General features: G+C 31.7%; 1 protein-coding gene and 1 non-coding gene across 2 annotated transcripts; both read right to left on the reverse strand.

Moving 5' to 3' along the window:
• Positions 1 to 19,956: 19,956 nt before the first annotated feature.
• LOC123664692 lies at positions 19,957 to 59,118 on the reverse strand. Its single transcript, XM_045599198.1, has 16 exons — positions 58,966 to 59,118; positions 45,709 to 45,925; positions 44,718 to 44,836; positions 43,623 to 43,766; positions 41,966 to 42,113; positions 41,357 to 41,485; positions 40,014 to 40,205; positions 38,826 to 39,184; positions 38,068 to 38,270; positions 35,014 to 35,163; positions 33,822 to 34,086; positions 28,929 to 29,004; positions 21,983 to 22,071; positions 21,356 to 21,416; positions 20,921 to 21,047; positions 19,957 to 20,177 (listed from the first exon to the last, which is right to left on the reverse strand). The coding sequence occupies exons 1-16, from the start codon at positions 59,116 to 59,118 to the stop codon at positions 20,033 to 20,035; spliced, it is 2,577 nt and encodes an 858-aa protein (XP_045455154.1). The 3' UTR covers positions 19,957 to 20,032.
• On the reverse strand, positions 44,030 to 44,102 carry Trnam-cau. The gene has a single exon. It is a non-coding gene; the product is annotated as a tRNA-Met (tRNA).
• Positions 59,119 to 61,329: the final 2,211 nt, after the last annotated feature.

Below are 61,329 nucleotides of genomic sequence, written 5' to 3' on the forward strand. Positions count from 1 at the left end.
TTTACAATTTATGGGTTTATACATTCTTTGGTTGTCACAGTATAATTGTTTGGAGACAAACGAAAAAAAAACCGACTTCAATTATATCGACAAGTAATACAACGTATGTAGACGAAAAAATAATCAAGTAAATACGCATTATCAAAGATTACTCCAAAAGTTGTAATCAGACCTTATTAAAATGTGACCACATGATAAACATCGGCTTTCGATTAAATTAAAAATCATTAAAATCGGTTCACCCAGTAAAAAGTTATGCAGATTTTCGAGAGTCGGTTAATAAAATTTTGTTGCTGTAGTATTTAATGTTTTTAAGTTATAACGTGCTAAACAAGACCAAGTGTGCAGCTTTTAAAAATTGGGCAAAATTGAACAACATGCGGTGCTCAATTATATGTTTAATAATTGTGTTTGCCAGCAAACGAAAATAAACCGACTTCAATTACATCGACAAGAAATAAATACAACGTAGGTAGATGAAAAAATAGTCAAGTAAATACACATTATCAAAGATTACTGAAAGAAGAAACAATTTTTAGAATTATCAAAATCGGTTTATAAACGACAAAGTGATCACCAAACTATACATATATATATATATATATATATATATATATATATATATATAACTATAACTATAACTATATATATATATATAACTACAACTATATATATATATATATATATATATATATATATATATATATATATATATATATATATATATAATGACATAATGCGTAATTAAAAATAAATATAAAATAATGCGTATTTAGCTGACTATTTTTTAGTCTACCTACGTTTTATTACTGGTCTATGTAATTAAAGTCAGTTTTTCTCGTTTACAAGCAAACAATTATTTAAAACCGTGAAAGAAGTTTTGCAAAACAGATGGAAGAAATGCATTGAACATACACCATGTTATATTGAGAAATGAAAATATATTTGTACGTAATTTATTTTGTTTTCTTTTTAAGGCCTCGAAGTTTCCGTTCCGCCCTCGTAGTATAATTTACAACCTACGTCTTATATATAGGATACTTGGCCTTTGAAGTAATGTCTTTCATTTACATATGACCATACTATAAAATATTGATTCTACATATTAAACATAGATTTTTTTCGTTTTTTGACTTATAGAGTATATCTTCAGAGTTTATTTTTGAAGTCGTCAATATAATATCATTGTTATATCACCTTCTCTGTTTATACTTTCAAACAAAAAAGAAGTTGAAAAAACGACTATTAAGAAACTCTCCAGGATCATTTTAAAGTATAATAAGTATCACTAATTTCCTTGAGATTACAAAACATCTAATTTTTAAGAATAAGAGCCTTTAGAGTTGACAATAATATCAGTGCATATACAAGTAAAACCTACATCACACGTATGATTTCTCTACTTACTACAAAATCAATTTTATCGTTAACACAATTTTTACCTATTAAATAAAACAATAAATATGACATACAACTTTCAACTTTCCATACATTTTGTTATATCATCTAATTAATTGGTCTATTATTACATTAAAATACCTTAAACCTGTAAAATATTTTAATCAATATTGTTTAACATTTTAATAATTTTTACAAATTTAATTCGCTTATAGTATTACGCTATTATTTAAGATAATTAATCAATAATTACTTCCAATTATTTGTACGTAGAAACTACGCTGTTTGTAATTATATCCTATTCAGTTTTTGTTGCTTTGTCGCTACTAATGATGATCATAATTAAAATATTGTTAGAATAATATATTTTAAGGCAATGCTATAGGTATATAACAAATTACCAAGACAATTACCAAACAAAGATACTGAGTTTCATGCTGTTTCTGTCTTTGCGTGGTTTCAATGGTTGCCGCTAGATGGCGCTAGTTTCTTTGTGTGTCCTTAACAATACTAATCAAGTAAAAAGTAGTGTAAGTACGTGAGACGTACTCAAGACGTGCGTTAGGCTTGCGTAGAGCATGCATAAGGCGTGCGTAAGGTTTGCGTCAGGCGAACGTAAAGCGTACATTAGGCGTACGTAAGGCGTGCGTAAGCCGTGTGTGTGTAGGGCGTGCATAAGGCGTCAAGTCGAAGCTTGTTGTCACGTAGCGTAAAAAAACATTTACACTCTACATTTTATCTCAAAAACTACAATGAGTGTTTGCGAACATTCTTACAAAATAATCATTTAAAAATAATCTTTATCTAAAATTGGTGTAAAGTAGTAGGAGAGTCCTTTTAAGTAACATAATCTTAGTTCATGATTTAGTCCAATAATATTTTTTAATATTTTTTAAACGCTGTTCTATATTTTGTTAAAATTTAAATTTAAATTTAAAAAAAGAAGATTGAATTCTGTTACTTTTTTCTCCAATACACATAATGTGGGATAATGCAAGTATTTTAAAATAGTATTTTAACAAATATGTACGTTTTTATATCTGTGATTAGTGACCTTCTAACAAAAGGTAATTTTTGTAACACTATATGACTATCTTTTACAGGGTAAGACAAATCATATTAATACGTAAAAAATCCTTCAATATTAAAAGAAATTAAATAAGGAACTACTTTATTGTCCGTTTATTTAAAGTGAAAATAATAAACTAATCAATATTGGCCTGAAATACATTTCGTAATTTATATCAAACTATTTCGTATTAATTAAACTGAAAATAATAGACTACAGAATATTATTATTTATATTATAAAAACTAGTGATCTGATTTTAAAAATTCTTTTACTAGTTGAAGTACGCAGTCAGTGAGTGACATAGGATATACTCGTATTTAATAAGTGAAAACAGAATAGACAATTTTTAGCGGGCAAAAAGAAACAAAAACTGTATATATAAGTTTTTAAGCTTCGACACGGTCACTAACTCACTATCAACGCTTTTACTTATATCGGATTTACTGCGATTTCTATTTTTATGTAAGACTAGCCCGCTGTGCCCGCGACTTCGTCCACGTGGAATTTAAAAGAAAAGTTATTATTCAGTAAGCAGAGTTATAAAATAAATAAAATTTTTCTAAAATAAAGGAACTTACGTCACTTCTTAGTTCACATCAGCTATCTGCCAGTGGAAGTCCCGTCAAAATCTGTCCAGACGTTTCAGAAGTTTGCCGGAACAAACAGACAGAAAGACAGACAGACAGAGAAAAATTGTAAAAATGTTATTTTGTTATATGTACCGTGTCTCTCTATATTCATATGCAATCAGTTCAAAGCGGTTATTTTAATGTTACACACAGACACTCCAATTTTATTTATTTGTATAGTAAACGAACACGCATAATAAACACCAAAAGCCAAGAACACTTTAATCTTCCTTCAAATATCTTCAAAATCTTATTTTGTAGCTGAAATAAATAATTTATTTATTAATTAATTTTTGATTGTACAATTAATATAATACATATTCCTACTTATGCCTTTAAAAACAAAAAAAAATCGCTATAGCGAAAAAATATTTGCGTTCTTTTGGGACTAATTTTAAATATAAGCCTATTCAAGTCTTCCAAACTCATCTCAATTTCAGTTGGGCATATAGATTATTGCGGGAAAAACCGTGTAGCTTAACTACTTACGTGATAAAGTGATATACAAATAAAGTAGATATAGATATATAATTATATAGGTGTATTTAATTTAGTGCATGTAACTATATATAAATAGATATATTAAAAAATCCCTTACCTAGTAACATAGGCTAGTGTATATTGTAAGTAGAATATAAGTGTACATATAGACATAAATAGGAAAGTTAATAAAATGTTCAGAAATTATGAACGAATGAATGATCAAAGAATACTTGTAAGGAAAAAAAAAACTACTTACTATTACCCGTTGATACTGAGTCATTTAATATGTATGGTAAGAAATAGTAAGTATGAGATATGTATGGCTATGAATTCAGACATAAATTTCGATCTTAAATTGTATGACGACCAAAATTACATTTTCTTGGGTACACTTAATTTTTCATGGAATAGGACTTAATATTTTTGCTATCTTATCAATATCAGTCCCCTTAACTGGCAAATGTCATTAATAATACCAAAAAGCTAATAAAGGCAAGCCATCGCATCATAACAAGACGTAATTTACTTCGGCAGAGTTCTAAGAGATAAGTTATGCTAAACTTTTTGGGACCTCTGTCGTTTGAATAAAATTTCAATAAACTCCGTAAATGAGTTTGACAAGTTTTGATTGGTGAAAATTCTTAAAGGAATACGCCGATATCCTTTGTTATGTGTATATAGACTCTGTAAAATAAATTTATACTTTTGAGATCACGATCGTTCGTAGTTAAAGAGAGCAGTGTGCGCTTCTTTGAAAAATGCTTTTGAGGTGAATATTTCTTGCAAAAACCTTAACAATTAACTAACAACATAATCCTAATGCTCAAAAATGTAACACTATTTATATTCTGGAGTAACTGAAAAACTCACAAATTTATCCATTTAATATGAAAGCACAACATTTTACAAAGTATCAAAACAATAAAACTTACAAATAAGGTAATACAAGACTTGAGACAGCAACATGGCTTTATTTGAGAGCATATAGTAATAGTTCCATAAAACTTAATGGTTAATATTTGCTTAAGTATCAGTGGAACAGAAGAACATCTTCAACGCCAGTTACACGAGAGCCATGAAATCTCAAAACATGTTCTCAAATTCGGTCTTTTCTGTAACGAGGGCAAGGGGAAGGCAGGTCACTTTAATTTTGACTTGCCATTCTCCAGGCGACGCATTTTCAGGCTAGAACAAAAGTTGTGTCAATGAATTCAGAATGAACTTTCCGCGTACGGAATAAAGTTCTCAGTTGCACTGACTTTAACAGTAAAGTAATATTGGGTGACAAAAAGAATATGAGTGTCTATAGAGTAGTATAAATGAGCAAAGTTTTCTGAAAACGAAACATTTTGAATTATAATGTGTCCATCAAATTAGATTTTTTTTTTTTTATCATTTCGTGAATATTTGAGATGATAGTTTCGCAGAAAAAAACATGTGTATCAATACCAGATGGTCGCGGCTTCTAACCTGGTTTAGCTGTAGGTTAAAGTTAAGTTCTATAAGTGGTGAGTACCCGGTTGACCGAGCTAAGCTCGGTATTTTTAGTAAATCGTGTTTTTTGGAAATCATAAAGTATAAATACGAATTACATATTGATAAAATATGAATAATATTTTTCGATTTTACCGACATAATAATAAAAAATAAGAACAGTCTATTTAAATAAAAAATAACGAGTGCAATTAGAAAAAGAAAAAGAAAAAATAATTGATGACGGACATGTGGATTTGAACCATGATCTTCTCGGTTGATCCCGAGCGGCCGATTTCCCACCGAGCTATTTCAACTACATTGACTTATGCGAAATTTACCTTCGTATTCTAACGATATTTTTTTCAATTCCTAAAAACAGGGATAAAACGACATTTCCTGAAAATGAATCCTAGCTAGATAGATTTATCTCCCCCGAAACCCCCTAAATACTAAATTTTATGAAAATCGTTGGAGCCGTTTCCGAGATTCAGATTCTATATATATATATATATACAAGAATTGCTCGTTTAATAGTATAAGATAAAATTTATATGCCAATCTGCGGTAGAATAAAATAGAATGAAGTTGTAACTTCCATTTGATTAGGAGACGAGGTCTTCGTTACAACTAAATTAGAGTCATAAAAATTATCAATTAAAAGGTATTCAATTAGTGATAAGCGTTGTTGTCTATGTTGTTACCTTAAAAAAAACAATCATAAATTTTGAGCGATAGTTAAATTTATTTACATATAAATGGGATGATGCCATTCACACCGAAGAATTGTCAATTTCGATAATTATGATACCAAAAAAACGAGTGTGCTTTAGACCACACACAGACACATTAGACACAACTGAAATATTAGCAATATGCCTGCACTGTGTCTTAGACATACGAAACGTAACTGGCTATGAGAGAAAGAGAGAAAGAAAATGTGTGCTCGCACCTCTCTCTCTCTCTTGCTCCGTCCGCCTCACCCGATCACTTTTTTTCGTAACGCTCTTGTTATGCATTCACCAGCTTACTCACCAAGTTAAGCGTGTGTAAAGTTTACCTTAAGAATGTAGAAAACTATTGGAAAGTATTTTACCATAGAAATAGAACGTACACGTCTCGTAATATCTCAACGTTCTGACCTAAAGAAGTTTTATCACGCGTTTGGCAGTCGACATCGCCGTTATATTTGCTGCGGTGCAACCGAGCTACTGAAATATGAAAATTGAATCTTGTTACTTGTTTTTAACCTGCAATATATACTTATTCCGTAATTTCCGCTTGAATATCATCGATAATTATATGATTTAAATGTTTATGTGCATATTCACCGCTGAAATTATAGGGTTTTGGAACTGATCAAACATTAAAATATTAATTATATCAGGTATTAGTATAACCGTTTTTGTAAAAACTCAACCGTTCAGTTCATTTTTCATTTAAGAGTCAATCATAAAAATAATAATCGCAGCTTTAAAAATGTGCGTGTTGAACACACGCACATTCAACGCCAGTGAAACTTCTGAAAAGTCGTTGGAAGGTAGGCCATTGCTAATTATTCTATCGACTATGATCATGGTCTCGTGAAAAAGGTCGTATGCGCGTTCGAGGAGTAAAGTATTCGGTCTCATTATCTGTTGAAAATAAAATACAGTGTTATGTATTCTATCTCATTCTCTACTATACATTTACATGTTCGTTTTTTTATCGTGACGCATTTTCGTTTCATCGAGTTTCAAATCACAATGATTCTAAAGAAGTTTTATTTGAAGAAATCCTAGTATTATTTTCTTGTATTAAGAGTTATTCGGACTCTGTACTGAATTATAAGCAATCAATAAATGCTTGTCATCCTCCCCAAATATAACCTAGTGTAAATATCTAAGTTATTTTTTAAACCATGCAATGCGTTGACTTAGACTTTTGGACCATCATTTTAGTTCAACCTCTTGTACACCACAGTATCCAATCTCTTAACGTAATAGATAATTCAAAGATTAAAAGAATTTTTGCGTTATTCGAAATGTAAGTTTGTTTACTATTAACATCGAAGAGAAAATATTAGGTATATTTTCCACACTGAAAATAGTCCTTTTATTACCATGTCAAGTGCCACGAGATATACAGGGGTGGAGATTAAAGAGCTTTCCTGAATGGCTTTAGCATGTTTCAGCTTGTGAATAAGAGGCACCAATTATTTTTGAAAGTAAAGTGTCTTGGCGTATAGTTGAGTCACATATTCCATTTTAATCACATATGTCCTGTCCTATATTTGTAATCAAACTGAAGTTTAATTTTTTTCTTAAAAACTGTAATTGGCTTTTGATTCAGTATCAATAACAGAACACCCTTCAGAAACATTTTTTATCTTCAATGTAGAAGATCGGTCTAGCCAGTCTTATTACAAGTGTAAACTTGGACCATCAAAAAAGAACAATTTGGCATTAAACATTTTTGAATATTTCATATTTATTTTATTTATATTATATAATTTATAATTATATAATTTGCCATTAATTTAAAATGCTAAATCTTACAAATGTTTGTAGTATTAAAGCACTAACAATAATTGTACTACCTGTACTTTTTTAATAATTATTAAAAACATGTTATCTGTAAAAAGTGTGTTACTAATTTTTAATAAGTCATTTAAAATTCAATTATATCAGTTCTTATTGGAAAAGATTTTATTTCATTGGTAAAAAGTTTTTTTTTTTTAATCTGAAACAATTAAATTCACAAAGTCACAAAGCGAATTCATCTCATTCTAGTAATTAGTGAAGTTTCACGACAGCAACAATTGCTCCAAAAGTAAAATCGGGTCACTCAAAAACTTTCTAACTTTTTGGAGGCTTCAAATTTGAAATTTCAAACAGTGAATAAGACAGGATTTCCTTTGGGATCCAGTCTGAAGTTACAATTGTAAAATATACTATTTGTATTGTACCTCTTGGTATTCAAAGTTAAAGAAATTGAGTTGTTTTTGATGTTATAAGTGAGACTACTATATTAAAAATGCAATTTACACGTTTATTGTACTCGAAAAAATATATGTAAATTTAATTCTTCTTTAATAACATTTTTGTCATTCAAAAATCGAATTTACATTATAGTTTAAAATAAATCACGCTGTAACCAAAAAACAACAAAATAACCACAAATATGAGGGAAACGAACAAAGGTCTGACAAATCAAGTGACGCTAAAGATATCGACGACTTGTCTGAATCTCTGTTAGAATTAAATGGATTAATTGAAAAATTTGGTACAAATTAAATAAAAAATAGCAAAGAACTGGTAAGTTTCCTCCTCCTATAGAAAGAAGATTGAAACTTAAGCCACTCCATATCTGGTTAATTAATAATTCTTCTAACAAAATAAATAATAAAGATAGTTTTAAAAAAGTGTTTAAAATAAAAACCAGAACCAACTTTTTCGACAGCAACAATCGACACAACAATTGTACACTTCAACTTGAAAAAAAAATTTGTAAAAATATGAATAATTGTTCCGTACGCTAATGAAACTATCACAGCACTAGAAAGTTAGAAAGAAAAAATACCTACTTAATTTTCTATTTGCTTGTAATGAATAATCTCAAAAATTATTGAACCGATTAAAAACAAATCACCAAGAGAATTTATTATTATAACATTAGCCTATCGCAGTCCACTGCTGGACATAGGCCTCCACAAGTTCGCGCCAAAAATGGCGTGAAATCATGGGTGTTGCTCATAGTCACCACGCTGGGCCGGCGGTTTGGTTACCGCAGGACTAGCTTTGTCGCACCGCAGGCGCTACTGCCCGTCTTCGACCTGTGTATTTCAAAGTCAGCATTTGAATGGTAATCCCAATCGGTCGGCTTTTTAAGTTTCAAGGTGATAGTGGAACTGTGTTATTCCTTAGTCGCCTCTTACGACAGCCACGGGAAAAGAGAGGGGATAACTATATTCTATACTGCCGTAGCCACAAGGCTTAAATGAATTATGAATTTATTATCACTAGATGACATAGGCTATATTTTAACGGATAAAGCTAGTAAGTAGGTATTCTAGAGACATAAATCTATGATATAAAAATGAGTCGCTGAATGTGTTGCTAAGCGCAAAACTCGGGAACGGTTGGACCGATTTCGCTAATTCTTTTTTTAAAATATTTCTTGAAGTACGAGGATGGTTCTTACGTTGAGAAAAATACTAAAAAAAAAATTAAATTTCCTGAAAAAGTCTAAAAACAACACTTTTCTATACTTCCATTCAAAAGATTTGTGATAATACTTAAAAGTCAATTTGAACTTTAATACCATACGATAAAGTTTGTGTTAGGCGATACGAAGTTCGCCGGGTCAGCTAGTTTCTTATAATTATACATTGATTTATAAACAACTCTTATATAATATCATCATGCCAAAAAAAGAGAAAATAAATTAAACTGAAACAAAAAATATCCAATTAGACCATTTAGTTAGTTTGCAGTTCTTTGTGTTAAGGAAGGACTTTCGAAAAGCCTTTTCTTTTTCAAGAATCAATCAATTGCAAATTTTCAAAGCTCATGAATAGAAGGGTTGAGGGCTTATGAGACGTTTTTCGAGGGAAATAGAGTAAATGAGCTAGCGAACTAAAAGTACTTGAGGAAGGGAGGAAGGGAGCTAAGAACCAGAAAATGGGAATCTTTACTGTTAACTAATAACGACCGCGTTACAGTGCGACAAGCAGTTTATTATATTTCGCATTATTTGTTTTACGCCTGTCTTCTACGAGAAAATGACCCTGTCCAGCTCAAACGGCTGTGTATATACTGCAGTGAATTCCTCCAATCTCAAAATCCCAAAAAATCACCAAAGTAGTGACAAAAACTTGCCACTACAATTTAGGATATTTTTTATTGCCACTACAATTAGGATATTTATTAACCAAACCCACGTATCTAATTGTTGTTATTTAGTTGTTGAACACCTGGTCTAAATAATCAATTTATAAACATTTTTAAATATCATATCAAAAATCGACCGTTCCAGCAGGGATCGAATCTGGATCTCCAACTGACCGTGTCGGTGCTCTAGCCAATTAAGCTATGGAACGATGTACCCGCTAGAAACATTTAATATGATGATTATTTTTTTACGGTTCTAAGCGACCAAGGCGCTGTCTATATTAAGTTCTTTACAGAAACCTGTAACTATTCAAAGTTTCATATTACAATGAAAATCGTCGACTGTCAATCCTAATGTGTGTGGGTAACACAAAAATTAAATCGTACAAATTAATCAATTTATATTTAATTGTGACGATGGGTTTTGACAAAATAAAATATGAATTTACTATAATAATATCTTATATGTAAAATTCTCGTGTCACAATGTTAGTTACAATACTCCTCTGAAACGGCTGGGCCGATTTTTATGAATTTTGTGTACTTATGAGGTAGGTCTGAGAATCGGCCAACATTTTTGTTTTGACACCTCTAAGTTATAAGTGTCACAATGTTAGTTACAATACTCCTCTGAAACGGCTGGGCCGATTTTTATGAATTTTGTGTACTTATGAGGTAGGTCTGAGAATCAGCCAACATTTTTTTTTGACACCTCTAAGTTATAAGAGGGGGTTAAAGGGGTTAATTACATATATGGCAAAACAACGTTTGCGGTGTCAGCTAGTAATATTATATTATTGTAGAAGAGTAATCAGTAATGCAGAGTGTAGTAATCTAAAATTAATTAAAATCAACGTATCTAGAACTCAATAACCATATTACTGGCCACAACTTCGGAGTCTGAAACTAAAGTGTAACTAACCCCAAAATCCTATAACTAAGCGAATTTCCCGATTATTGTTATTGGCAGCATTTTAACATACTAAAAGCTCTTAATATTATTGAAATAGAGGTTATAATGCAACTCGGAGTGCATCTCGATATGCCTTAAAGTATAACAAGTCCTTATATCCTAGAGGACCAGCTCTAGATATTGTGCTCTAGAGCTCTCGAGTAACAAGCGATAACAGATTTATGAAAATATAGAGAACTCTTTTAAAATATTAATTGTTAATAAATGTATTAGTTTAAAAAAGATGGCGGTCATTTCTACTAATTATATAACACTTTTTACTCTAATAAAATCAATGATAATTCTTATGCCTCTGAATAATTGAAATAATACATTATTATTTATTTTTTATGTTACTAGACTCTACGGCTGCTGTCTACACATTCTGAGACGTTCTGGCTATCAACAAAAGTTACCACCGGATCAAAACATGTATGTTTAAATATTCCATATACTTTATTCGACATTATATCAATTTTGCGTACACTCATACGTTCAGACATTTATGAATCTTATTGTGCAACCACGAGTATGAGTCAGAACGCAATGTGGAAAACATTTGGTTTTAATCCTTGTAAAAATAACTCAAACGCTTAAATTAGGATATTAATTTTTAATCAAAATATAAAGTTAAAGTCTTAGGTATTATTTTAGTTATATGTTAATCAAAATAAGCAATAATTATTGGGAATGTCCTAATGTAACAAAAGCTAATTATTAATTTCTGTTTTTTCTATAAAATAGATACTCTGTGCCACAGAAAGTTGGTTTACAAAGACGTTCTTGTATGGTATTGTCTCACCACTGGAGACTGCAATATGCTTACTGCTTACAATAAAATTACACGTATTTATTCAGAACAAAGCAGTGTGTACATTAATATATTTATATTTTAAATAATATTTTTTTTAATGTTACCTTATGTTATTTAATATTCTTATGATCCTTTCGTCATGTTTGTACGGTGTACATGATAAATTATAAAAATCATTCGCTTCATATATAATGCTAGCATATTTCTCTTAAACGTTTCACATTCTACAGCCTTTATGATTGAAATATATATGGCTTATAAAGCTTTTTTTTATTTGTGGGATCGCTAGAGAAAGTAACTCTATTAACTACCATTATCTTTGACGAACGTCAAAATATGCTATTTGCAACACTATACTTCTCATAAATTTTAAGTTTGGCTATAATTAGGTTAAAATTGACATCATTTTTGAACAAATAATTAATCTATTAACTGCATACTAACAAAAATAGTGAAAATTATATTATATTATGTGTTTAAAGAACGAGGGCTGACGATAAACTAATTCGTTTTGGTTTCTACTATGTTATTGTTAAACTACCTATCCTTACATCTAAATGGGTGTCACAGTGTCTATCGGGCTAAGTATCGATACCTGGCTGATTGGTACCTTTTGTTACCACTCTATTCCTATTAGTCGTACCATGATCATATTTATGTATGCTAGTGGGATGGAAAACAATATAAGTATGGCCCGCCTGATAATAAGCGCCTATAAACCGTAGCATTTCCAGCGCGTCGTCGACCCTACTTCGGAACTTTACATAACTTAAGCTACTTCCTCAGCCTTGCAGCTTCAAATTTTGAGAACAAATTTTCCTGCTGTGCCCTATTTTTAAACTCCACAGTATAGTATCAAACTGACTGAAACAGTTTGGGAACCATCCATTAGGATAAGAGCACTTATTGGTGAGAATGGGAACACTCAATACTAAAAGAATATTAAACATTTTTTCGTCTCTCTTATATTAAACTCTTTCATTTTAAACAAAACATACGTAATCTCGAATCTAATTTTTTTTATTACATTTATAAGTAAAACCAAATAAGGAATTAACAAAACCACCGCAAAAGAGCATAAACTTGAAAGCTGCGTAAGGGATTATTACTGAATAAATAAGCGGGGAAACAACCTTCTCTAACGCTCATTCATATAATATCGTTTCTGTTTTCTTATTATGAGGTGTTATTATACATATAGTATATAATCTAAATAATAAATAATAATAATAATTCTAGAACTATTTTGAATATTTAAAATGACAGAGAGAGCTCTTTCAATATTCTTTTTTATGACACTGACAGCATTGTATCATCTTTTTCTGACAGTGACAAGTGGAGATGCGTTCATAGACAATGTATGAAAGAATATTTCTTACTGTGCGATTACTGTGTCGCAACTGTGACTTCGCTGATTTTTTATATACAACCAGATCGGAAAACAAGCGTACGACTCACCTGATGGTAAGCGGTTACGTAGCTTATAGACACCAAAAGCATTAGAAGCGCGTTGCTATCATCATTTCAGCCTATTACAGTCCACTGCTGAACATGAACCTCCACAAGTTTGCGCCAAAAATGGCGCGAACTCATGTGTTTTGCCCATAGTCTTATTTTGTAAAATCTTCGAAAAATTAGTATACCAATCTATAAGTCCATTAATTCTCTCTTCGATCCCGGATGAGCAACATGGATTTATGAAGAGGCGTTCCACTGTAAGCAATTTAATGGTATTCACAGATTACATCTTTCGCTCAATGGATAGTGGTATTCAAGTTGACGCTATATACACAGATTTTGAAAAGGCGTTCGACAGGGTTGGTCACGTAATTCTGTTACACAAGTTGCATGCCCTGGGTATAAGAGGTGACCTTTTTAGATGGATAAGCTCGTACGTAACAAATAGGAGTCAAGCCATAACCTTGGGAAGAGTGCAAAGTTCTTACGTTTCAGTTATTTCTGGAGTTCCTCAGGGGTCTATACTGGGTCCATTACTCTTCAATGCGTATCTCTACGATATTGGTTCATGTTTAACTTACTCTAAATTTATAATGTTTGCTGACGACAAGAAGATTTATTTAAAAATTAATAACATCACTGATTGCCACAAAATACAATGTGACCTAAATAATCTATACATATATTATTTAACTAATCGTATCACTGTAAACACAGCTAAATGTCATCAAATTACTTTCACTCGTAAAAAGAATCCTACATTATATACTTATGCTATAAACAATGTCCCCATCGTAAAAGTCGATTCTGTTCGAGACCTAGGGGTGATACTAGATTCCAAAATGACTTTTGTAAATCATATCGATACAATAATTTCTAAAGCATATAGTCAACTAGGTTTCATATCACGAGTTTGCAACACATTTAAAAATATAGGTTGTATCAAAATTTTATACTTCTGCTTCGTTCGAACTATACTGGAATACGCTTGTAGTATATGGGCCCCTGTATACAATGTACACATCGACAGAATTGAATCAATCCAGAAAAAAATTATAAAACTTTTAAATTTCAAAAGTTACAGAATCTGTCCCACCTATGTTGACTCATGTAAACACTACCAAATAGAATCCCTATCCCAACGTCGTAAGCAGTACCATATTATCCTATTGCATGATATCGTGAGTGGGAAAATATATTGCAGTGAGCTTTTATCCCAGATTGAATTCCGAATACCATCAAGACGCTCTAGACATATTAAACCATTGTTCCATACACCTCGAGTAAGAACTAATTACGCACGTAACTCGGTCCTCTGCCGTATTGTCAATACGTTTAACACGCAGTATCCAAACTTAGACCTGTTTTACCTAAGAACGAAGACGGCACTTAAAAAAGAAATCAGAATGATGCATTTTTCGTAGTATTATCAAAAATATTCAAAACCAGCACCTACAGATTTATACACAAACCCACACTAATACACCTTCGTCTTACATGCACACACCTACACGAACACGCACCTTTTCATGTCTTACACTCACCTCTAACTGCAGTGGAGGAGACGGAACATAGCCGTTTACTTTTCATTACTTTCTGTTATTTTTTAAATATAGTGTCTAGTTATGTATTTTATAAAGAATAATATTTTTATATATCAGTGTGATCCTATTTTGGCCATATTTGTAAATTATATTGTAACATACTATTGTAACATAACGCTGTCGGATTGCCTATAAAATAAATAAATAAATAAATAGTCACCACGCTGGGCAAGTTGTGTATTTCAAAGCCAGCATTTGGATGGTTATCTCGCTATCGGTTGGATTTATAAATTCCAAAGTGATAGTGGAACTGTGTTATCCCTTAGTCGCCTCTTACGACACCCACGGGAAGAAAGGGGTTGGCTATATTCTTTGATGCCATAGCCACACAGCCTTGCCAACCCTACCCTTAATTCCCCCCAGGAGCTGTGATCTTCTGTAAGGCCGAGGTACTACCATAGTCGTGCTACTCCACATTTTGAGCAGGAATTATTCTGCTGTGCCCTACCTCAGTTCAAATGATATATCTGAATGGCCCTTAAGTCACATTTATGCAAGCTTTAGTCTACAAAACTTAATTACTAGTGATAAATTCTCTGTTGTCACGCGAATACAATATTAAGCACTTGTGATAACTATAATGACACTGTCATATACTACGCTAGTGTAAAGATTTTTTTTACAAAATATATTTATCTTCTATTCTATTTCCTGTTTGAATAAAGAAATTTGGACTACAATATATTTATTTCAATATCTCTTTTTAAATTTTAACCATCACTAGTACCTACGCCATGGTATGTTCCTAAGCAAACATGGTATATTTGTCTTTTCAATAAATTTGAACTGAAGTGATCTAAAGAAGCCTAAGTAATCTTAAGTCGGTTTCTCTGGTATTCTACGTAATCTCGCACTAGTACGCTTGCAGCACTCACCAGGTGAACAGATGACATCAAACCGGTCGCTGACAGCCGCTAGATACAAGCGACGCTAGATCGCGAAAGGTACCTAGCAAGAGACCTATGTCCAGCAGTGGACGTACATAAGTTGACAATGATGATAATGATCATGATGATAATAACAACAAGGACCGACGGCTTTACGTACTTTCCAATCTTAATATCGACCCTAAGTGGAAATCGAATCCGCGATGCTCGCACCAGTACGCCAGATCAGTATGTTTGAATACTGTGTAGTCAATTTTCAGTCGATTTCTTTCTTAATTTATTATGAGTTCAGTGTTCCTTGTAAATAGAGCTGCAACCAATCATGAAACAAATGTATATATGTATCTCATTGGATATTTTTTATACAAACAACAATAACATTTGTTTAAATCTTATATATAAAATTTTCGTATCACAATGTTAGTTAACATACTCGTCCGAAGCGGTTGGGCCGATTCTTATGAAATTTTGTGTTTAAATCAGGTAAGTCTGGGAATCAGCAAACATCTATTTTTCATATCCCCAAATTATAAGGAGGGGGGGGGGGATTAAGGGAGTTTATAACATATATGGCAAAACAACGTTTGCGGGTTTAGCTAATAATTATATTAAGTATTTTTGATGTCGTGTAAACGGGTCACATATAGTATACTTTATTAGACAAACCGTACTTGCGGACGTGACCTTGCATGATTTCACTTACATCAAAATTTTGCAAGATTTAATGGTGCTCCTCATGGAAAGTTAAATATAATTTTAAATAATGTTTGCACTGAAATATTCTTTCTCGTAATTCCTTTGTCTTTCTTTTAACACTTCTTATATATTATTACTTCTCTTTATTTTTGTACTCCACTTTACCGTTTTTTTTTACTTTTTTAAAATATTTTTTTACAATCTGGCTCTTTAGTTTTTTTTTGTGCTTTTAGTACTTACAAATTAAGTTAATATTAAAAGACATTTTGAAAATTTTGATATTTTGTAGACGATAAACTATAGTGTAGTAGTGGCTTTAAAATAACTTTATCTTAGTAAATAGTAGATAATATTCAAAATAGCTGGTTTTGTAGAAAAATAAAGAGATTTCCAATATCATGTTCGTATAATTAAACATAAATAAGAGTAATAAATCAATAAACTAAATTAGATGTATTTAATGATTATCAATATCACAGACAAACCTTGAAAACTCTTTGACATAAAGTGTACATATTAAGTGTATAATAAAGTAATAAGAGAAGAGAGATTCTGAGTCATATTTTCGAAGACCAAATATGAACTGTGTGTGATGTTCTTCAACACATACAAGTTTAATTAATTGCTTCCCTTAAAGATAAATATAGCAAGTACTTGCTAGTGGTAACGAAATTATAGTGGAGAAAGGAAAAACACATGAGAAGATGAGAATTAATCTGTTTGATTAGGATTAGTGGCGCTGTCTTTCATACTGAAGATATTACTAAATATTTAATGATTGTGTATTATAATGAAGTTTGAAGTAAAACTTCTTTACGTATGATTAACTTGGGAAGTAAGCTGGTGAATGTGTAACAACAGCGTTACGAAAAGTGTGATCGAGCGAGGCGGACGGTAGTTGAGAAGGAGATATAAGTTAGTAAAGATGTAAAGAGAGAGTTACGTTTCGTAAGTTTTACTTCAGTCATGTGGTCTAAAGCACACTCGCTTTTTTTTAAAGTAACTGTTGAGTTTCATAGCAATATTTCTCGGGAGAATATATTTCGAATCGTCGTTATCAATATGGAATCAATAGTAGCTTCACGATAACAATAATTAATTAAAAATAAAAATATTTTATATATCTTGTCAAATGACGATTCAAAAATACGTTAAATTTAAAACCCATTTAAATAAAGAAATATTTGATAGCTATAAATAAATTCAACTAAACCCACGTGACCAAAAAAACCTCACTTCAAACGGAATATCAAGCCCACATAAGTTTTCGAGGATAGCGGTCAAAGGTTATTTATTATACCCAGGTTGTAAGCTTTGTAATCCTTAACTAATTATAGTGTTATGTATAGCAATACAAGTGACAAATCTATTTGATACGCTACTTTGGTCTGCTGATAATAATAGAACAATTTTCTTTTGTCTCCTTTGCATATTCTAAAAAAAAAGAATAATAATAATATTCCATACCATGAAAAAAGTTATAAAAAACATTTTTATTGGAATTGCGATGAAAATCGCTTAATCGGAGTAATATTAAGTTTCTAAGAATCAGATTTTCCAGTTACAAAGGAATTTTTCAATATTCTACCTTTAAACAATTGTCAAAGTCATAAGAGCGTGTCTTCAACTAGTTTACGGGTTTAATAAAGACGTTCCTTTGTAAACTAAATCACTTAGTGAAATTCTATTCGGTATAAGTACCTACAGTTTTTGATCGTGTTCAAATAATTATGGTATTCACGCATTCAGCCTGTACCTAATATCCCACTGTTGGGCATGGGCCTCTTTCTCCGTGTAGAAGAATTAGAGCTTAATCCACGACATTGCTCTACCGCGGGCTGGCGGATATGTTCCCCACTATGAGTAACGATCGCTATCAGGTATTTATGATAGCGACCGGACCAACGGCTTGCATGCTCTCCAAGGCACGGTGGGGGCACGTCCAGACCAGAAAGAAATATTTGTACGAATATTCATCCCGAGTGGGAATCGAACCAACAAACTGCTGGTGTGTGGCCGCCAACACGGCACACGCACCACTACACCAGAGCGGATGCTTATAAGCGATTATATAGTTTTTTTTTTTTTTGATTTCGATGGATTGATATGTCTTACTTACATTTATTATGTGGTCACCATTTATCAGCGGTCTCCGCGGGATACCAAGCGTAAAATCCGCTTGATTGTATCAAATACCATGTAGTCATAATATTATCCGCAACGCAACGCGTTTCGTAGAGATTTCTGTTTCATGATAAGGTCGCTAATTGTCCTAAGCTAAGACTAATTAGTTGATATAAATATATTGTATTGGTCCTTTGTGTACAATAAATAATATTTATTATTGTAAGCCGTTGCCGTAGCTTGCGAACACAAAGAGTGCATTGTTGACCCTATCTCCGCTGACATTATAGCGCATCCTCAGAAACAATCAGCTACGGTGAGTTAGAGCCTAATTAATGTTTTATAGCTTATTTTAAGCGATTTCAAAAAATGAGGAGGTAACTCAATTCGACCGTATAAATATATATTTTTTATGTATGTTCGGGGATAACCTCGTCGTTAATGAACCGATTTTGATAATTCTTTTTTTGTTGGAAAGGAGATATTCCAAGTGTAGTACCATGATAAGGAAACTTGGATTTGACGATAGAATCCCAAAGAAATCGAGAAAAACCCTCGAAAATCGTAGTGACGACTAGTGCGTTTCTTAATTTTTTTTTTTTCATCTACTTACGTTGTATTACTTGTTAATGTAACTGAAGACGATTTTTTTCATTTGCGAGCAAATACAAGTATATTTCATAATAACATAGCCACCTAATTACAGTTAAGATCGTTTTAGTTCGAGTTTATCGATAACCTTTGAAATGTCGTTTTAAAAAATACGAACATCTTACTTGCGTCTGAATTGCAAATAAAATATTAATCACTAGGCACATATTATAATATAAATACCCTTGCTACGTGTGTCTATATGTTTGTCTCATATTAACTGGTGAACGGGATTTCATGCAACTTTCAGTGTTAGATAGATTAATGGAGAAAGGTTTAGGTGTGTAAAGGTTATCTGTAAGTAAATACATCGATTGAAATATAACTTTTTTAAATATATATTTTTTTCTTTTTTTAATGCTTATTATTTTGATTAATTAATCTAAGTTGTTATTGTACTTAAATTTTTTTTGGAATGTTAATTAATGTGACTTATTTGAAATGTTAATTAGTATAAGTGGTAAATCCATACTGATTAATAAATAATAAATAAATAAAAAAAAAATAAAAAAATAGCGATAGTGATAAAAACGTCTTGATTAGCCTGTCGGTGTGATAAATCACGAACATGGTCACGATTCAGCTTGTAACATCCCACTGCTGGGCATAGGCTCTTTTCTCCATGTAGGAGAAGGATATATGTATTTATTCATATTAAAGTATTATTTAAAAATATGTAAATAAATATGTAGCTATATCAGCCGGCTGTTACGTACAATTATTAGTACAAATTTTAAGATTATTATGTTATATTGGTAAGTAGTAGCTAAACAATTTAACCTATGACCGACAACGGACGCGACGGGACAAGGTAGAGGAAATTACAAAAATTAAGAAAAAACATGTTTTTGTAAATATTTACTAAACTTAACATTTTACCCACACTTATCACTTATACAACAAAAGCTAGTACGGTTCTATTCACCCCGCCCTCTCTGTTTTAAAGATTATTTGGTAGGGATCCGCCGTTAATCTAACCGTGGACCTCCTATCCCTAGTTGCCGATCTCTTAAATCTGTCAGGAGACGCTCGTCTGTCAGGAGGAGGATATTGCCAGTCTGGACACCTGGAATAAAAATGTTTTTGTACTAAAAAATTCAGGACTTTTTCACAAAATAAAAACTACGTTATTCATCTATACAAATAAATAAAATGGGAGTGTCTGTTTGTAATATTAAAATAACCGGTTTTTACTAAATACATATGGATGTATACACGCTACTCGTACATATACCAAAATAACATTTTTTACAAATTTGTCTGTCTGTCTGTCTGTTTGTTTCATAGCATAGCTGATGTAATAAGGAGTAACTTAGGCTACTTTTAATTTAGTTTTTTTTCTTCTTATATTTTATAACTCTGCGAGCTAAACAATAATATTTTGTTAAATTCCATTGCGGACAAAGTCGCGGCCACAACTAGTATTAAATAATAATAATAATAATGAAACGTAATTTATGAACACCTGTAAATAGTTGGGCGATCTTCTTACTACCGATGATGCTCACTTTGGTATTATTATATTTCATCTCAGACGTTTTTGACTTTAGATTTTTTCTTTGACTTCTAATAATCTAATAACAATAAATTTTAAATTTAATCTCGAATATTCTTTACTGTATGCTACATGGACAACTTCTTATTTGACTTATTTCGATATTGACGATATTCTAAGTAATTTAAGAACACTCGATAAGTAGGGAATTATCTGTATACCAATGCTTACTTTGTTAATATTATATTTGTTTTTGTAATACTTGTTGGTGTTTACTTATGAATAAATAAATAAATAAAATTAACAAATCTCACTTTTGAATATCTGGTAGTCTTTGTCCTTTGCACCTGGCCTCCCATTTTGACCAGTACTTGAAGCCCTCTTCCTCAAAGACTTGTGATGCGCAGACGCAGTCATCTCTTATATCATCATCCAATAGAGCTAGAAATAAAATTTAATTTATTTTTACTGTTCCTAACAAATTAATTTGGTAACAACCATAACTGTTTATAAAATATTTTTGTTTTAAGTAATAAAAGGCTTAATTTAAAGCTGTGGTACAATAAAATGTGCTATTAAAATGTTTCATAGACATCTGTAAATTAATTAAATTGAATAGTTTGTCACATGTATCGAATTTAAATTTAAATTTGTTGAAATTATTTATTTACAAAGCGATCGTCAATATTTATTCAAAGGTCAGTGAACCTTGAAGTGAACGAGACAATATGAATATTTATGTTACTTACATTCACATGCTATGTTACATTTACCGCCTTTACGGCCTTCCTTACACCATTCGCTTCCTATCTGTAATCAACATGTTTCTTTAACAGTTTTGCAACAAAAATTTGAATGTACAACAAAAAAAAGCAGTTTCCGATAAAATAATATAGCTAACAGTGTCAAGACTAAGATTGCCTATATTATGTATAATTAAAGTAACACTTCTTTACGCACGCTTGACTTTATGAGTAAGCTGGTGCGTGACGAGAGCGTTACGAAAAGTGTGATCGGGCGAGGCGAAATGAGCAAGAGATAGAGCTGTGCGAGCACATATTTTCTTTCACTCTTTCTTTCATAGCCGGTTACGTTTCGTATATCTAAGACACAGTGCTGGCCTATTGCAAAAGCCTTATTCCGGAGAAGTTATACTTCAGTCGTGTGGTCTAAAGCACGCTCGTTTTTTATTTACTGTTGTATTCCTATTGTTGCTACGATAACCATTAAATCTGTTTTTCATCCTCAATTTTCTTGATCATTATTTATTTCTTGATCTTTTTTTATAATTTTTAAAGATGTAATTCAAATTAAAAAATAAAATATAGATTTTTTAATTATGAAACTTAAAAGGTAGAATTGATATGGGGACTAACTTGGAACAAGCCGTAATATTGCTTCCTCGGCGTCTTCACTGTATGAACAGAAGTGTTCTTGTCACTCTCTTGTTCCACTAAACATACCCCTGTAACAAATAAATTAAATAGATTATAGAAGATCACAGGATAGGACAGGACTTATGTATGGCAGAGAGACTTTCCTTGTCTATTTGTTCCAAATTATAAGTCAGTAGTCCAGTCAGTTTGTAAATAAACAATACAACGAATTCAAATTTAAATCCAATTTACGTGACAAATGCTTGTACATGTATTCAATAAGCAAATTATTTCCACCTCAATAAATCTTACGCTTACGCTTCAGCCTGTAATATCCCACTACTGGACATAGGCCTCTTTCCCCATACAGGAGAAGGATCAGAGCTTAATCCACCACGCTGCTTCAATGCGGGTTGGCAGATATATTCCTTACTATGAGTAACGATCGCTATCAGGTGTACATGATAACAACCGGGACCGACGGCTTAACGTGCTCTCCGAGGCACGGTGAGGAGACCGAAAAGGACTGCACAAACACCCAGACCACGGCAAACACCTGTATGGCCAATACAAATGATTGTCGTGTGCGGGGATCGAACCCGCAACCGCCAGCGCATCAGGCACAATCAGTGGCTGTGACCGTTGCGCCAACGCGGCGTCGTTTATTATAATTTTTTAACTAAGTTTATTTTTGTAAATAAAACTATTTACGTAGGTGCTACTCAACGATACAGGGCAATTATATGTATAAACGGACCTAATACATCATATATTTTGTATTTGTTCCGATAACAAAAAATATGAAAAATTGAGATGATGAATGAGACGGTAGCTCATAAGCAACAATCCTTTATACCATGACGTAATCATAGATGATGATGCGGGAATAACATATCATACAAGACCTCATTATTGTTAAGAAAATACAATAAAACCTAAGAATAATGGTCTCATATCATATATTTGAATAGCTCGTTCAGACAGTGTACAGTGACCCTGTTTTACGGTCCAGGGGTTGTTATTCGATTCCTGCCCTGAATCTGGATGTAATATACGAATTATAGTATTATAGTTTGCTTAAAACATCTTCAATAGATGTAGTAGATGTGTGTAGTTTTTATGAGTATATTTATTGCTAAAAATTTATAGCCATATCAGTTGTCCGTTACCTGTAACACATGTATTAACTTGTCTGTCTTAGAATTAACCAATCGTATATGCTCCTGGGGGGAACTAGGAATAGGGACGGCAACGCGTTTGCGATGATTCTGATGTTGCAGACGTCTAAAGGCTATGATAATCGCTTACCATCTAGTCAGCCGTACGCTTGTTTGCCGATCTAGTTACATTAAAAGTAGTTACAGATGATGTAGGTATATACTATGCTGTTATTTCTTCCGTCCAATCCAATCACCCAAACATTGAAAATTCAAAATAATACAATTTAAATATATGTTAATAGCTGAAACTATATTTAGTTCATACAACGTATGTTCGTCGTTGTTAAGGTAAAACTACTCAGCTAGTTGTCACCTGTTGACATTTCCACATACAAATGAGTTTGCGATTCGAACAGTCATTTCATTTACATTTAAATGTATTAAAATGAATGAATATAACTCCGTTTGAAATGAAAAATTTGGTCAAAACACTATTTAGTTAATAAACTAGCTGTAGCCAGTGGTTTAATTTGCGTTAATTTCAAGAAAAATGCACTAAAGTGTTACATAGAAAATATTAAATAGCCTATCCTTCCTCCAACCAAAAAATATTTCTTTTATTCAATCCAGTAGTTCCTGAAGGCGTTCAGGTAAATAAACCCAATCTTTAGCTTTATAATATAGTATAGATTACGTCAGTGGATGGGAAAAAATAAATATGATTGTAATTTTAATGGCCTTTACAAGTTTAATATTAGTATTTTTAATATTTTACACCGATGCTTTTAACCTGAAGAAGAAGAAGAAACTCAGATCTAACTCTCTTGATATCGAAGTATAGAAATGCTATCGCTTCAGCCTGTAATATCCCACTACTGGGCATAGGCCTCTTTCCCCATGTAGGAGAAGGATCAGAGCTTAATCTACCACGCTGCTCCAATGCGGGTTGGCGGATATATTCCTATATATATACTATGAGTAACGATCGCTATCAGGCGTACGTGATGATAGAAATGCTAATGAAGTACCTTTTACTATGTGACAACGTCAACATTTCTTAACTGTAAAGTATTTTTCATTAAGAGCTCCATAACAACAGCGTCAATCCACAGTGAGAACATATCATTAAGACTTATGCTCAGCAGTGGGAGAGTTTTTAACCAACTTCAAAAATATAAGGAGGTTATGAACTCGACTGTATTTTTTTTTAATGTTTTTTTTTTTAATTTGTGTTACAACTTTTTACTGGGTGGGCCGATTTCATTGATTCTTTTTTTAATCTACATGTGGTCACGAGATACCATTAAAATTTTATTGAGGTCTGACAAGTACTTTTTGAGCCTTCAATAATAATAAGCTTTTACTTGACTATTTTTTCATCAACCGTATTATACAGTCGTTTATTTCGTTTGCACGCAATTATTTATTATAACAGTCGGATTAAGCGGGTGTTTTATAAATCGCTGTGTTTTATTTCGCTTCATACCTACAAAATTTTATACCTTAAAAAATAAAAAACCTCAAATCTCAGATATCATGTTTAATCTTTATTTAACTCTGTACTAACATTTTACCTAACTATAACGTGAATACGAACATTAATTTATGAACTTGTAAAATAACATCTGTAATTTTTATTATGTATCCGTTTACATTGTTTCATAAGCAATATTGTAATTTTACATCGAGAAGACGTTGGTAGTTTATCTTTAGTTCAAGTTTTAACTTCGAGGGTTCTTCTAAAACAACCATCATTATACATATATAATGAACGTATCAAATGTATTTTAAGTATGTATTAAACCTGACCGTGATTATTTATTTGCCTTAAAAATAATAATATATTACTTATACATATTTATCAAGTATTATATAATACAGGCGACCCACCTTGGCTTTGCACGTTTGCGAAAACTATCAGTGTTCTTCTACTATATTAAGCATGTAATATACATATAAACCTTCACTCTATTTACTAAAGAAAATAGCATCAAAATCCGTTGCGTAATTTTAAAGATCTAAGCATACAGACAACAGAAAGCGGCTTTGTTTTAAAAAAGTATGTAATGATATAACAAATAAGCAAAATCTGTTGTATAGAATGGTTTGTATGCACTGGTCTGTGGCCGTTGCTATGGTGGTTGTAGGTTCGATCCCCACCTATGACAAACATTTGTATTGGTTATACAGATGTTTGCCGTAGTCTGGGTGTTTTTGCAGTCAATGTGGGTCTCTCCACCGTACCTCGGAGAGCACGTTAAGCCGTCAGTCCCGGTTGTTATCATTTACATCTAATAGCGATCGTTACTCATAGTAGGGAATATATCCGCCAACAGATATTGAAGCAGCGTGGTGAATTAAGCGTTGATCCTTTCCTACATGGGGAAAGAGGTCTATACCCAGCAGTGGAGTATTACAGGCTGAAGCGTGAAGCGCTTATGTTAATGTTGCTTACAGAAATTAAAAAGAAAATATTCTTATTTGTAGAGACTTAATTTTAAGCAGGATTTATCGCGATTACTATTTTTATATTCATGATATTTCTGTGACGTTCGTTAAGAACTATACCGTGAATATTGCTCTTAAATGAACATTTCTTCTAATCCATACAATTTTTTTACATCCGGGAATTTTTCTTGGCGCCTAATATACCTATCTGTGGAAAGAAGATTGTTATACCGTTAATAATACCGTTATATTTTAATAAATTTCAGTATTCTGTCAGTTAAAGTAACAGTGTGATATTACGTCCCTTTTTAATTGTAATTAACGCCATGTCTTAACATAAGTAAAACGGTAATACACTTTAATGATTTTTTTAATAAATAAATATATATATTTATTAAATACTACATCATCTGTAACTATTACGCTCTTCAAAGCAAATTTAAAAAAATATCTAAAATTGTATATTATATATTAAAATATTTACTTATTTATATGTTTTTTTTTTTCCTTTAATTATTTAAGTCTTTCCTTTAATTATTATGTAAGTCTATCATATCGTAGTTTTTATCTATTTATTATTGATTTTTCCTCCTTAATTTGTGCACACTTCTAACCGCTGCTACTGTATCGTGTCCAGTACCCAAAAGTTTATCTGGAAGAAATCGTTATTTAGCGATAAGATCGCCTTTGTATATCTTGTATTGTATCTTTCTTTATATGTGTCTGTATTTCGGTGTACATTAAGAATAAATAAATAAATATAATAAAATTGCCCCGTTCAAGTATGCTCTTCAATAGCACTTTTAAATCGTCATATTACGAATTAAAATGATATAATATTCGTTCTTTGATAAAATAATTATAGTTAACGTAAATATACCATGAACAACTGTATATTCTGATGTTTGATGAAGGATTGTAGATCTAGAAGAATCAGTTAGAAACTCCGCAGGTGCTCTTTGTAATCTACTAACTGATAGAAATCTTCGTACAGCCATTTTTTTTTTTGTTTCGTCAACAAATCGATTTTATACTAAATGTCTTTATTCTCCCTTGGCTTGACATTTTTTTTATATATAACTAGGTCAGAAACAAGCGTACGGCTCACCTGATGGTAAGCGATTACCTTAGCTCATGGATGTCTGCTACACCAGGAGCATCGCAAGCTCGTTGCCAACCCTATCCCCAATTCCCCCCAGGAGCTCTGGTCACCTTACTCACCAACAGGAACACAGCACTGCTCGAAAGCAGTATTATTTAGCTGCGATCTTATGTAAGGTCAGTCAGGCTGCTCCATATTTTGAGCAGGAAATTTCCTGATGTGCCCTACCTCGGTTAAAACAATAACGAATATTAATAAAAAATATTCATTTTGGAACAGCTGTTTGAAAGTTATGGGCGTACATATATTTAAATAAAATAAATAAATAAAATAAATTTTATTGGTAACAAAACACTGCTCACGTAAGATAAAAATTCAACAAAATTCAATCCTAATACTTAAATACAAAGCTTTACACAAAAAAAAATAAAAAAAAATTGAATTTGTGATGTCACCAATCGGACACCCACTCAGTATTGTTGCCCCAACACTGATTTTCAGTGAGCACCTTGTACCATGGCAAAAAGTGCAGCACAGACAGTGATAACATTGAAAAAAAAGTTATAAAAAGCAGCTATCCTTCTTTGTTTACAATACATAAATAAACGATTTTCTATTTCTATCTATTACTGCTAATTAAGTAGCAATTATGGCTACAGTTAAATCGCTATAAAGATAACAAAATCTCAGACATAATTATTATGAAACGAAGGTCAAATTCTACTTTAACATCATTTTAGTATAAAATTGTGACAGGCGCAATTCTATACATTAAATTTACTTCGAAAGTTATGTTCGGGTGTCATTTAATGTCGATACTAAAGCCAAAAATTTCATTTGTTTTATTTTGACTATACTTCTGTCTATTTGTATCTGTAGCCCGTATTACGACAAATTTTAATTCATTTAAATTAATAAGTGGTACCGTGTATACATTAATATGCATTTAGTAAAAAGCAGTTATTTTAATATTACAAACAGACACTCCAATTTTATTTATTTTTATAGATTATTTGTTTGAAACATTTTTTACACACACACAGTAGACACAGACCTTTGGATTAACTTTTTACTCAACCAGCCTTAACGCTGTTGTAATCTTGAAACTCTAGCTATTTCGATGACGTTGCAGACGTCATAATAACAGGTAATTGATATTTATATTCATATAATTCAGAAACTACTGACATTATACCTTCAGTAATATACCTAAATAAATTTAAAACCGGATAATACAGTAACCTTTGAATGTACGACTTAGCTGCACGTACTTTATATTACAGGCTTGATAAACGAGATAGAAATGCAGAACGAAGAAACTGCTACCGGTTTGGGTATTAAAATAAAAAGAAAAATATATAGCCTGAAATCATTAAAAACTTAAATTGGATTATCAACAATTAAATGGTTAAAATTAGAATTTAATAAATTATCAACAAACACACACATACATGTACAAATATACACACGGCTTAGTTAGTTACTTTGTATACATCTGTGATATTATAATAAATGTATATGACTAATTGTTTACTTGGTTTACTGAAATAAATATATTACTTCAGCCTATCGCAGTCCACTGGACATAGGTAGGCCTTCTCAAGATCGTGCCATTTTTGGCGCGAACTTGTGTGAGTTGCCCATAGTCACCACGCTGGGTAGGCGGGTTGGTGACCGCAGGGCTGTTTGGTCGCACCGAAGACGCTGCTGCCCGTCTTCGACCTGTGTATTTCAAAGCCAGCACTTCGATCCCGTCACCGGTCGGCTTTTTAAGTTCCAAGGTGGTAGTGGAAATGTGTCATCCCTTATTCCCCTTGTTCTCTTACAACACCCACGGGAAGAGAGAGGGTGGCTATATTCTTTACTGCCTACTCTATATAGGCGATACATTTTATTTCGATCCAAATTCAAGAACTTTTATGATAATTTTTATTGTTATAATAATTAATTATGTAACATTTCAATATCATAAATTATGTCAAAAAGCGTTCAGGAATATTGTGGTTTAATTCATTACAGAAGACACATAATAAAACATTATCTTTATTCAAAACGTAAATAATGCAAAAAATATATCACGTCAAGAGCGTTTTATTAACGGCTCATATACATATATACATTGTGTTTGAAACCCACACGCTCATAGAGAGACAATACGATACAATAATTATAATACAATAGTCCGGCAAACAATTAAATACACTACATCATACAGATTGTAAAAAACATAACTCACAGTTACTAAGGAAAGTCTTCGGAAAATTGTTTTTCATCAGTTCGCGAGTTAGCTGACATCGCGTGAACACTTTGCACTGAATTAATGATAATGATAATAATATTGTGATAAAAACACATAACAATCGTCTACTCGCCATGATGGTTTTTACACAACTGGCTTTAATTGTAATTCAGTACGATATTTGAATGCGCAAACGCACCGTGTGACATTTGACATCCATTTGGGTAAATCCATATAAACGTTACGATTGGACTTTCCTCCTTTTACTCTTCCTTATCGTTAACCACTTATTTTCGAGGGTGAATGAATTTACATACTACGACAATGTTTTAAAAGAACCATCTCAGTATAAATGTAAACATGTCATTGTTATCTACATTAATATTACATAACAAAAGTGTTTGTTTGGCCGTGTTTATCATGATATGCGCTGTTCTGATTATGTTTGCTTTGGAATGATTATTTATCAGACAGAGTTAGGCTGTAAAAACTCAAGATACAATGCAGATTGATCTGGAAATTAAAACGTAAACGCCAGTGCAGTGGTAGTGAAAACGGAAAGCCTATTCAATATTAACTAATATTATTACATTTTGTATTACTCAGCCTCTTTTGTTGAGGAAATCGTAGCAGTGTACTATGACTAATATTACGGAAATGGTAACGACCTTAATTTTACAAATATTAAAATACGACGCAATTCAATACACACTAGACGTTCTATAAAGAGTACACTTTAATTCATAATAAGGAAGAAGTCTTCTTCATTTCGACAATTGGTAGTCAAGCAGGTATATTCATACGTCCGTATAAGATTGATAGCCTCTACGTGACATTGGCGGAATCAACCGTGCTTCTTTGGCACAACTGAAAGCCATTAAACCAATCAATCAATCAAGATTGATAGCGTTATCTAACTGCGGTTAGCGCCATCTAGTGACGAGTGTATTACTTAATAATGTCATCTTATTTTGATAAGGCATGTTACAATAATATAATATTAATATAATAAAACTAGTATTATTGATCTAACGCTAAACAGCAATTTCTTCGCGTTACGAAATATATAGTGATTAACAATAAAATATATGTTTTCGTATTAGAATACACGCATTTATCCCCTTGTCACCAGAATTTAGTAATAACATTTATATATACTAATTTTAAAAAAGGAACAGTTTGTTTAAACGCGCTAACTTCAGGAACGAATTGAAAATTATTTTTGTGCTGAATAGTTCATTTACTGAGGAAGGCTATAGGCAATTGTTTGCCTTAAACGCCTTTGAAACCACAGGGCATAGCTCGTATTACATATGACTGTTGCTGTTGCCCTTTTAAAATTAACAACATCACTAGTTTTCATTATTTACGATTATTTTAACTCTTCACAAGTTGTGTAGTGCAACATACACAATACAAATATGTATTCAATTTACTGAGACTTTTTGCCATCCTAGGAATAGCGCATTCATTCTGGATTTAATTTTATTATTTTTTAAAGAGAACTGCCTATACCTGATCTGCAAAACACATTACTAATTGAATTCGCCGATTTACAAGAATCTATATATTAATACGTGAAGCAAAAACTTTATACCCCTTTTTACGAAAGTTGCGCGGACGGAGGATTATGAAATTTCGCACACCTATAGTTTATATAGAGAAGGAGTGCAGAATTCTATAATATATATTAAATTATTATTAATTATATATTTAATATATATTAAATCAAACATTACACACACTACTGTATTTGATACACACACACGCATATATACTCTTTTGTTTATTATTATAGAAGTTATTGACAACAGAACCTTAATAATGTTCAAACTTTTATTTTAAATTAATTATGGTCGAATTTTGACCACTGGGCGACCGCTAGTAAAACCAATTAGACAGGATTTTTGGTTAAGATGTCTTGTTTTGTGTAAATAATTTAAAAATACTCGCGACCATATTATGTGACTTCCATCAATTTACATATTTATTAACGTTTAAATTTCTTAACCAAACCATATATTCGTACACTCATTTATAATCCAGCAAAGATTTTACAACAATTCATATTTATTTGTTTCAGTGATGGATTTAAAATAAAACAATCAAGTTTTATCGTTAATTTTTTTATTAAGAAAAAAATCTGCAATCCATAAATTATTATTTACATAATTAATAACTAATTAAAGCGGAACCAAAGTTCTTTGAAAATTTACAATATGCAAATAAGAAAATTATTACAATAATTACAAATAACCTTCGAACACTCGTTAAATTATGTCTAAAACTGGAAATAACAATGAAATAATATTTTTAAGTGACTAATTATTATATTGCTAATTAAAATTTATTAAAAATAAAACGTCATACCATTCTAAATATAGAATAATTGTGTTTGCTTGCAAACAAAAAAACCGACTTCAATTACATCGACAAGTAATACAATTTAACAGCAGTAGCCGTCACGATTTTCAAGGGTTTCCCTTGATTTCTCTACCTGGTTTTCTTATCATGGTACCAAACTTGGGATATCTTCTTTTCAACAAAAAAATAATTATCAAAATCGGTTCATAAACGACGAAATCATCCCCGAACATACATTATATATATATATATATATATATATATATATATATATATATATAGACGAATTGAGTAACCTCCTCCTTTTTTGAAAACGGTTAAAAAATTTTACACACCAGTACAATATATACGGTCGTCACGGTCGTCGGTTTCTACGGCAAGCAACTTAATGCTTGATAGGTAACAACCGACTGTTATAACTATTTTTTTTTTATATTTATATAATATCGGTAGAATATTTGTATTTATATATTTATATGAGACTCAGGTGAAAATCGAACATAATTCATTTAAAATGTAGAACAAGTTTAACACAACAATATCTAATTCGAAATCTAAAAAATGAATAGATTCGGCACAAATATCAATATTTTTCCACTTTCTTATAATTCGAATTATCTAAGATTCGGTAAGTCGTAATAACTGCCGTTTCATTTCCGTATAAATTATTATTATTAATGAAAAATATTTGTACAATAGGAATAATAAAACAAGGCCAACATCACCTACAATTATACCTTGTTAAATACCACTTGCATATTTGAATATTTATCAGTTTACAGCTAGGTAAATTTTATTGCTGCAAATATAACAATGTAATCTATCACATTTATTTCAAATATAAAACCAAATCACCAACAAAACTGGAATCAAATTTAATTGTTTACCAAACCAACTTAAGTACTATTTTTAAACTTCGAATACTTTAAAATAAGTTGGGGACAAAAAAAAATTGACAAAGACCTAAATATGTAAAATTTTTAAAAATTATAATATAGTTTTCGTAATAAACTACGAAATAAACCGAAAAATATTAGTTAAATCATATAAGAAATAATGATAATGGCATGACGTTTTTGTTATTTTTCTTAAGTAACCTAAGCACTTACATAAAGCAATATAGTTAATACATTAGTGTATTAAAATAATATTAACATACATCTTCATAGAAGAAATTATTAAACGTTAATTTATTTAAACCTAGTAACAATACGTTAATATTTTAAATTTTTTTAATAAAAAAGCAAACATGATAAAAGTGTTTATAATAAAAGTGAATATTTTTAAAACAATTTAGTTTTTTGTGAATTAAATAATTGTGTTTCTTGCAAAATAAAAAAACCGACTTCAATTTCATCGTCAAGTAATACAAGGTAAGTAAACGAAAATATAGTCAAGTAATTACACGTTATTAAAGATAAGTCAAAAAGTATTCATCAACTCTCAATAAAAAAGTGAGAAAACATGACAAGCCATAGCATTCAATTGAAAAAATAATCATCAAAATTGGCATACCTAGTAAAAAGTTAAGAGGTAACGCGCATAAAAAATACAGTCGAAGAACCTCCTCCTTTTTTGAAGTCGTTTAAAATAGTGAGAAAACCGCCTGTGATATTTTTTTAAAAGATATAATAAGTAATTTCAATCAGTGTCTTGTTTATTTATATAATTCGTAACTCTACTAATTAATTAGTATATATAGTATATCAATTAATATAAAATTACATCGATCAGTCATTTTTGACGATAAATTAAAATTAATAAATACGCATAACTTCATTACTACTTTATATTAATTACTTAACGAATTAATTAACTGTTTTATCGCGAGATTGAATGTTTATAAATATAAATCACAGTTAATAATAACATTCCAAGAATTTTACGAAATATAAATATTTTGAGGTTCAAGATTTGTATATATGTAACTTTTTGCATTAATTATTTTTTAATGTAATTTAGTTTAAGGGTTATTTACTATATATATAAAGCAACTTTTTTTTTTTACTATAATTAATTTGTGTTAGACACCGAGTATTTTTATACATAATTTTGAAAACAATTATTAAGACTAGCGTATAACAGAATTATTTTTACAAATAAAAACATTTAAACAAAATAGAATAAAAACATGTAAATACAAATATATACAGCTATACATTTCATACAATAAATTACAATAGACTTAGTTACAAGAGTGACTTTGTCACGCTAGTATCGTGAACATCAAACCTTGGAGGTTGCAGTAAGCATGACGTAACTAGCTCTAACGTTTTCCTCTGGCACAGGTTCAGTTCTAAAACATCTATGCGACGAAAATTCAGCCGGCTTTTTTAACATTTTTCTGACAAACCAAACCAACCCTATCACAATAACCATCAACCCTAAAGCAATACCAATAAGTGCAGTATTAAGATTTCGGAATCCAGATTTCATTTCTAAAGTTCCAACTGGTTCCAACAATTGTGGCACTATACAAATTGGATGCATTTCATTAACTTTGAATTTAGATATTGACGCGCAGACCTCGTAAGGACCACGGATAAAGCCTTCCATAGATATTTCTAACGTTTCCTTACATGGAGTGTCTTTTTGTGCTACTAAAGATCCTCTGGACAGAACTGCTAAAACTACATAACAATTATGTAACGTTGGAAATCGAGTGTCCGTCGTTGATACTCTTTGGGATCTTGGTAAAACGTACAGCGGTTTTGAAGACGGATATCCCATAACTGAAACCAAGACCGTCAGAAGACCTGCGCTGGTTACGTTTGATCTAACTTCAGAGACTCTAAAACAAAAGTAAAATAAGTTAATACAAAGAAAAAAAATAAAACATTTCCACATAACCATATATAGAAATAAATACCTTTAACGTACACACACGCTTGTCTATTCCTAAGATAATCAACTTAATGTTTGTGTTACAGATAAAAGCCGATATAGTCGTGCGGTAAAGCAAATATAGTTGTGCTGCGTGGTTACGGCATCAAAGAATATAGCCACCCCCTCCCATCCCGTGGGTGTCGTAAGAGGTGACTAAAGGATAACACAGTTCCACTACTACCTTGGAACTTAAAAAGCCGACCGATGGCGGGATAACCATCCAACTGCTGGCTTTGAAATACACAGGCCGAAGACGGGCAGCAGCGTCTTCGGTGCGACAAAGCCAGCCCTGCGGTCACCAACCCGCCTGCCCAGCGTGGTGACTATGGGCAACACACATGAGTTCACGCCATTTTTAGCGTGAACTTGTGGAGGCCTATGTCCAGTAGTGGACTGCGAAAGGCTGATGTGATGATATATATAGTTGCAAAATTATTTAAAAACGGGATATTTATCGTATTTTTTATTTTCATTTTGCTCACGAATCAGACTCATAAGACATTCGTAGATAATGTCGAAATATCGAGCTCCGCAAAATGAAAGTAAAAAATACATGGTAAATATCCCGTTTTTAAATAGTTTTAGCAATAAAAATAATCATGTTAATTTAAAATCTTAGATATAGTTGCATTTTTTTTTTCGGTAAATATTTATGCAAATAATATACACGTAAATATAAATATGACAACTAGATTCAGGGTGGGAATTGGAGGCACAACCCTCGGAGCGGAAACCAGGGTCACTGCAAACTGCATCCTCGGGCTACTCGAATAAATTAAACGAATATGATCTAAATATCTTTTGTTAACAAACATATAAATCAACGACATACCTCAAAAATTCTCGATCAGGAACTGTAGCCGGCGAAGGTCTGACAGTCATATAGTCAGCTCGTTGTCTCACAAGCTGTGGTGGCCCACAACCTAAAACTAGAGCCATGGGAACATCTTTACTGTCCATCTCCTCTAATGCGATGCAGAATCTGTACAAATAAAAATCATTTTTTTATTAGGCTGTTAAAGTAATTTTGAATCTTTAGAAAATATATGTTTTTTTTTAAATTATTATTGATATTATATCATGAAGCTTCAGCTGATTTGAAATCTAGAATCTGTGAAAAAGAATGTAGTTAAACTCTTTAAATTACTATAAAATTAACATTCTTTTTACGCAGCCAAAAATAAATAAATAAAATAAAATAAAAATAAAATAAAAAAGCCTTTTATTTCTTGCGAATTTTAGACGCAAATACAATACATTTAAATATATATATTTTTTTGATTTCACAAAGCCTAGAAACCTTTTTTCTTTATTTTTATGCAAGTAAAAATAAGACTTATGACACAATATTCATTGAAATTAAATCAAACAGTAATATACACAAGTACAGTTAACAAAAAAAATTAAATCTCATTAAATCAAGTGACATTATTCAATTAAATCAAATAAAATCTTAGCTACTCAATTTCAATGCATTTCAATATAAAACAAAAACAATCAACAAGATCAATAAAATCAAATGAATTTAAACAATTACATGTAATTAACAAATAATATTTAAAAAATATTATTTATCAAAATCATTTTCCATTTGTAATATAATTATATAACTAAAGTATGATTAATACATTGCATTGACAATTTCATAAATTTGAAAATTCACATTGAAAAATTATAATAAAAACTAAAAAACAAAAAACTAACTAAACAATAAAATTTCATATTTTATTTTTTTCAAAATTTATTAGTTTTTAAAGATTTATTGTAAAAATTAAATTTAAAACTTTAAAAAACCAAATTCAAAATTGCTCGAAAATAAAATGTATCCAAATTATATCTACTCATTTAGTTAATATGATGCATTCATGCAAGAACCCCTCTTATTTGAGGGTGAAGGCCTCCTCCAGACTTGATAGTTGTCATATTAATGGATAGATGTGCCCACACGTCGGACCGCCGATGCCGAAATGTCGATTATGTCATATTCTGTATTTTCCAAAAATTTCACCACTCTATTAGACGGTAACTGGTTGATAAACTTCTGACGTTATATGTCCGTTACTAGTAAGATTGTCTGGAGGGTTATGGTCGGACTCTCCCGCGGATAACAAAGGAGGAGGGTAGATTACAATACCACGGTTGTCATTGTTCTCGTATTTTGATTTGCTTTATTAAATAAATAAACAGTTATAAAGGTATAAAAAGTGCGAAATATATACCATCAGTGCGAATACAGACTGGACTATATGTAGTACTCGGTGAATAAACTTAATAAACTGTGGAATAGTGGAAGGTGATGTGTCATTGAAAGTGACTTTAAAAATAAATTGTAAAGTTAACTCAGTGCAAAATATTACTGTCTTTTATATTAAAATAAAGATATAAATCGAACAAAACATCAAAATAAGTGTCTACAATGACAACTATTCGAGTAATTAGACGTTATTATAGCCATAACAGTACTGGCCAAGACATCTATTGCCGTTAGTAGCAATTATAGCTTTGGGTTACATATCGAGGACGCTAGAGGTTGCTACATATAGCATAAAAATATGGAAGAAATAAAAATGATGTTAATCAATATGCAGCAAGAAAATAGGCAAACAAAGTCTGAGATGTTGGCAATGAAAGAGGATATAACAACAACCATTATAAATAATTTAAATGAAAAATTTACATATTTAGAGACAAAACAGAATCTGTTGGAAACTAAACTTCAACAACAAAATACAGTAATAAAGAACTTCGACAGGTATTTGCGACGCAAAAATCTGATTTTGTTTGGTGTAGAGGAACAGGAAAAGTCATACCATGACCTAGAAAAAACCGTTATAGAATTGATAAATACATACTTTAACTTTCAGTACGATATTTGTAGTATAGAAGATGTCAGAAGGCTGGGAAAAAAGAAAGACTCGATTAGACCCATAAAAATTACTTTTACTACTATGGGTTTGAAAATAAATATCTTGAGAAATAAGAAACTCTTAAAAAATACGCCATACTACTTCAAAGAAGACTACCCATTAGATATCTTGACTAAGCGTAAGGAGTTACAAGTTCAATTAAAAAAAAGAACAACAACTTGGCCACAATTCCTACATCAGATATGATAAACTAATTGTAGTTAAGAATAAAGATCAACAAACCCTTCATAGGCAATCAAATAAAAGATATCTATCTGAATCACCGGAGTTAATACATATGGAAAATAAATTGCAAAATCAAAACAAAAAAGAACCAAATAAAAAGAACAAAGTTTCAAGCATTAAAGATTTTATTATTCGGGAACAGAATCAGGTTTAAAATTGCGTCATTAACTCTCAAGATCAGCCTGAGAACGACATACAAATCAATAAACAATGAAAATTACAAATGGCCCCTCCACGTTTCCCATTACGGTTGGTCAGCCAAAAATACTCAATTTAATTTTGAACTGCGTGAAATATAATGCCGCTCATATAGATACATATTAGTATTACAAAAAAATCTGCAATATGTCACGGAAATAACAGCGTTCGTGAGATATTTCTGATTAGTATATCGATACATAGAATTCAATGTTAAGAAGGTTATCAAATCACGAAGTCAGGTTTGAGTATCAACAATAACATTGCTATATCATTTGCTATATCATTTATATTTTAGTTTTAATATATCCAAGCTACAATGCAAACCACAGTGAAAAAGAATATATGCGTCCTTTTATACTATCAAATAATATTACAGAAAATATCAAAGGAAATAATTATAATAGTAAAAATCTTCTAAGGAAAAGTTCCAACACTGAAAATTAGAAATTTGATGTTCTGTAGGAGTTTTAATTGTGATGATAATTTTTTTAAACAAATATAACAAAAGAAATTATAAAGTTCACGCTACTCACGTGTATTTTTCTATGGGGTCAATTTTTAAACCTCTCAAAATAATATTTGAAGGACTTGCTCTATGGCAGGCTACGTGCTTAGGTAGACCACCACTTTTAGATGCAGTCACACCAGTACACCTGTACCGATGAGTTGAAGGTGGTTCCAAACTCCATGACAAATGTACTTCCTCGTCATCATACCAGGAATCTACCAACCGGACCTGAAAATTTATTGAAGAACAATCTTTTTTTGTTTATTATTTTAGGTCTAGATATAATAATTTGCCGTTAACCTACAATGTCACCAAAAATTTTCACAATTTCTTCAGAGAACTTTATTAAACAGAACCTTTCCTAAAATTACTCAAATCAATTGGTTATTAATATTGAATTCTCAATGTTGAATTAATGAAATATTTCAACGAAAAAAGGTGAACGTGAAGTTTTATTAAATTTCTTCCGATCTATTCTCTCCAACAAATTTTCTCAGACCATGCAAAATGTCCTCCTTCATTGGCTAGGTAATGCTTCATCATAATATTAAAATATGGCATTGGATATTCCGCGCATAACGTCGACAGAATGACTTTCGATCACAATATTAAAACTCGAAAAAGTTATCCGGTGAAACATAAACAACAACGACATTGTCGATAAATACATAAACAATTTCTTAACACTCATAATAATAACTCTATTTACAATAATACTCAAAAAAAATTCAACAGTTCAAGCTTCCTATGCCAACATAGAGAAATTATAATTACGATTATTACCTTTGATTTCGAAATAGGTAAATCTTCTTCAGCTGGTACTTCCAATTCTTCATCATATATTTCATCATCTAAACCGTCAGTCTTATCTCCATATAAATCATCGATAGGTTCGACCTTATCGTCGTCGATAGTGTTCTCAATAACTTTGTTGTAATCATAATTAACTTCATCAATTACTTTGGTATCAACATGTTCGTCGTCGCAGAGTTTGTTTTTCGATAGTCGAGAAATTAATGCTCCCTCTAAATGAGGTGGCGTGGCACAAACGGCTGCTGATTTATCTGATTGAGGCAGGTTTTTTGCCTCCCGCAACCACCTCGCAAAGCCAGCCATTAAGCAATCGCAATTAAGTGGATTATCTGCAAAAGAGAACGAATTTATCTTTATGAGTTCGAGAGTATAAATGGGTTGGAATTAAAATTAACGACAATCAAACAATTGTTCTTTGTTACTTTTATTTCCTTTGTGAAGCCGTGATTATCGAAAAAGTTTTTTGCGTTTTAACTTTTGACAATGCATATCGGATTTAATGAATATTACGTGGCAGTCAAATTTTATGTAAAAATCCGAAACGAACAATTACAATTCCAATGTACGTTTTTATTAATATAGCGCACCTCCAAGGAGTTCAAAGCTATTATTAATTTTTCTTATAAAATAACCATAAATAACGTAGCGCAAAAATATTTTGCTTCAAGAGAAGGGAAAACACCATAAAATTATTTTCCCATAAAAGTCTCATAAAGGAATAGCCATGAACAGTGGAGTCATGCACAAAAGCGCTGGGTGGCGTTTCGACAGCCGAACAAAGAGGTTACAACGTCGCCCCATACAAAATGTCTGATGCTAAACAATACCGATATGTGAACACACAAGCAGCTAAATAAGCACGCTACTTGTAAAAGCCAGAAAATTTGTAAAGAACTATTAATTCAACCATAATAGAACAGCAGTTTTCAAAAAAAATCCGGTACCTCTGAATTTAATTTTGGAAAACAATTTTACGTAATTTTAATGTTTATTATAAAATATGCTGTATTTACGTTCCCGACGTAAATGAAATTGGTACTGAAGTATGGTCTCGTCAAGAAAAATAATTTTCCAAATATAATAATAATACGAATATTATTTGCATTCCCGCTAAACCGTGTGTAGCGTCGATACCGCTTGTCATCGTATCGCCATTACCTTCAATAGCAAACCGACGCAAGTCCTTGTGCTGTACAAGGGCTCCATCTTCAATCATCGATATATCGTTGTCATGTAGGAGAAGATCAGTGAGATGATTGAGAGCCTTCAGAGGTTCAGCTGAGAGAGACCGCAGAAAGTTATGCGAGAGATCCAAATGCGCCAAGTTTAATAGTTGCGCTAATGATGCTCCTGTATGGATTTGAAACAAAATTTTATAAAATAAATTAAAGTATTATCAAAAATATATATTTTCATTATTAGGACAAATTTTGATATTACTAATTTTACTTAATTTTAAAAGTTTTATGGCAGCTCCGACATATATGTCTCATATAACTCTAAAAGTGCTGTAAAGCGTCATACACATCAGGGTCACAGCTAGAGCGTCAGTTGTTTCACGCGTTTACACTCTCAATATTATTTTCACACTACGTACCATTAAAACTCCAAAAAGTTTTAGTTATCCACAAAACGTTTTCTTTTTATACAATAAACAAAACAAATTAATGAATTATAATAACAAAAAGGTATTTCAAATAAAACATTTCGTTACTCCGATTCTTTTTCTTTGTTCACATTTACTACCTTTTTTTCAAACGGAAATTGAAACGTCAGTAAGTTTGTTGGGTAAAGAAATTTCACAATGGATGTTATCCGCACCGGATCTTATCAAATTTAGCACATCAGTTCGTGTATTACGAATGTTAGATAAAAAATACATAATATTTTTTGGATGCAAATACGTATATAAATTTTACTATTCAAACTTAAAAACAGGCGATTATTATGTTCGCGTTATAAATAATCATGAAAATGATGATAATTAATAAATAAATAAAAAATATTAATAAAAATAATTAAATTTTTCATTATTACTACTGTCGTGTGTTGGTGGTTAAGAACCAAGCATATAATTATACCTGCAAATCTGTCATCACGACTGAAAAATATTAACCTCGAAAATAGCAAAGATGATTGTTATAACTATTAAATATTTTATTATTTTTTGCATGGTCACTATATTATAAAATATATATGTATAATATCTGTAAGGATGTATTTGGCAAATGAAACTCTATTATTACGATCACACATTTATCATTTAAAATAATCTTTAGTTTTTAGGATAAGTACTTCTTTATTCGCTCTTTCTCCTTTAGGATTAAATAATCATAAATCATAACTAATTTTCCTATTTCTACTTTAATATACATGATCTTTTTTTTAATTTACAGACTATATGTATGTAACGCATGTATTCATTTTTTCGCCAATTTTGATTCTCAACTCTTTAAGTCACTTCTCCTGATTTAATTAGTAAATATAATTGAGGCGCTCACCTGAAACGGCCACAATCTCGTTATGAGATAAATCCAGGTGCGTCAGATTTGTGAGATGCTTAAAGGCGTAGTCTTCTAATACGTCGATTTGATTGTTGTGAAGATTTAAATGCGTGAGGTTTGTGAGACCTAGAAGTATAGCAACGTGTGTTAGTAATTAATTTAAAAATGACCAAATATAAATAGAACAAAATGTATTATGTATCTTAAGAACATGAGTTTAAGACTCCAAAAAACTGAATGTGCAAAGTAGATGGTAAAAACGGCTGAAGTCTTGAAATAAGATTAAATTGAAATTTAAAAAAAAAAATTTTCTTTAAATATTATTTTTACAACTTATTGAAATGTTTTTATTTTGTGTTTCTAAATGAAACATATATCGCAACGCTTAAAAATTTCAAATTTTCTAAATATTATACAACTATCTTATATACTTGGCAAATCTACAGATAAAATACATCCACAGATAGTTTTTTTTTTTTTTTCACTTCGTAAATACAACGGCTATATTCTAAAAGGAAAGATAAAAAGAATCATGAAAACAATGCAATCATGACTGTCCGGATAAAAGTATACATTCTTTGTAACATGCAATGTTTGAACTAATACCTGCTAAAGCTCCTCGTCGAATACTCGCAAAGGTATTATCAGACAAGTGTAGGGTTTCCAAAAAGCTGAGAGCGGGAACTGTGGATGGTCCGACCGGCCCTTCGAGAGCGTTACTCGATACATCGAGTTCCTTTAGTATATGCGCCTCCTGTTGACAATATTGACATTTTATAGTATATTCCGAAATAGTTGAATTAATACTGGCACACATGTCTTTGCATCAGCTAAGTATAAGTGTTTGCTATAAAACAAAAAACTAACTTCAATTTACATTAATAAAACACACACACACGAACGCACGCACACACGCATTTGTGGTGACATCTATCGCGCAACATACTAACTACGTAATTAGAGAAAACTGACATATGCTACATCGCGCTATCAGAGTTTCCAAAGTGATTAAGTATATAGACAAAAACCCGACAACAACCGCCGGGGCAGTAGCCCGCCAGACACAACACCCGTCTGGTTGGAGGATCCTCCCTTTTCTTCACGCTACTAAACACTCATGTATAGCACTCGTACAATAAACATTATTAGAGATAGCTCCAAAACTGCTCGTAAGATATTGCTCAAATTTAAATAGGACAACACGACAGGTGACAGATATGAGGCCTGTTTTAATAAATAACCACCTCCATATCATTGAATACATTTTTACAAACTTTTATTAACTTAAAATATAATAAAATAACAATCGAAGAAACAATCATGCATCTATACATATCTAAAGCAAGTCCAATACACAGTAATACTGAAACTAATCCTTCAAGATATTGAGTTGGATAAGGTAACACCTGACTCCTCTCACCATCTAGCGACTATTCAGCACATGGCAAGACTCATCCATTATTCAGAGATGCCACATGCAGTATGATTAGCTTTGACCAACTGAAGATGACCACTCGGAATACAATTGTAGATATATGGACTATTGTGTTGCATTCGAAATATTGCATTGTAATTGGAATCAAACTCAGGGAACTAGGGTAAGGTAAATTACAACAATGATATCAAATCAAGAAATACGAGAACTGCTTTTTTTGTAACAAAAGGCCAGAAAGAGGGCACGGATAACTAAGAGTTGGTTGCTTGCACTTAAATGGTGTGCAATCCCAATGTCGTAATAATTCTATGGGTATACTGAAGATGAGATGTTTTTAGTCAATCATTAATCAACGCATCAGTCACATATTAATTTTTTATCTGTAGGTACAGGTATTCGTGTAACTATATGGGTATACTATATACATATATGGGTATTTATCTTCATGCACCTCTTTCTCCATGCCTCAGGAAGCACATAAGGTCATCGGTTTCAATTGTTGTTATATATAACTGCGGTAGGGGAGAAAATTTCCTGCTCAAACTATAGACCAGAGCTCTTGGGGGAAATTGGGGATAGGGTCGGTAACTCGCTTGCGATGCTTCTGGTATTGCAGACGTCTATAAACTACAGAAATCACTTACCACCAAGTGAGCCGTACGCTTGTTTGCCAACCAAGTTATAAATTAAAAAAAAAAAATATATATATATATATATATATATATATATATATATATATATATATATATATATATATATATATATATATATATATATATTGTTACCGCTATATAAATAAGACGATTAAGGAATACACTAATAGAATACCTTCAAAGCGTTCAGAGCCGACACTTTCAGTAAGTTGCCCCTGAGCCGCAAAACAGATAGCTTTGATAGGGGCTCGAAAGCTCCCGGCGATATGCTCGTTAGCTGATTGTCGCTCATGTCCAGGTAGGTTAGGTTTCGGATACCCTGTTGAGAAAATTCCCATTACGTTTTTGTTTTTAAAAATATTTTAACATAATAAAGTTGAAATGATTATAGTCTAAAAAATATAGATTTTTTTTAAATGAAAGTTAAATTTTTATTACAATATTTTAGACTAGAAATGTAGTAAAAGTTTTCTCATAAGTGATGAACCATTTATTTCTTTTTCACTAAATTTAAATGTACTTACTAGTAAATAATACAAGAAAAAATAATGATAAGAGACAAATATATTTAAAAAAAAACTATGCCCCGGGTGAGGATCGAACTCACGACCTTAAGATTATGAGACTTACGCGCTGCCTACTGCGCTACCGAGGCCACGTTAGTAAGTTTAAAAATTACCCACCACTAGGCACATAAATTTTATTCCGATTTCTTTCAGTAAAAAAAATTACTCTAGTCTTTCAAATCAAAATTGTGTTTTGGACATTGTACACTAACCATCAAGGAAATTGTTGAAAATTTTCTAGATAATTATTTAAAAATGAAAGAATTTAGTTAAGTTATATTGTCAGCAAAATTTCATATGTCAAACATTAGGTAAGTTTATATGAAAACATTTTTATGTTTTACATATCACGTTACGGAATAGACAAATTATTAAAAAAATGTAACGCCGATTTCTTTGTGTATGCCATTATTGTCCGTTATTTATTGTTTAATTAAATAGTTGCTTATAAATAAATAAATAAAATTCAATCTAAGTAGATCTCGTGATTTTTATTATTATTATTTCTTTTTATATATTTTTAAATTGTGTATACTAACAATAAGAAATTCTTAAACGCCGCAAATTAATATAATTTGCTGCACAGGATATTGTTAATTGGTAAAAGTATTTCTATTTTAAAAAGCTTATTAATAAGAAATAAGCAAAGTACTTATATCGTATTGTATAAGTAAAAATATAACTAATTAATTAAAAATACTTGCCTTGAACGAATTCGAATCCAAAATATGTATTTTATTATTAGAAAGATCGAGACGATCCAAATAGGTTAAGTAAGTCAACGCCTCAGTAGGCACTGAAGGTAATTGATTATTGGGTAGACCTGTAAACAAACAATTTGTTTAATTAAACCTAAATATTTATTGTTATTGTTGCGATAATATTACTTATACTAATAAAATGTTTACATTTATTTATTACGAGTATAATGATAACATAATGTTAAATCTTATATATAAAATTATCGTGTCACAATGTTAGTTATCATACTCCTCCGAAACGGCTGGACCGATTTTTATGAAATTGTGTGTGCATATTGGATATGTCTGACAATCGGCCAACATCTATTTTTCATAACCCTGATTTATTAGGGGGGGGGAGTTAAAGAGGATAATAACATATATGACAAAACAACGTTTGCGAGGTCAGTTAGTACAATATAAAAATAACCATCAAAGTTGTGCTAAACATGTGTTTAGATTAACATTTTGTTACTATACTCTATTCGCTATATTAAATTAGTGACTCATCGCTATCACTTAGTTAAACCACGCCCCTTAACCATTAATAACCTACCCTAAGGGCTTACTTGCTCAATATCAACACAATGTTCAAACTTACGATTCAGCCCGTAATATCTCACTGCTATGCGTAGACCTCTTTCTTCATGTAAGGGAAAGATTCAAGCTTTATCCACCACGCACCTGCACTGCGGGTTGGTGGATATGTTCCCACTGTGAATAACGATAACAACCGGGTCCGACTGCTTAGCTTGTTCCAACTTATGATTTAATTGGCCAAGGCTAAGTGACAGTGATGAGTCACTATTTTCTTAACGCGAATAGACTATAATATTGTTTCAGAATTTTCGATTGCTTGTAAATCTCACTGCTGGATAAAGTCTTTCTCTATGTAGTAAAAGTGTCAGAGCTTAATCGTAACAAATTTACATTAATGTGTTTAAAAGTACATTACCTAAAGCAAGTAGCGTTGCAGACATACTACTAAACGCGCCTTGCTGCACCCGCTTGATATCACCAGATGATATGACTAGTCCGTGAAGACCGACACCTGACAGTTCAGCTATTGACGCCGATGATAGTGACGTCACGCCCCGGAGGGCACAGTCCAGTAAAGACACGGCACTGTTCTTGTTCCTTGCTCTTTGTTCGCGAAGATGACGGCCGATTATCTGATACAAAGAAAAAAACAACTATAATATCTAGAGCTGTCGAAATTGTACTAAAGGACTGTTTACCGCTTGCTCCCAAAGTTTATTATGCACTTGTGTTACTGATAGCTCTTATAAGCAGAAGTTAAAACAAAGGTATTTAACCTCAACTAATGAAACAATATTCTCGGATTTTATCACAGTTTATTAAGTATTTTAAAATCCCGACGTTTCGGATACTGTACAGCAACCATGGTCAGGAGGACAGTCCTCGCGATAAAATCCGAAAAGTTGTTTCATTATAATGAGGGAAAATCGCGTAAACATTAGAAAACAATATCTCAACTATTGAACTACAAACTTTTGGATTAATAGATTGAAAATAGAAATATTTGAAGTGGATTTTGATAATTGAAAAGTATTATAAAATCATAATAATGGCATTTTAAAGTTTTTTTTTTTTTTTATTTAGTTTACTTTGACCATTCTTAAAACTTGTTGTGAGATCGAAAGAGTATTTTATATGAAGTAAGTAGTAGTTTGTTTTTCATTGAAGCGTAGAGGCATGAAAGAGATTTGAGATGGTTACTTACAGTGACCGTTTAATGATTACAGTCCTGCAAGTACAACATCGGTATTGCCAATGTATAGAACATGACATTCATTTGGGGGAAAAACATTTTTATTTAATGATTTACGTAATCGTAGTACAAATTCTCATGTCTTTCATCTATATATCTTTCTGCTAAGTAGTCAGTAATGACCTGTATTATTACTATATGTATATACTGTACATTTTTTAGGATTAGCTTTGACAAATAGGATTTTTAATTAATGTTACGTATAGTTGAGGAGATAGGTATTGCACAACGGTTTCCACCCTAGAAGTATATTTTATTTATTGTTTTTATTAGTCTAAGTATTATGGTCGTTAGGTTAGTTTCCATAACTTTCTTCTTCGTCGGATTACGAGTATATAAAATAATATCCTAAGAACAAAACAAATGATGATAAAATCCAAGTAAAATAATTTCAATTATTTCCACAAGTACTCCTTTGTGACGCCAACTGTTCACCGTTAAAGGGCTCGCTAATTTAATAGTTTTGTTTTCATGAAAACGTTGAAACTAAAAGTTTTTAACCACAGTACTCTCTTTGTTAAGATAATTTTTGCTCAACGAACTTGTGTTGAAATGAAACGACCGTTTGTTCGACTCTCGACGAAATTTAAATTTGATTATTGTTATGTTAAATTGAGATATAAATCCTGTACAAACTATTTATGAAATTTAGTCTTAAGTACGGATGATTCTGTTGTTGAAAATTTGTAGGCTTTTGTGGTTATTAGTTAAGATATTAATGATTTAGAGGCATTTTTAAAATGTTTTTAAAATCTTTTTTTTTACTAATAAAAATAAATTTTTTAGAAATAATACTAACCAAAATTACAATGAACCAGTGTGTCGGATAAAGATTTATATTTCTATCTTTATTGAAAAATAAGCTTTTAAAAGAAACATCTCAGACAGTACAATTTGAAATGAAAGAAAATGATTCATTGCCACAATTAATATAATTTTTTTTTCATCGTGTAGTTGAATGTTTCTAAAGTAAAAAGTATATTTTATTACAATACTGAAAATCGCATAATATTTAACACTTTTAAAATTTTATGCTTATTTTCATATTTTATCAAAATCTATACATGATTAATTCTTTTTTTTATCAAACAAAATAACCTTTTTAAAGGTACATAAATATAAAAATATTTAAAATTTAATAAATGCGGTCGTAACTCTCTTTACTGTTATATAACGACGCCGGTCGTGAACTTTAAGGGCTTGTAAACGATGTTGTCTGCGGTTTGATAATTTCCCTACTAAGAGTAACGATCGCTAACAGGTGTTAATGATAACAAACTCGATCCACAGTTTTCCGCACCCTCTGAGAGTGAGAATTTTCACGTCTGAAGTGTTGCAAGAAATATAAAAATTTTATATTTATGCGTTGTAATTAAAACATCAATTCTAGTATACTGTCGCGATAGTGCTTTAATGTCGGTGGTCACGGTTTCAATTTTGGTTCGGATGAGATAGATATATGAATTTGTCATTTTATTCGAATATTTGTTCCTTCGTAGAGTAAGTACATAAAGCGCAATTTACCAGCATTTTTACCTTATCGCACTTTTACCATCAGGTACTCTATGGACCAATTTAACAACTTGCCGATATTCAACAGACAAAAGCCATGCAAATATTTCTTTTTCAACCATCGACCTCCTTGTAAGTTAAAAATCTGTCAGATATTGCTTTTGTTACCTGTCAATCCAAAAATTTTAGATTATTAAGTGTGATGAAAGAGTAAAGGCCGTTTTACCTCAGCCTTCAGCCTATCTGTCCACTCATGGACGAAAAAAACTTTATCACCTATACTTATATAACTTGCCCACTGTCGCATCTTGCAGTGACCCTGCTTTCTGCTCCTGGGGTTATAGTTTTGATTACGGCCTCGAGTCTGGGTTTAATATACGTGTATTTTTATTTAAGCATGATTCATAAGCATTTATCGAAAAAAAAATGTAGCTACATTAGCTGGCTACAACCTACAACCACAAGCACGCTTTAGGAATAGGTGACGGTGTGTATCTATGTTGTAGATATTTATTTTTTCATTCATGAGTGGAATACGCAAAATGAAGTATGTAGTAAATTTCCGCCATCTTGTTTTAATAACCACCATCTTGTCACAATCAAGCAAAATTTTCTAGAATCATTGAACTGTTGAATCATTGAATTGTATATAATGTTATAAATTACATTTAGGCGCATAGATAAATAATTAAAGGATATTTATTGGCAATATATTATATATATTAATATTAATTTGTTTTCACGTGTTTTGTAATAAACTTGAACTTCTCGAATGTTGTTGTTATTTCTGCGGTATAACACAAACCAAACTGTTTATAGGGGCTTTTAAAACTTTTCTACAAAGTAATAAATAATAATAAATATCTAAATATCTAAACAAAGTCTATACCTAAATTTCTACAAAGTTTGCTTAAGTTTTGTTTTAGTCCTACAAGCTATCGCTAGTATAAATATATGTATTTTAATTTTATTATAACGTTCTATAGATATTTACTTTTATTATTGTAATGAGATTTGTTTTAATAATACGTCCCTTTTTTATATATATTATGTTTTAATTTATTGAACACATCATCATTACTCATCAATTCAGCCTATCGCAGTCCACTGCTAGACATAGGCCTCCAAAAGTTCGCGTCAAAAACGGCGTGAACTCATGTGTGTTGCCCATGGTCACAACGCTGGGCAGGCGGGTTAGTGACCGCAGGCCTGACTTCGTCGCACCGAAGACGCTGCTGCCCGTCTTCGGCCTGTGTATTTCAAAGCCAGCAGTTGGATGGTTATCCCGCCATCGATCGGCTTTTTAGTTCCAAAGTGGTAGTGGAACTGTGTTATCCCTTAGTCGCTACTTACGACAACCACGGGAAGAGATTTTGAGCAGGATATGTCCTGCTACCCTACCTCAGTTAACTTGTCTGCATTTAACTCACTAGAATAAATATTATTCAACGTAAAGCCCCTCTTTTACTGGCTTCGTCGTGTCTTCGTGTCGTCATGTCGAATGTTTTTTAATTATTTTCTTAGCTCCATTATTTTCCAATTTTCTATGTATCGTTCTAAATTTTCTATTCCATAAGAACCTTCAATAAAACATTCAACGAAGACACACATACAAAAAAGGTCTATGAAATAAATAAATTTGCTCTCAAATTTTAGCTTAATCAACGGCAATAGAATCGAATTTTTAGCTATATACATCTTTCAACAAATAAAAACTCGAATAATATCTAAAATTCTTATATGAAAAATAGAAACCAAAGGAAAAAACTTTGACTATTGGAATTGGTTTTCACATATTTTTTATATCCTAGAATTCATATGGAAATTTTAACCTATGCGATTAAATTAAAGAAGAACATAGAAACAGTTTTAAAGCTGGCAAAGATTTCGTGGAAAATAAAACCTCATTCGAAATTCAAACCTCTTTCTTTTTGAAATTCACTAAAAATAAAAGAAAAATGTTACAACGGCGTTCTCTAACTTAGATGTATAGCTTGACTTACCTAAACAACAGAATTAAGTAATAAATTTAAACTAACAAAAATGTTATCATTCGTTAGAGAATTTAAAATAAAGGCGAAGGCGACGTGTAACACGCGATAGTGTTGCGGGTACTTTAAAGTTCTTGGAAGACATTCTATTTTACCTCGCTATCAACAGTTACAAAAAAATCCGAAAAGCTGAAAAGTTTAAACAGTAATAAAATTAATAAAAATAAATATTATGTTATCCGATTTAAACTATTCAAGAATTAAGAATTATTTAATTATTCGATTCCGTACCCCATGACCATTTGCTGTAAAGTATCCGAAACCTCGGGCATCTAAAAAAACTTAATGAACTGCGATAAAATCTGAAAAGTTATTTCATTATAATAAGTGAAATAATCGTAAACATGAGAAACCAATTAAATAGATTCCTGACTCAATACACGTGGTGAAGTCAAAAATGTAACTCTAGTTAGCTAAGCCAGAGATAGACTACTGAAATCGACCAATTACAATTAATTTAACAATAGCCTCAACAATATATAAAATCTATACCTAAGGGACAGATCGCTAGTGACTATTAACATAGTCGGAACTGCAAAATCGCGTTTTTTTATTTATTCCATAAAACGTTCCCAAATGACCAAGTCTATCATCAGCTGAAGAGAATTTTTTTATTTTGTGCATAGTTTTTGAATTACTTAATTTAAAAATGTCGGATATTACCTGGCTAGCTCGCTAACAATGTCAGATGATAACTACCAACGTTTTTAGCGGTGCGCAGGAGCGGGTGAATGCGCACGATCTCCCACTTCAGACTATGTTAGCGGGATTAACTAATGTTGCTTTAACATTTGGTTTTAGGACATTTTATTGTTAATCCTTTACTTTATAACACCGTTCACAATGTATAGTAGATAAGCACATTTAATCAAACGAGCTACTGGACGTGGTAAAGAAAAACATAGTAATAGAAGTAAAAATGCCGATGAAAACATTTTGAGCAAAGCAAAACCTAGTGAGAAACTGGTATTAATTTTTACTTATTATATTATTTTTACGATTTCTAACAATAAAATTCATAGTTTAATACTATTGCAAATTTAATAATAAATAATAGAAATCACAGGAGCCATTTACAGTAAGTAATTTAAAATTGTAGGATGTACCTCATCCAACTTTGTTAACCGGTTTTTGAAAGGAGTTAAATGTCGTTAGTACCATTTCCGACGTTGTTAATCGGTTTTCAATATGAGTTAAATGTCATTAGTACCACATCTGACGTTGTTTATCGGTTTATCAAATGGGTTCAATGTCGGTAGTACCATGTCCGACGTTTTTAACGTTTTTTTTTAAATTAATTAAATGTCGGATATATTACATTTGAAGTTCTTTAAGGTTCTTTATGCAGATGACTTAAAATGTCTTTAGTGCCAAATATAACACCCAAACATATAAAATAGTTAATTTTAACTGTTGTTTCTTTATTATTATTTCCTATTGAGTTTCTAATACCGAGAACTTTTCAAGATGAGTGAACACAACTTTTTTTTATATATAACTAGATCACCCAACAAGCGTAAGGCTCACTTGGTGATAAGCGATTACCGTAGCTTACAGACGTCTGCAACCTACTCACTAACAGGAACACAAAACTGCTCGAAAGCAGCGTTATTTAGCTTTGATCTTCTGTAAGGTCGAGGTACTACCCCAGTCGGGCTGCTCCATATTTTGAGCAGGATATTTCTTGCTGTGCCCTACCTCAATAACTACTAAGTATGGTCATAAAATTTTACTATTTCCATCCAGACCATAAAAAGTTATAATGTGTAATGTTCTTAACTACAATATCTGCAGGTAAGCGCATCATCTCACTACATAATGGGAAAAATTTGAGGAACGAATTTCAGTTTTAGTAGATCAACGTGGCAAATATTAGCACAAGAACTGAATTATAGATAAAGAGATGACGAGAAATGTGTGTGATGATATCAAATCGTTTTCATTGATAGTAGCATATTGTGTCAGCAAAAATTCAAAGAAACTATATTTAGAAGATGTGGATAGTGCTTCTCGAATGTATAGCATATACACGGAATGGTTTGATTCTAAAAAAATATAGTGACAAAGCAAATAAATAGGAATATACTTAACGCAAATTTTAATATTGGCTTTCATAAGCCTAAAAAAGATCTCTATGATACTTGTCACACATATACGAAAGTAAAGAATTACCTACAAAAGAAAAGTAATCAGTAGTCAGTTTGAAAAGTAGTCAGTTTTGAATTTTTTTTTGAAGTATTAGCAGCTACTTTGATTTTGAAAAAGTTTTGATAACACCACATAGATATGTAAGCGTGTTTTACTACAAAATGAAATTGTCTACCTTAAACTTTACGTTATATAATTTGTCTAACAAAATAGCTACATGTTTTATGTGCCACGAAGCTATTGCAAAGCGTTGTGCAAATGAAGTTTCAGGTTGACTTTATCAATATATAATAAGAAAACGCATATAGTCTAGGCAGAAATTTTGGTCCGACTATAGCCCAGGTCAGAACAGGAACGGAAGGAAGGTTTTTTCTCTATACTTACTTGCAGTAAAAGAATTTGGAGTCACGATTACTCACTGTTTCATGGAGAAGGGTCATACTCAAAATGAAGGGGATAGTGTGCATTCAATCATCGATCGCGCTAGTGAACGCAAGATGCTATATTATATACCAGACGAATGGTGCTGCCTCGTTCGCTGGGCCAAAGCTGAAGGTGAACCTTATGTAGTTAACGTGATGATAACTCCAGAAATATTGGATTTTAAATCCTTGCTTTGAATTATATTAATTACACTGGACACATATGAAATATGTAACAGTTATGACACAGTTTTGACAGAATTTAATATGAATATAATTTTTAGGATGCATTTAAGTGACTAATCCCCAAAAGATATCACAATTTTTATTAGAATTCTATAATGTATCGGAAGGAATCTTCTTGGATGAAGAAGACTGATTTTCATTGATTAATCTAAAACATATTAATATAAGTCTTAGATTTCACCAAATCTTTGATTACTACCCAAGTGTCTTATTAAATCTAGATAATTATTATAGAAGATTTTGTGTTTTGTTTAGTAGATTTTAGTTATGCCACCACCAACTAGTGCTCTTTGTTGATCGTCAATAAGAAGATTGATTTGATTTAGTTAATCTGAATATTAGTTTAATAAAAACAAAAGCTGTAATTATTTGTTGAGTTATTTCATCATCTCAGCCGATCACAGTCTACTGTTGGACATAGGCCTCCATAAGTTCACGCCAAAAATGGCGTGAACTCGTGTGTTTTGCCCATAGTCACCACGCTGGGCAGGGGGTTGGTGACCGCAGGGCTGGCTTTGTCGCACCGAAGACGCTGCTGCCCGTCTTCGGCCTGTGTATTTCAAAGCCAGCAGTTGGATGGTTATCCCGCCATCGGTCGGCTTTGTTAGTTCCAAGGTAGTAGTGGAACTGTGTTATCCCTTAGTCGCCTCTTACGACACCCACGGGAAGAGGGGGTTATTCAACAAAATTTTCTTTGTTATTTCTCAATAAATATATTCACTTTTTTAAATTTTTGGTGTTTCTTCTTTAGTAATATTTACATACGACATACATTTGTTATAAATACTAACAATGAACAATGACGTAAATGGCATTTCCGACAAGCAATCATCAATTTCGTACAAGCAACAATGTCGGTTGTGGTACTTATGACAAATCAGTATTAGTCTTAACCCGTTAAAAATGTAACAAGTGACTTTTCTCATATTTACACATTAAATACCGGCTAGTAATAATATTATCCAAAATATAAATAGCCTGTACAGCATTACTTTAAAATTTCATGATCCTGCTTAAAATAAGTAAAAAGATACACGCAATTTACACTTTGAATCGCTCTCCTGTAAAGTTGCTGTTTTTCACATCCGACGTTTTTAATAGTCATGGGCGAGATATAAAGATAATTCACTGTCGAACCACCAAATACTCTAAATGTCTTAAAACGATTGTTTAGTTAGTATACGTATTTAAATATCGTTATAATGCACAAAAAAAAATTGTAAAAAAACCAAAACGAAATGTTCAAAATACAGTCTTTTAGTACGCAATCCAAACAATAACAGAAAAAGAATTTAACACGTATAACTCACTTAAACCGAAAACCCTACAAAATTGGCTTCACAAATTCACGGAACACGCTACACCTTCCGTTCCATACATAATTAACCGCAAAAATTGAAACGAATTATTTTAAAATACTTAAATTGGTTTGTCGCTTTGTGTACAAATATATTTCGAAATCCGGACACGCTCGCAATGGATATTGATGAATATCCGAATGTTTCAGCCGCCGAAACAATAAATTTCATTTTTAAATACTACACGTCCCTGTTTCTGTCCGATTAGGTAAACCATAGTTTCACAAAAAGCAATACGATTTATTTGTGTATATGGATCACGAGAAACAAGGACTTTTATCCAAAATCTTTTTTGTCAGAAATAGCACCACTTATAAACCACAGTGTAAAAAAATATAATATTTCGTTAACTTATTCTAAATAGCGAGAAATACGAGTTGCCAATTGACAAATTATGTTATAAAAATATTTAGATTTTTTTTAATAATTACTATCACACTACCTCCATAATTTAATAAATCTATCCCACACAAAATTTTTTTTGATTACTATAAAAGCGCATATAGTAATGAGTACCTACAAACGAAAGTTTTAAAGTAAGTACCTACTTACGATACGAGCTTTGATTAATAGTTACTAACAGACATTGTCTTGTCTTGTGAACGAACTATCAAACTCAAGTTCAAATAATATTTACGAGTTCCAAAATTTAATTAATTAAAATTTCTGATTACCTACACTTTTCTTAATTTTTCGTGTCGTAAGAATGAGATTTTGAGATATTTTCTAATTTATTATAAAAAGTTGTGTTTTCTTTTATCTTTTTAATTTTACAATTATGCAAATGATTTGTCTTTTAATTTCTTAATTGGAAAAGTTTTATTAGACACTTAATAGATTTTTTCTCTCGAACTCACGATGAGCCAGGCCTCTGGCAGCACATTGCTAATGCTTTGCAAGTTCCAAGATAAAACTTGAGCTATCAAACCTTGATGGCGTTTAATTACACTGGCTGTAAATATATATGTTTATTCTTAGTACCTATACATACACTGGGATTCTATCTATTTAATATTATTATTTAAGCTTACTGATCCGACTTTTTTTTTCGTTATTTAATCGTTTTTGTTTTTATTTTATACAAACCTTTTCTTGACACTGTACAGTAGTTTTGTAGTTACAAAATATATAAAATAATATTTAAAAAAATCAATGTAATTACGAAAGTTTTTCACAGGATCAGGTAGGTATAATTACTGATCGACTTTGACACCCAACCACGCCACCCAACCTTTACTTATCTTTGGCTTAGAAAATTGGTATTTCTGTGAACAAATATGGGGTAACTTGATAACATTTTTATAGTTTACTGAAACATAGATATCGGCACGGCGCATTGTATGGGGATCGCCAACAGAACAAGTTTCATACAGAACAACAACAAAAATAATTAATAGGTATGCAAAAGTATTTAGTCTTCATTACATATGCAGTGCTCATCTTATTATATATGTATACAGATAAGCAAATAACTATAGTTATTGGGATTACCGAGATAAACAGTAAAAATAATTTATAGTTATAGTAGTCAGTTCAACAATAGAGTAGGTACCATTGACAAGCCTGTTTTATCAGCAATCATCCGATCACTTTTAAATTCCGACGCCTCTCAGCCGTGGGTGTGTTGAGTGGATATCGCGAGAACTGAACAATGCTGTGTACTTGTAAGTACAGTCAACTTTATGAATATGTATGACATATAAAAAAATTACTCTAATTGCAGCGATGAATAACCTAACGTAGTTATTAGGGGCAGCCCAAAAAATACGTGTCCATCATTTAAATGTAATGAAAATGAAATCACACGACAAACACCATCTTTCGTTTCAAAAACTAAATCAATCAAAGTGTCTGACACATCTTGAGATCAATTAATTTCAATCTAAACTGTTTAATAAATTTTTAAATTTTAAATGTAATTAATTTTCAAATATAATAATAGTTTGATATATCTAAAGATAAATTATTGTGTTATAATACCTATACCAGTTACTAAAAGTTATTCTTTTTTAATTTACCAGTGGATGTCTGAATTCGTCATAATATGTATTAAGATTAAAATATCTAATATACGGTTTTTTTTTTTAATTTTAGATTCAAACCTTCTTAGATGCACAATATAAATATGTACATAGGTAAAAACATATAAATAGATAAATAAACATATTTTGTAGCGGACTGTACAAGTGTTTTTAAAGAATGCCTAAATTATCGTTCAAATGTTAATCTCCTCAACATATTTTTATCTGACGCCTGTGTGATAGGTAATGTTTAGATCACCTCGAGTCTGGTTATATTATTATTATTTATTATCATATGTATTATTTTTATGTATGTTTATCGAAAAATTAAATATAGCTATACCAATCGGATAGAAATTAAAAAAAGATAATGAAAAGCAATATAATTGTCATTTTTAAATTGTATCAAGATGGTTTGACAAAGTAGGACATTATTACATTTAATGAAAATATGAATAAAATATCAGATATTTTAGCAAATGCACTTTTAACTTTCCACGTTTAAACTCTATAATTTTATTTTAGGACTGCTGGCTTGAAGAGATCCTAATGTGTTAAACCTACACGTCACGATCTCTTTTGTCTCTTTTTTTATCTGCCAAACCGCATTGGAGAAACATGGTGGATTACGCTCTGATCCTTCTTCTACATGGGGAAAGTGACCTATGCCCAGTTGTGGGATATTACAGACGAAGAGTATGTTAGTCAGTGATAATATTATAAAGCTAAGTAATTTTTAAATACAGCTATATATAACGATATTCTTAAACAGTATGTTTATTGTATTATATATTACTAGCTCGTGCCCGCGGCTTCGCCCGCGTCGAATTCAGTGTGTCACAAAGTTTTCCCGGCAAACTTCCAGTGAAACTATCATCAAAATCGTCTTAGCCGTTCCGTAAACCTTCCTCTTGAACCGCATGAAAATCCGTTCAGTAGATTTTGAGGGAATCGATCACATACACTTTTGGGAACTTTGTTTTATAATACACTAACTGTTGCCCGCGACTACATTCGCGTGGTTATAAAGATATGCATTACTATTAAGATGTTTAACGCATTTTTTTTATTTCAGTCACTTGAAATGCTTATTACACTGAGTAACATTTTAAAAGGCACAATTTAGTATAATTTAATATTTGTTTTTATATAACCTCTCTATACACCACATTCTTAGTTTTATTTTCATGCTGCAGTATAAATAACCTATCGACGAACTTATAGCTGCTGTATATGTTTCATACAAACTATCAACCCCAATTAAACCCATTAGCGGTGGAATATCGCAAAATCCATTCTTAGCGGACGTCTACTAACTATAATCTACCTCTCTGCATCATCATTTCATCTTTATCCATCCTGGATGGATGGACCCTCCAGCAGTTTTTGGGTTCTCGTGATGAGTGAGTCAGTGACCTCTCTTTTATATATATAGATTACGATGCATTATTTAGACACCTTCTCACTATCTAAAAAGCATACATTTTAAATTTCAAATCTCTTACTTCAAAAACATGGGACTTTCACACAAACTTCTAACCCTCGTTTTATCCCCTGGGGGGTCGAATTTCGTTAAATCAGTTATTAGTGGATGTCTACGCCCTATAAGGAGCCTACCTGCCAAATTTCAAGTTTGTAGGTCTTATAATTTCGGAGATTTCGTGATGAGTGACCTTTCGCGTTTATATATATTATAGATTATAGATATAGATTACATAAAAATTTGTTTCTAATGTTGTGTTATAAAAGGAAGTAGTGAGCTTTTCCATAAACTACTCTATATAACCACTGACTAAAAAGACTCAACCACAATGCTTTGTACAAGATTTGGAAATAATTAAACTTTTAATTTTAGACAATGTCTTGTCCCGCGAACTATCAAACGCGTAAAGTTTAAATAATCGTTACATTTTCTGAAATTTTCAAATTTGCTTAGTTTTCCTTCCGTAAACTAACACTCTACCGTACCTTCTGTCTGATAGAAAATTTAAACGAAGATCAAGCAGAATAGGTCCAGCCGTTTGCTTTACCGCCTCCTGTTCTATTTTTTATAAAGGATATGAGGTTAATTAACGAAATCAAATTTTAGTTTCATTTTAATATGATAAAAGATTTGAAAAGAATTCGAACTAGTCGATTACACGTCAATCCGTAGTTTTTATCAATCACAAAATTGACAAAGGCCTTTATACCGTTTCCGCAGCGCATTCTCCTTTTGCAATTCACAAACAAGGTTATAGGAGCTGTGAAAACGGAACGTCCATTGAAAAGCCGGTCATCGAGGCAAGTCGAGGATGATTTGAACTGAGAAATATGGATGCATCGGTATGAAGCAATGAAGACTCACGAAGATATATGGACTTTTTGTATGTTATGAACTGAATCAGCCTGTCACGCCACGCTTCTGGGCATAGGCCTCTTTTCTATTTAGGATAAGGATTGGAACGTAATGCACCAAGCTGCTTTAAGGCAAATAATTTCTCTACTACGAGTCACGAATAATTAAAGAAATAAATGAATAGATATTTAATTATAAACTAATTTGCTTAGTTTTATTTCTTATATTATGGAAGCGTTATCTGTAGTTAGTTGACCAATATACAGATGTTTTACCATATTCAAATGCACTTAGTTTTTAAATAATCGATTGTTAATCTCTTACCTGTAAAGCTGTGTGATCGCCAGCGCAGCGCAGCGTGTGCGGTAGGTCACAGGAGCATTCTGCGGAGGGCCGCGCACTCAGTTCCGGACAGTGCCACTCCGACGCTGCGTTTGACACCGCGCACAGTATTGACAGCGCGCCCATTAGCCACATTCTGTAACAACTTCTCTCAATTACACATCTCTATACCAAACATTTACGATGTGATGTTATTATGTTTAATTTCTCTTTCAGTATATCATCTTTGTACTTCCACAGTTTGGCTGCTTAAAACATTTTTATTCCAGCATATTATACTCCACTTGTTTGCTAAGGACCTTTATTTTACTAGCCCGTTTTTGACCAGTCCGTTGGCGACGTTTGTAGTGACCTTGCTTTCTGCTCTGGGAGTTGTGAGTTCGATTCCTACGCCGAGTCTAGGTGTAATACGTATATTTATTTATATTTGTAACCACATGTGTGTTTATCGAAAAAACAATATGTTACTACCTCTCCAGTGTGTATGTTGCAGATATTTATTTAGAAAAGACTAGCATAAAATTATATTTTTTTTTTCTTATCCGTTGATAACGTCCATTCTAATCTACGTGTGTTATTAAAAAAATGTCTATTCGATAAAATAATTTTTTTGGTTTCATATTTTGTTTCGAATATAAATGTGTGATTTTTCACGTACAGTATACTAATGAATTAGTGTTTTTAAAATATTTTTGGGGAAAACCTGTAACCGTTACTGGTATTTATATCGATACAAAAATAAAATATTCTTTTCACGTACATATATATCTCGAATATAGAATAACAAAAAACCTATAGGATTTGGATAACATCAAATTTTATCATAAACTTGCCAACATGGCGAATTTCGGACCGTCATATTTTCACGTGAATAAATCGACTTTTTTTGTTTGTTTTATGGTAACTTTTCCCTGGCATTGACATACACAAAAAAAAAGAATTACTTAATTTGCAGCGATTTGGAAACTATACGCATATATACATTTCAGCGATTAATTTTTATTTATATACATTAAGCGATTCTCTCGGTTTCTCTACAAGCGTTATATTTTAGGGTTTCCAATTATCTTCATATTTTGGGCTTATTATTAGAATCTAAAGCAGTACTTCGTCGACCTCGCGTAATTTAGTTATCCCAATATCTTGCTCTATTTTACGACGTTTAATAACAATTAATGGTAGATCTCATGAGTTTCCAATATTATAGATATCACAGTATGCTGGGCTTAATTATTAAGACACTGTTTTTTTTAAATAAGTGATAACCTTACACCTTAACACTATTTCAGTTAGGTTAAAACGGTTTTTTTTTATATATGTTCGGGGATAACTCCGTCGTTTATGAACCGATTTTGTTAATTCTTTTTTTGTTGGAAAGAAGATATCCCTAGTTTGGTACCATGATAAGGAAACTAGGATCTGATGATGGGATCCCAGAGAAATCGAGCGAAACTCTCGGAAATCCGCATAACTTTTTACTGGGTGTACCGATTTTGATCATTTTTAATTTAATCGAAAGCCGATGTTTATCAAATGGTCACATTTAAATTTAATCAAGATCTGATTACAACTTTTGGAGTAATCTTTGATAATATTTACTTGATTATTTTTTCGTCTACCTACGTAGTATTACTTGTCGATATAATTGAAGTCGGTTTTTTTTCGTTTGCATGCCAACACAATTATTTTCGTTTGCCTGCAAACACAATTATGTTTCTAAACGTTTGCAAAATTACTTAGGTAGATACGTATAAGTTAACTGATGTAGACGTAGGTATTATAGGACGTAGGTAATCTTAGGGTTTTATCACAATCGAAATTATTGCTATGTACATATCTCAAGGTGCTATGAATTGATTCAATCTGTTTGAGATATGGGCCAACGACCGTCCGTCAACCATCTGTAATAGTCCTGTATTTGTTCTCATAGTATCGGGTCTAATCTAGACCTAGGCCTAAATGATAACATGTAAGCAATCATTTATTATATAAAATTTCCATATGTAACTCAGTTTTTTTAGAAAGTGTTTAATTATATTTTTAGAAGTTAAGTCTACCTGTAATTATTAAGAGTATATATTTTTATCATTATTATTATTAAAAATGACGTGAATTCATGTGTGTTGCCCATAGTCACCACGCTGGGCAGGCGGATTGGTGACCGCAGGGCTGGCTTTGTCGCACCGAAGACGCTGCTGCCCGTCTTCGGCCTGTGTATTTCAAAGCCAGCAGTTGGGTGGTTATCCCGCCATCGATCGGCTTTATAAGTTTCAAGGTGGTAATGGAACTGTGTTATCCCTTAGTCACCCTGTTACGACACCCACGGCAAAAAAGGGGGTGGCTATA

The sequence above is a fragment of the Melitaea cinxia genome, chromosome 22 (genome assembly GCF_905220565.1).
Source record: "Melitaea cinxia chromosome 22, ilMelCinx1.1, whole genome shotgun sequence".
Lineage (NCBI taxonomy): Eukaryota > Metazoa > Arthropoda > Insecta > Lepidoptera > Nymphalidae > Melitaea > Melitaea cinxia.

What these genes read in the sequence shown, in the direction of transcription:
- LOC123664692 (XM_045599198.1), bottom strand. Translation starts at nt 59,118, where the DNA reads ATGTGGCTAATGGGCGCGCTGTCAATACTGTGCGCGGTGTCAAACGCA. An exon ending in GACCCCATAGAAAAATACAC is followed by an intron (nt 35,164 to 38,067) that starts GTGAGTAGCGTG and finishes TTATTTGTACAG; the next exon opens with ATTCTGCATCGCATTAGAGG. An exon ending in AGACTACCAGATATTCAAAA is followed by an intron (nt 20,178 to 20,920) that starts GTGAGATTTGTT and finishes TTTTTATTCCAG; the next exon opens with GTGTCCAGACTGGCAATATC.